The sequence below is a fragment of the Salvia splendens genome, chromosome 7 (assembly GCF_004379255.2).
Source record: "Salvia splendens isolate huo1 chromosome 7, SspV2, whole genome shotgun sequence".
In the NCBI taxonomy this organism is placed as follows: domain Eukaryota; kingdom Viridiplantae; phylum Streptophyta; class Magnoliopsida; order Lamiales; family Lamiaceae; genus Salvia; species Salvia splendens.
In genome coordinates, this window is record NC_056038.1 from 29552922 (window position 1) to 29620548 (window position 67627).

General features: G+C 40.4%; 3 protein-coding genes across 3 annotated transcripts; 1 reads left to right on the plus strand and 2 right to left on the minus strand.

Moving 5' to 3' along the window:
• The first annotated feature begins 2882 nt into the window (after positions 1 to 2882).
• On the plus strand, positions 2883 to 4698 carry LOC121811534 (cytochrome b561 and DOMON domain-containing protein At5g47530-like). Its single transcript, XM_042212414.1, has 2 exons — positions 2883 to 3582; positions 3998 to 4698. Exons 1-2 carry the CDS (start codon positions 2965 to 2967, stop codon positions 4571 to 4573), a joined length of 1194 nt encoding a protein of 397 aa, XP_042068348.1. The 5' UTR covers positions 2883 to 2964; the 3' UTR covers positions 4574 to 4698.
• A 20460-nt stretch (positions 4699 to 25158) lies between these two features.
• On the minus strand, positions 25159 to 30861 carry LOC121811351 (tonoplast dicarboxylate transporter-like). Its single transcript, XM_042212193.1, has 6 exons — positions 30275 to 30861; positions 26513 to 26990; positions 26387 to 26430; positions 26186 to 26281; positions 25532 to 26042; positions 25159 to 25424 (listed from the first exon to the last, which is right to left on the minus strand). Exons 1-6 carry the CDS (start codon positions 30707 to 30709, stop codon positions 25366 to 25368), a joined length of 1623 nt encoding a protein of 540 aa, XP_042068127.1. The 5' UTR covers positions 30710 to 30861; the 3' UTR covers positions 25159 to 25365.
• Positions 30862 to 36667: 5806 nt separating this feature from the next.
• On the minus strand, positions 36668 to 38534 carry LOC121742582 (induced stolen tip protein TUB8-like). Its single transcript, XM_042135764.1, has 2 exons — positions 38419 to 38534; positions 36668 to 37381 (listed from the first exon to the last, which is right to left on the minus strand). Exons 1-2 carry the CDS (start codon positions 38431 to 38433, stop codon positions 36932 to 36934), a joined length of 465 nt encoding a protein of 154 aa, XP_041991698.1. The 5' UTR covers positions 38434 to 38534; the 3' UTR covers positions 36668 to 36931.
• Positions 38535 to 67627: the final 29093 nt, after the last annotated feature.

The window sequence follows — 67627 nt, forward strand, 5'->3', positions numbered from 1 at the left end:
AAGCTTTTCTAAAAATTTTAACTTAAGTCCAATTAATATAAATAAATCATTGATGAATTACTACTAATGTTTGATACTCCTTCCTTCTGTCCCACAATGACTGTCATGTTTTGCCATTTCAGTTTGTCCCACAATAAGAGTCTTATTTCACTTTTACCATAAATGGTAAGTAGGGCTCAGATTCCACCAACTTATTCTACTCATATTTTATTATAAAACTACCATATATAAATGAAACTCATATTTCACTAACTTATTCAATTCACTTTTTTTTTATATTTCTTAAAATTCGTGCCATAACCAAATAAGACTCCTATTTCCAGGCAGAGGGAGTAGTATAAATGAGACGTTTACCATAAATAAAAACCTGACATAAGATAATACTCCCTTTGTCCCTAAAAATTTAATACTTATTTCCATTTCTGTCCGTTTCTAAAAATTTATCACCTTCACTTTTACTATTTTTGGTAGTGGACTCCATATCTCACTAGCTCATTCTCACTCACATTTTATTATAAAACTAATATATAAAAGTATGACCCACATGTCACTAATTTCTTCAACCCACTTTCTATTATATTTCTTAAAACTCGTGTCGGTTTATATGGTGACCAATTATGGGGTAAAGGAAGGATTAGTGGGAGTAGTTGGGAAATCGAGTCAAATTAAGTGATTAGTACTTAGTAGGGAGAAACATGGAAGTCTTTCACGAAAACCCAGTTTGAAATGTTAGTTTTATAATATCAACCTATAAATTCTGCCCAATCACTATTAGTCGGAGTTCCGATTACGCTATTGTTCTCCAATTAAAGGATGATATCTTGTGTCTATTTTATTTGATATTTTATTTTAATAAATAATTTAGCTTTTTAGAATTAATAGTGACCATGATATATATTGATGCTATCTTGAATCTTACTATTATTATGTGATAATGGTATACAAAATCGAGGCAAAAGTTATAAGTACCCACGATGTCGAGGTGTAAATAAATTAAGTAAACCTGATCAATAGTGTAACAATATATCTTTATTGTTATCAACAACAAAGACGGAAAAGAAACAATATTACCCAAATCAATATTGCATGTTATTTAGGTTACGTGCCTCTATTTTTCACTGCCAACAAAAAGTCGTAATCTTACCAACTTCTCAACGTATAAATTAATGGATAAAATAATACATATGTCGCTTCTGACCAAGATTTTTTCTCTCATACTATCTCACAAGTTCTCATGTAATTATATTTGTGATTGTGATATGTTCTTCGATATATAATTTTAGACTACATGTTCAAATTCAATAAGATAACACAGTTAATTTCAGAATAATGGGAAACAAAAAAATAAACAAAATTAAGGAGAACTGGAGAAGAGAGAATGGGATAATGATATCATGCTTTGTCATGCTCACTACATCTACATTTTCCTCACATCTAACTGTATATAAGAATATTTAGCTACTATTATAAATGTATATAGATTTTTTTTATCTTTACATTTTTTTGGTAAAAGCTAAGGATTTCATTGAAAATCTTTTAGGTTAAAAAATTTATTAAGACACAGAGTTTTATAGTATGAATTAAATAAAACAGCACTATATTATATCAAAAAGTATATTAAATAAACAAAAATATATGTAATGGTGTAAGTTTTTTGTATTTGCTACTATTTAAAGTATACTATGTCATTGGCGGAACAAGGTGAATCATTTAGCACCACCAAATTAAAACTTTTGTGCATATGTTTACCACCATGTCAACATTTATGTGTGTCTGCATATATAGAAAAGATATTATGGAGTACAAATTATCGCATGTTTCTTTATATTTTTAATGTGCAACAGTTAAACAAACCACAAGGTAATGCTAAACATTAATAAAACTGTGATTTTGATGCAATTAACTCTTATCTATTGAGAGAGTCGATAAATTTTTTTCTGCACAATTATATTGTAAACCATGTTAGATATTTGAACCATAAACTTGCTAATTACAAGATTACATACTTCATTATATACGCTTAGTAAACTAACACAAGCGTATACGTGTGCTCGTGTACAAAAAAGTTACGCGAAAAAGGTATATATACTGTTTCACCAAAACGGAATGTCAAATTTGGAACAAAAAAAATGTATAATGCGAGCTACGCGGTTCCTAATAATTGAGTCATTTCAATTAATTAATATAATTATATAAATATAGATAAAAGAAGCGTAGCAGATAAAGAAGAAGACAAAAACATCTTCCTAAATCAAGGCTGTAAACATCAACCTAAGTATCACAAATCTTTCCATTTGTTTTGTATCACAAATATAATTTATTAATCAATTATATACTCCGAGGAGGTACTGTGAGAAGTTGATTTGGTTTAACCACTTAATAATGTTGGGTTCACAATTATTAGTAGTACTACTTACTACAAATCATTCACCTAATCCAACATATAATATACAGTCTTACACATGCCACTTTAATTTACATATAATTCGTTTTTTTTTCCTATGCAGATAAACTGGGTGTGTGTTGTGTTTAAGAGACCTTTACAGTGTGAGATGTAATTGGTTAAAATGGTGAAGTAGTTAGCCATTTAAACTCAATTCATACTTTAATCAGTGCAACATGCATCTTACAAAACCCTAGCTTTATTGATCTTCCAAATTATACAACACGATATTTCGATGAAATTACCGAAGACCAATATTTTTTTTGAATCACTTTATTCTAGTACAGTTGCAGTTGAAGTTAAGACCTAAACAATGGTGGTTGTAACCTAAACAAATTAGGAATCCAAATATTGCTAATTGACAGGTGCAATAATCTCAAAAAATCACAATTTCATCACACATCTCTTACCAAATTGTAACTATCATGCCCCACCATTCTCTTTTATAAAAACACCTCTCTCCCTCCATTCAAATGATCAAACTCATAAAATCAAAAATTTGAGTCCAAGATTAATCTCAGATGTTTAGGCCTGCCTTAATCCCCTCTCTCCTCTTCTTCATCTCTCTCTACACATCCTCATCCCACGCACAATCATGCACCAACTACACCTTCGCCGGCAACCAGATATTCAGCCACTGCGCCGATCTCCCTAACCTCAACTCCTTCCTCCACTGGAACTACGACGAATCCACCAAAACGGTCAATATCGCGTACCGGCACGTGACGGTGGCAGCGTCGAGATGGGTGGCGTGGGCGATCAACCCTACTGGCAGAGGGATGATCGGAGCGCAAGCCCTCGTTGCATTCCAGAAATCAGACGGCACCATGAGGGCGTACACGTCGCCGGTCAACAGCTACCAGGCTCAGTTGGCAGAGGGGGATTTGAGCTTTCCGGTTTCCGACTTGTCGGCGACTTTTGCCGGGAATGAGTACACCATCTTTGCCACGCTCAAGCTTGATAATGTGAGCTCTACCTTGAGCCAAGTATGGCAGGAAGGCCCCCTCTCTGGGGATTACCCGGCCCAGCATCCCACCTCCGGCGCCAATGTCCAGTCCGCCGGGAACTTGAATCTTCTCTCCGGCCAGACCGGGAGAACGTCGGGAGCCGTCATCGACTCCCGCACCAAGAAAAAGAATGTGAGTAATTTTTTTTTTACTCTCTCCGTCCCTAATAATTTGTCATCATTTGTTTCCGCACAAGTTTTAAGAAATAGAAAGTTTGTTGAAAAAGTTAGTGGCACGTGAGAATTCTATTTTTATATATTAATTTTATAATAAAATGTGAGTGATAATGAGTTAGTGGAACATGGGGATCACTACAAACAAAAGTGGTGAAAGTGAAAGATGACAAATGGACAAACGAAAAGAGAAATAAGTGAATTTTTTTAAAAATAAATGACAAATTTTCAGAGATGGATGGAGTAATTTATACTTGTATTAAGGAATTAGTATTTAAATGTTAAAGTAAAAGATAATAAAGCACGAGATAGAATATATTTTTTTTTAAAATGGTGCAAATAGTTTGACACTGGCGAAATGGAATATGATGCAGATTCACGGAGTGCTGAACTCAGTGAGTTGGGGAATACTACTTCCAATCGGTGCTATCACAGCGAGGTACCTGAAAGTATTTCCGGCAGCCGATCCAACATGGTTTTACCTTCACGCTCTTTTCCAGAGCTCGGGCTACATTACCGGAGTGGCAGGGTGGATCACTGGACTCCAGCTCGGGAGCCAGTCTGGCGGAATCACATACACGGCTCACAGGATCATCGGCATAGTCATCTTCACCCTGGCAACCCTGCAGGTGACTGCTCTGCTTCTGAGGCCGAAGAAGGAGCACAAATTGAGATTCTATTGGAATGTGTACCACCACTTCATTGGATACTCTGTTATAGTCCTCAGCATCATCAACATTTTCAAGGGCTTCAACATCCTACATCCTGATCAGAAATGGAGGACTGCCTACTTCGCGGTCTTGATCGGCCTGGCTGCTCTCGCTGCCATTCTCGAAATCTGCACATGGTGTGTTGTCTTGAAGAGGAAGAAGTCGAGCCGCCCTGACATGATATCAAATGGAAACCATGGCTATAATGGATATGGTGCAAGTGGTCAAGAAAGGGTTTGAAGGCATTTGTAAAGTTTATGGCTCTTGTTGGGTTTTCCATGTTTTTCTGCTCAGTTTATTATTTAGGGTTTGTTTTGGATAGTTATATATGTTTATTATTTATGGTGCATAACATGATTTCTAAACCCCCTTTTGATTCAATTTTCAAAAAACAGAGATTTATAACACAACATGCTAAAGCTTTCATGAAAGGTGAGGAATCCTTCCATAACAACAACCAGACTCATTTACCTAGTATAAGAAGATTGTGGAATATGAGGAAGTTTTTGCAAAATAGATTAAATAGATATGAACACTTCCAATCCAAAGGATGAATGATCCAAGTGGGTCCAGTCACACCACAAGCTGCAGTTGTTTCTTTCTAAAGATTTATATCTATAATGTGAGACTAACAAAACCAGAATCTAGTGAAATGGATGGGCTGCAGAGTTGTATGTATGCCCATCAACATGTTTAGCATTCAAACAATACTGCCAAACATCTTCTGCTGTTTATCAATAGTAGACTATTCTGGCGGCAATTAATGGTCAAATCTTGAGCATCACATGCAAATGCAATAGTATAAAATTCCTTTATTGAGTAGAAAGATGGGCTTAATTTACAAGTTGACGAATCTTTGGTGAATAATGCTGGTGTTGCATAAGGCTATCCACAATGGCGCCTAGCGCACCGCCTAGCCGAGCGCCGGCGCTAGGCGGTCGCTAGGCGAACCATTGCAGCTTCCGAAAACCGCCGAGTGGTTTTTTGGAATTAAAAATCGCCTAGCGCTAGGCGGTCGACGGGCGCTGGGCGATGCGCTCGGCGCCATTGCAGCGTGGGGATCGCCCAGCGCATTGCCCAGCGGTTTTTTTGTTTTTTTTTTTAAATTTTCGAGACACTATATATACGCGATTTGCACTTCATTTTCATTCGCACCACTTGTATTAACGAGTACTCTCTCTATCTTAATTTCTATACAAGATCAATACCGAGAAATGGATCTAAACAACGAGCCTAGTTCAGGGACGAGTGGTTCTCAAACTCCCCCAATCCCCGTTGGAGGCGGATGGAATCAGATGCCCGGGTACTACAACATGTACCCGTGGCAGCAGATGCTACCCGGGATGCCGACCAGAGGGAGTCCGTCGGGGGGTTCCCGGCGATGCCGGGTTGGGGACCCAATATGCAGATGATGCCCGGGGGAGGTTCGGCGACGCAGGGGACGCCGGGGGGAGTACCTGCGACGCAGGGGACGCCAGGGGGAGTACCGGCGACGCAGGTGACGCTGGGGAACGTCTATCGCCCCAGTTTTGATTTCAGCACTGCTTCGTCGCACACATCGACCCCAACGGATGCGCAGTTCACGCCGAGCGGTTTTGATGAATTTTCGTTGGCGGATTTGGGGTTTGATAGTCTCGGAGTTCCGGAAACTCCCGTTCAAACGGGGGGAGCAGTGCAGGGTAGTGGCGCCCCAAAGAAGAAGGGCAAGGGAAAGAAGGTCGGGGAGTCGTCGCAGCCGGGTGGGGATGACCCCACGGCACGGAGAAGGTGGACGGATGAGGAGAACGTTGCCCTGTCAAGGGCGTGGGTGAGTGTTTGCGACGATCCTCTTGTTTCTAATAACCAGAGGATCGTCAACATGTGGGGCAAGGTAGCAGCAGCCTACCAGCGATTTTTCCCGGAGGGGAGGCCACACAACGGGGAGGATTGCCGGAAGGCGTGGAACCGAATCAGGGCTGCCGTCTCCAGATTTTCGGGTTTGTACGTTAACGCCCTCCGTATGCAGAGTAGTGGCCAAACGGAGGACGACTGCAGGAGGATAGCGGAGAAAGCCTTCCCCCAGCCCGGGTTGTATAAGGACTTCACCTACTGGAACTGCTATCTTGTGCTGAACGACTCTGAGAAATTCCAAGTAGGTGTCGATGCTGGCTGGCCGAAACGGCAACGATTGAACTATACCGGGGATTTCAGCGGCAACAGCGGTGGTTCCCACGACCTCCCCGAGACGGACCAGGTGCTCCCCAACCCTCGTTCGTTCGGCTGCCGACCTCGCCCCGTTGGGAAAAAGCGGGCGCAACGGGCGGCGAGGGGGGTCGCCGGGGGTTCCCAGGAGGTCCAGTCGGCATCCCCCTTTGACCGCCAGTCTACAGAGGATCTCAAGTACTTCGCGCGTTAACAAACGCGCCAGATGATGGTGAAGACGTTAGCCGAATGGCGAGCGGCGACGGACCCCCAGGAGAAGAGATTTCTCTTCACATTGCTCGAGAGCATGAATGACGATCTGCGTGGAGGCGGCAGCGGCGGTGGCAGCGGAGGCGGCGGTGACAGTGGCGACGGAGGCGGCGGAGGCGGTGGCGACGGAGACGGCGGTGACGGTGGCGACGGCGACGGCGACGACGGAATCGAGGGAGCCACCGAGTGATTTTTTTAAGTAATGTACTTTTTTTAATGTAATTTTTATTATTAATGTACTTTTTTAAAATTTTAGTACTTTTTTAAATTTATTGTACTTTTTTAATTTATTGTACTTTTTTTAAAATTAAAATAGTATTATTAATGTTTCCCGTATATGTCTCGTAAATTAAATTCCGTATATTGTGTTATTAGTGATGTGGCTATTGATGTGGCTGGGCTATTTAGAGCATCCACAATAGCGCCTAGCGCACCGCCTAGCCGATTTCGCGGAAAAAAACCGCCTAGCGCTCGGCGGTGCGCTAGGCGATCCGCTAGGCGCTATTGCAGCGTCCGGATCGCCTAGCGCACCGCCTAGCGCGAATTTTTAATTTTTTTTTGTTTCCGAAACACTCTATATACGCGACTTGCCCGTCATTTTCATTCGCACCACTTGTATTAACGAGTACTCTCTATCTTAATTTCTGTACAAGATCAACACCTAGAAATGAGTAACGCCGGTGGTAGTGGTGGGAGTGGTGGGGATGCTGAAGAGTACGAGCGTATAATGAACGAAGCGCTAGAGGCTTATACGAACCGTGAGATTGATCAATGGATGCAGAGGGCCTTGCAGCCGGCGGTACCTCGACCTCGACCAGTGGTACACCGCCGAGCGGTGATTGATCGTGATCACGTAGCTGCACATCAGCGCCTATACGAAGACTACTTCGCACAGGAGCCGCGGTTCAACGCCAACCTTTTCAGGCGCCGTTTTAGGATGCGCAGGTCCCTGTTTATGCGTATTGTTAACGGATTGGAGCAACGATATCTGTATTTCCACTTTAGGCACGATGCGGCTGGCAGACCCGGCCACACTCATATTCAAAAGTGCACTGCGGCAATCCGGCAGTTGGCCTACGGAGGCGCTGCAGACATGTGGGACGAGTACCTCCACATCGGTGAGACGACTGCCCTGGAGTGTATGAAGTATTTCTGTCAGGGCGTGATTGAAATATTCGGTGATCAGTACCTTCGAAGCCCTACCCCCGATGACTGCCGGGATCTGCTGCGGATGCACGGGGAACAGCATGGGTTCCCAGGGATGTTAGGCAGCATAGATTGTATGCATTGGGAGTGGAAGAACTGCCCCGCCGCCTGGAAGGGGATGTACATTACCGGCTACAAGGGAAAGAATCCCACAATGATCCTCGAGGCCGTAGCTGATTACTGGCTGTGGATTTGGCATGCGTATTTTGGGATAGCTGGTTCGAACAACGACCTCAACGTCCTCAACTCGTCGCCACTTTTCAACGAGCAGTGTCAGGGTGTCGGTCCGGCCATCAGTTTTGTCGCCAACGACAACCGACATGATATGGGCTACTACTTGGCGGATGGGATATACCCTAGGTGGCCCGTCTTTGTGAAGACGATCCGATGCCCAGGAGATGAGAAGAAGGCCTACTTTGCGGCACGGCAGGAGTCGGCTCGCAAGGACGTGGAACGCGCATTTGGTGTGCTCCAGGCTCGATGGGCGGCAGTTAAGGGGCCAACACGTTTGTGGCACGTCGACTGCATTGCTGATATAATGTACGTCTGTATAATCATGCACAACATGATTGTCGAAGATGAAGGTGGACAACTGACTGATTGGGCCAACGACGATAATGAAGCTGGTCCAAGCCACGGCGTAGCCGCCCCTAACGTACGGAGTGGGGTACCCCACGATGAAGACGGCCGCCTCCAAGCACATGCCGACATGCGCCAAACGGAGGCTCATATTCGACTCCAAAAGGATTTAATTGAAGAGTTATGGGCGCGGAGGGCTGCACGACGTTAGTTTTTTTTTAATTATGTAATTTTTTTTAATTAATGTACTTTGTAAATTTTATTAATATTAGTGAATTTTCTCGTTTTTGTGGCGTAAATTTAATTCCGTATATTGTGAGATTATTAATTATTTCATTTTGTATATATTTGTTAATAGTGATGTGGATAGTATTATTAATGTTTCCCGTATATGTCTCGTAAATTAAATTCCGTATATTGTGTGATTGTTAATTATGTCATTTTATATAATTGTTATTAGTGATGTGGCTATTGATGTGGCTGGGCTATTTATGATGTGGCTAGGCTATGGCTGGGCTATTTATGATGTGGCAGGAGGATTTTTAGTGCTGATGATGTGGCAGTGGCTAGGCTATGGCTGGACTATTGCTGGGCTATTCCTATTGTGGATGACCTTATGATATGGCTAGGCTATGGCTGGACTATTTCTGATGTGGCAGGAGGATTTTTAGTATTGATGATGTGGCAGGAGGAGTTTGTGGCTGGGCTATGGCTGAGCTATTGCTGGGCTATCACCACTGTGGATACCCTAAGGCATTACAATTTACACATTGCTGAGCATGAAAAGTTAATCTCAAGGAACCATTACCAACGTCAAAAAGAAGTGATTCCAGCATGGCGAAACAACGAAAACGCTGAAAATCGAATGGAAGAAAATCTATCTAAAAGAAACCCTTTCGTCTTGTTGCGGATGCTGTTTTATCATTCGGCAACTGCTATTATTATGGTCACCGATTTGGGTTTCAATAATTCTTTGGGCCTGTTAAATTATGATGCTACCGTTATGGGCTATACATCATATTGGTGGAGCACCTGATTTCCACTATTATGGACCGAATGTTTAATTCTTTTGGGCTATCTTGCTGATTTATAATGACTTAATAAAACAAACTAAAATAATTGGTTAAATTTGGTTGATGATATTGCATGTAAGAATGATTGATTTCAAGATCCTATCTATCTACACATATATAAAAGGTGAGTTTTAGATAATTATTTTATGTCAAGGATATCAGTGGCGGAACCAGAAAATCAAATAAGCCGGTGCTGAAAATAATAATAATAATAATAATTATTATTATTATTATTATTATTATTATTTTATTTTATTTATTTTACTTTTTAAAAAAAGTAGAATAAATAATACTACTTCTTCCGTCCGTCATTAGGAGTCCCGGTTTACTATTTTAGTCCGTCGACCATTAGGAATTCCGATTCACTTTTACTATAAATGGTACGTACACCTCACTTTCCACTAACTATTCCACTCGTATTATATTATAAAACTACTACTCCTAATATATAAAAATGAGTCTTACATTCCACTATCTTTTCTCAACCACTTTCATTTATATTTCTTAAAATCTATGTTAAACTTAAATGAGACTCCTAGTGACCGACGGAGTATTATTTTAAGAATTGATAGATTTGAAAATAGAGATTTAAGCAATTGTACTTTCATTTCTATTACTTTACAATCAACTTAATAATTAATAGTCCAAACTCAACAATCAGATAAAAGTCATGTGCAGTATAATTCAATACTAAGATGCGTATTACAGAGTATAATTATTTATTTATAATATTTGATAATGCCTTCCTCATCACTCTTTTTTTATTGTTAAAAAATTCTATATTGCAAATTTGGTTGAGATATTTGCAATATCCTTTTTTTTATTAAGAATACATTATGGAGGTATATTTTGATTTCTAGTATATTCTGATTTCAAAACTTATAAGGTAAACTATTAAATTTAAAGAAATAGAGTAGTACTACTAATTAATTTAATAATATTGCTCTGTAAAAAGTTAATATAGCTTACAGTGCGTCAAAAATCATTTCCAAAATTCAATAAGCTTTCTCTTTCTTGGTCTCTATCTATTGTATCTCTATTTCACACACAGTGACTCTTCCTTTCTTCTCCTCATCTCTCTGAAAATCATACAATAAGAAAAATATTACGGGAACTTTCTTCAATTTCCGCCCCAAGCACGGAATAATTATACAGTGTCTGGCACCGGCAAGCCCCCGCTGGAGCGGGGGCTTGTCCCTTACTAGTTCCGTCACTGAAGGATATAAATGCAATTTTAAAATGATGAAGAGAACGGTTCCCACTATCTTTAGCTGAATACTTTCATGTTATTATGGTCATTTAGCAATTAAGATGTAACCGATTCCATGGACAAAAAAATTATGAAGACAATGTGAATGTATTCTAATGATGTAATTTAGACATCCCATTAGCATACAACGTAAGAGTAATCTAATGATGTAATTTAGCTAGCCAATTAGCATTTAATTTAGGCAGTCAATTAGCGTTTAATTTAAAATGATCTCCTCTAATCATAAAATATTTTTAACATAAATTAATTAATTAACTAATCTATACATCTATACAAAATTGGAGTTATGAAGAAAATAATAAAATTGTCATTTTTAATTTTATACTATAAAATTAGAAAATTTAAAAGATTTATTTAAAGATAAATTGACTACCCATTTTGAATTTATTTTTATAATAGTAGTGATTAGGAGAAGTGGAAAGATTATTTATGATAAACTGACTACCCATTAAAAAGTTTGAAGTTAAGTATTTAGAAAAAAAATATGGGATTGTGACATTAATACAATTAAAATTTTATCAATAAAGTTTATGAATATTATGCATCAAAATTAATTTTCAGTTTTAGGAATAAAACAGACTACTCTCTTCGTTCCCAGAGAGTATGAACTTCGAGTTTGGCACAAATTTTAATAAATAAGGGGAAAAGTAAGAGAGAGAGAGAGAAAGGGTAGTGGAGATAAGAGCATCCGCAACGGTGGCAGCCGTCGCCACCGCCGTCCGCGCCGCTGGAACGGATGTGTCTCGCCGCCGCTGCGCTCGCGCCGCGCTAGCGAGCAGCTGACGTGTCGTGCGGCGATTGGGAAACGGCATAGCCGTTGCCTTTAAATGTTTTTTTTTAAATTTAAAATCAGTTTTTAATTAAAAAAACTGATAAAAAAATCACTTCCCAAAAAAATTATAACCGTTTATTACCGTTTTTTACACTTTTTTTATTTTTTCCCCCCAAAAATACACACTTTCATCTATAAATACCCCCACTTTCACACCCAAAAATTCACATCAAACTACACAATTCTCATCTTCATTCTCCAATATCCATTCTCATATTCATTCTCCCATATCCATTTTCATCTTCATTCTCTCATACCCTAACAATGTCCGGCCAAGGCGATGACAACCCGCCCTCTCACGGTTGGAACCCCGAATGGTTTGGTGCACAACCGTTTCCTAGTCCGGAAACAGAATATTCGGCCCCTTCTCTCACCCAAGATTCGGCCGTTCCAGGTGGCTACCGGCCATACCCAATAGACGACCAAGGTGCCTCCGAAGCCTAGGCCGACCGCCCCCTCCCAAACTTCGCCAGCTCCTACTCGTAGCTGTGTCCGAACACCGTACACTCCGGCGGAGATGGATAAATTGTTCAAGGCGTACTTCGAAATCTCCGAAGATGCGGCGGTTGGCACGAACCAATCCGGCGATCACTTTTGGTGGCGCGTCTCTCGCCGGTACAATGCAAACCGGCCGCCGGGAACGATCGAGCGCAACGAGAGTATGGTGCGCAACTGCATCGGCCGAGCCAACGAAGAAATTGGCAAGTTTAATGGCTATTTCCTCCAGGAGTCGCGGAATGCCGGGAGCGGCCGGAGCGAGGTCGACATCATCACTGCCGCGTTGAGCACCTACCAATCCTTGAACGGTAAGTCGTTCAAGTACCTCAACGTTTGGCAGGAAACGCGGTTCCACCCGAGGTATATGGGAGGCGTAACATCCTCCTCGAGCGGCTCCTCCAAACGGTCAAGGTCGGTATCCCTATCCAACTCCGGCTCCGAAGAAGTGGCTAGCCAACTCACCGGAGCTAACTTGGGTAGCCCCGACGCCGGACCAAGCGGTTCCCAACGCCGACCGCAAGGAAGGAAGAAGGCGGCGGCCGACCGCCGGCGCTCCGCGACTCCATCGGCCCCCGCCCCCGAACCCGCACCCTATGTTCCACCTCCACCCCCCGAACAACTCGTTGTGGGCCCTTTTGGCCCAACTCAATATGGCCGATAGGTCAACTATGACCCCCACACAACTTCAAACGCACGAGGACATGATATTGGGTCTCAAAAAATAATTGGGGTTGGTGTTGCCGGATGCGTAGTCTTCCTCGGGTAATATTAGCCAATAATCATGTAATTTTTAATTTTTAGGAGTTTAATTATGTAATTTTAATTTTTAGTATTTTAATTATGTAATTTTTAATTTTTAGGATTTTAATTATGTAATTTTTAATTTTTAGGATTTTAATTATGTCTTTTTTATTTTATTTGTAATTTGTAATATTTATTGTGGTTTTTTAATGAATTTTAGTATTATGGAAATGTTTTTGTGTAATTGAATTTTAAATTAATTGTGCTCGTCCTTGCGGAAAAGCACAGTTATGGGTGTTGTGCTCTTGCCAGAGAGCAGGCAGAAAAGTGGGGTCGGGCCCACAACCGTGCCGCTGGCAAGAGCACGGTTGTGGATGCTCTAATGTTAGTGGAGAGCGAGGTCCATATTATTATAATGGTATAAGTGTTAATGATAATGGTATAAGTTGTAAATAAAATGATGTGTAGGGGTAGTATGTTGTTTGAATTTTTCAATATTAAAAAGTTCATACCATTTAGGGACGGACGAAAAAGGAAATAGTTCATACTTTGTGGGGACGGACGGAGAAAGTTCATACCTCCACCATGATTGATTATTTACTGCCCATTCTTCTACTCATAGCTTTTGCATCTATATATGTATTGATCTTTTCGCTTATCTAACAACAAGTATTTTTAACTTTGTCTAATTGTTCATTCTTCATTTTGATAGAGAAAAGAGCTATAATCGTATATCGCTTTAAAATGGTTTCAATGAAGTTAGAATACTCTGCTGTGTATCTTCCCTTTGTCTTTCTAGCAACTAAAAGATTGTCAAGAATTCAATCTTAGGGTGGTGTAAAGTTATTTTCTAATTGTTGCCTTTATAATTTTATATTTATTTTTATGGAATTGGCTTGTGGAAGCTCTTTACTGGTTCAGGCTAGGGGTGGGTAGGTACGGTATACCTTACCGAAATCACCATGCCGTAAATCACCAGGCTAGGTACGGTATACCTTACCGTAAATTCGGTATGCTAAAAAAATTATACCTTTACCTTACCAAAATTTTCGGTATACCTATTTTCGGTATGGAGAATCTCCATACTGATACCATACCTCATTTTCGGTATGTCGTATCAAAGTTCGGTATACCGTACTTTTGCGATACACCTGACTTTCAACATCAATGAAAATAGATAATTTGAGTTTTTAGAATATTATTTATATTTTATAATTTTAAAAATATATTAAATACTCTATTTTATTCATAATTACGTTTATATTTCACAGTAGATAAGTACGGTATACCGTACTTATACCGAAAATGAGGTATGGTATCTGTATGTAAATTCGTCATGCTGAAAATAAGGTATGCCAAAATTCGGTATACCGAAAATTTTGGTAGGGTAAAGGTATAATTTTTTTTCACATACTAATTTACGGTAAGATATACAGTATGGTAATTTCAGTAAGGTACCCACCCACCCCTATTCACATTGAATAAGAACAGTTTGTTAATGAATGATACTTATTACATTTCATGTTTCCTCGGGGAAATGACTGCACTGGACGTCATAAATACACTTAAAGCAGTAGGGGAAGATCATGCCATAAATACTGTTAAAGGTGGTGCTTTAGGGCACCTACTAGATTGTAGCAGAGATAAGTATTTACAGGTACTCTTACACCCCTGCTATACCGAGAGATCAAGGGGCCTGAAATCCCATTAAACGAACATTGGTTTCAAATTGTCGACAGACAAATTAAATTCGCAGCAAAAGAGTTTGCCCTTATTACGGGGCTCAGATTCAGGGAATCGCGATTTCAACCATCAAAGAAAGATCATATCATTCCTGAAAGTAGTATGCTTTATACACACTTCAAGCATACTCAAAATAAACTAGGATTGAAGTCAGTGTGCTCATGGAACCTACGGCCAAGTAATTAGATACAAATTATATGAAGTCTTTGGGTGAAGGAGAGCCGTTTGATATGGTATATGTTCCTCATCAGAGGATAAAAAATTTTAATGGCAAGAAGCCACAGGTGAAGAAAGTGAAGAAAAAAATAGAAAAAGTGAAGGAGAGGGAAATGAAGGATAGGCCTAATGGGGTCGAAGAAAACAGCATAAGACTAAGGAATGAGAGGCCTAGGGAGGTCGAAGTAAACGACATGGACTCAAAATACTCAAGTATAAAGGAGTCCATTTTCAATGTTATACCACAGCTTATGCAGGTTCTTAAAGAGATCAGTTGGAGTCAGGGTGGTTCATCCAAATACATAGATGTGAAGAAGTCCATTTTGACTTTTACTCCATCACTTAAAGAGCTTATTGATCAATTCAATTGTATCACGGCTCCGTGTATCGGAAGAAGAAAAGGTCACACTCTTTTTTATAATTGCATAGATTTTACTCTTTTTTATAATTGAATAGAACTAGCATAATGTTCGACTTATTACTGCATTTAACAGTACTGGTTATGTATTGGATAAAACGATGTTGCGCAAGATCATATAGTACGCTGATTCATGTGGACGCAAGAACCAAAAAAGTTTATTGTCTTATCATCAATAACGGTGAAGCAGCTCAAACAATGTTTACTTTTTATGCTTATTTCCAAGAAAAAATACTCATATTCTCTATAACATGTGAACATAATGTCCTGCGAGGTATCAAAAGATTTAGAACGTAATAAGCTATGTCTCGCTGCAAAAAGTGCTGATTTGGTAATTACTCATATCTTTTAATTCGATTCTTAGCTAATTATAGCTGAAGAGATGGATTTTATTTCTCTAGATTATTTTTCCATATTGCACTCATAATCATTGGATTGAGATTGCATTCAACTTGCTCAATAAATCGGCAACATTATTGGATTCTTATCCAGATTTAGTCCCTTCTGAAGAGTGTGATAATTTGTTCCAAAAACTGGTAATATATCTACATACTGTCTATCTCTTCAATCGATTGATGGGTGAAATGTGTAGTATAGAGATTATTTATAAATTGATTTGAATCCGAAGTTATTTTGTTAATACCCTTACCAGAAACAAGTCCTCGAGCATGTTCATGTTAAGAGTGTTCAAGTCAAGGCAATTCAACGATTGGATAGACAAGTCTTTCCGAAACAAACGAATCACTATGTTTTATTTTATATATAATTGTATTTATATTTTAGGGTATATATCTTAATTTAGGGTATATACCAAATTTCGGTAAGCAGCGGTATACCGTACCAAAAATCACGGTATACCAAAAATTTGATAATTTCGGTATTTCTTCAGTACGATAAGACCGGTATTTCGGTATTTCGATATTTTTCCTCAGCCCTAGTTCAGGCTTTAACCAGTTATAAACGTGTTAATGGTTATGAAGTTTGAAACATTAAAATTATATTGCTGATGTTGTGCATAGTTTGATGATCTTTTAGCTGAATCAGTATGTTTGATGTGGTGCAACAATTGTAGCAAGTGTTTTTGCTATTCTTAGCAGTTCTGCCCACCTATTTTGGTTGTGAAAATTTTCATGCTATTGTAATAGTTTTTGTTAGGTTATTTTCTTTTGATTTTTTTATCCCTTTTCTTCTTCTTTTACTATATGTTTATGTTTTTTAATTAGATATGTGGGTAATTTTGTCTATTCTTTCAGAAATTTTGCTTCCAGCGCACTTATTATTACACTGGAAAAAAGAAGAGAGCAACATAAGTCAATTGACACCGAGAGTGAAGAATAGGGACAGCAAACTAGTTAATTTAATTTAATTAGTTCGGTATATTTGGTTCAATTTAGATTTTTTTTAAAGTTTATTTGGCTTAATTATTTAATGCTAATTTGATTTAGATTTGTTTAAGTTTATTTGGCTCAATTATTATCAGGAAATTGTTGTGGAGGGTTTAGCCATCTTAGGGTTTAAGGTTTCCATAAATTTTTTATATTGTTATGGAGGGTTTTAGTGTGTAATTATATTATTTATGAATTTACTAAATTTGTTATTATTTTCTATAAGATTAAATTATTGTTGCATATATATTTATTTATATTATTTTTTTTTATGTCATGTACATATTGCTTCATTTTTAAAAATTGAACAAATATAAAAAAAGTAACTTAATAATATGCACGGGTGTTACACTAGTTGTTTACTAATAGAAACCTTGCATTTATGATTGCATGCATAATGTGAAATCAATTATTGATCCATATTTATACTTGGGCAAAACACTTCGCTAACACATTTTTATTCATTAGATTTTTCTACAAATTTTTATTTCACTAGATTCTTGTATCAATACATTCTTGCAATTGTATTTAAAAGGTTTTTATATTTTTACTTTTAATTTAGTTGGGTCTTTATTTAACTAACATCATGATTTAATTAACTTTTATTGTCTTAGTTAAAAAAAATTTCTCTTATTTATTTGGAAATTAATGCAGTTGTAACATCAATTGGGAATCATTGGAAAAAAAAGTTTATGGATAATGTTCTTTATCAACTTATAAACCGAATACCACCCAATTGTGAAAAGCATTTCCTCTCAGTTGCAAAACTGGTAGAAACACTAGTTTTGGCCAAATTAACTTCAATTAAGCATACGGCAATAAGAGCATCTCCAATGCCGGCGTCAAAATCGCGACGCCGATTTTTCGTCGACGCCGGTTCTGACGCCGAACCATTGGAACCGGCGTCGGCGAAATTGGCGTCAAAATCGGCGTGGCCATGCCGATTCGCGCGATGACGCCGGTTCCGACGCCGATCCTCACGGCGCCATTGTGGGTCCCGGATCGGCGTCAAACCGGCGTCAGATTTTATTTTTTATTTTTTTTCTTTTGAAAACACTATATATACGCGCTTTGAACGTCATTTTCATTCGCACCACTTGTTTTAACGAGTACTCTCTCTACCTTACTTTCTGTTCAAGATCAATAATGAGCAATGGAGAACAACTACGAAGGTACTCCAGTGACTCCCGGGGGATGGTCTCAGACTCCCCCGCCTCCCGGTGTAGGGTCTCAGACGCCCCCGACTCCCGGGGTAGGGTCCCATACTTCCCCGGCTCCTGGGGGAGGTGGTTGGCCTCCGATGACCGGGTACTACAACATGTACCCGTGGCAGCAGATGATGCCGGGGTGGGCACCCGGCATGCAGCCCCCTATGTAGATGATGCCGGGGTGGGCACCCGGGATGCAGCCACCGGCGCAGCAAATGATTCCACCGGCGCAGCAGATGATTCCCCCGGCGCAGGGGACGCACGGGGGGGACAACGCCTATCGGCCGACTTTTGATTTTTCCACCGGTTCTTCACACACATCGACCCCAACGGATGCACAGTATACGGAGACCTTCTCCTTAGCGGACTTGGGTTTTGATATGAACGAGGTTCCGGAAACTCTCATTCAAAGCCAGAGAGTAGGGCGGGGTAAGAAGAAGGGCAAGGCCAAGAAGGTCGGGGAGTCGTCGCAGCCGGAGGCCTAAATCCGGGGCCGGAGGAAGTGGACGGACGCGGAGAACGTTGCGGTTGCCAAGGCGTGGGTGAGTGTCTGCGACGATCCTCTCATTTCGAACAACCAGAGGATCGTCAACTTGTGGGCCAAGATAGCCGCAGCCTACAGGGCATTTTGCCCTGAAGGGAGACCGTGCACCGGGGAGGAGGTCCGGAAGTGCTGGGACCGAATCAGGTCTGGCGTCTCTCGATTTTCGGGTTTGTACGCCAACGCCCTCCGCATGCAGACCAGTGGCCAAACAGAGGAAGACTGCAGGAGGATTGCAGAGAGAGCCTACCCCGATCCGCAGAAGAAGTACTATGAGTTCACCTACTGGAACTGCTACGTTGTGCTCAACGAGTCGGAGAAATTCTGGGCAGGCGTCGACGCTGGCTGGCCGAAGAGGCAGAAACTGAACTATACCGGAGATTATAGCGGCAGCAGCGGTGGTTCGACCGACCTCCCCGAGACGGCCCAGGAGGTCCCGACTCCTCGTTCGTTCGGTCGCCGACCACGCCCGGTTGGCCAAAAGCGGGCGCAACAGGTTGCAAGGGGGGCACCCCGAGTTCCCAGGGGGTCCATTCGACATCCCCCCTCGGCAGGTCTACCGAGGAGCTCAAATTCTTCGCGCGCCAACAAACGCACGCTCAAATGGTGAAGACCTTAGCCGACTTCCAAGCGGCGGTGGACCCCGAGGTGAAGGATTTTCTTCGTGTATTGCTCCAGAGCCAGCGTGAAGAATTGGAGGCGATGAGGAGGGACACCGGCGGGAATAGCCGCGGCGTAGGTGGCGACGGAGGCGGCGGCGGCGACGACGGTGAAGAAGCGCTGGGCGACGACGGAGATGAGGACGGCGGCGAGGAGTGATTTTGTTTTACTTTTTTAAATTAATGTACTTTTTAATTTTTTTACTTTTTTTAAATTATTGTACTTTTTTTAAAAATTAATGTACTTTTTAAGTTTTAATATTATTATTCGAATTTTCCGTATTTGTCTCGTAAATTAAATTCCGTATGTTGATACGAGTGTAAATTAAATTATATAATTGTTATTAGTGATGTGGCTAGGTAGTGTGAAGGCTATGTGAGGGCTATTTGATGTCCAGTTGATGTGGCAAGCTGATGTGGCAGGAGAATTGTAGTGCTGATGATGTGGCAGTGTGAAGGCTATGTGAGGGCTATTTGACGTTCAGTCTTACTGGAGATGCTCTAAGGTTCCCTACCCGATCAAGTTTTGCTAGGTTGTTTTAGCATACGTAATTTGTTTAGATGTCGTAAATATATTGTCTGTATTGATGTAACAGCAGAAAGCTTCAAATCCAAGTTCACCTTGGAAGAGGTGTCGAAACCGTCTCCTTTAAGGGGGTTTGTTTGTATTAATGGGAACATTGGAGTTCTTTACACAATCTTAATATCGTATAGTATTTGGATACACCACATTTTAAACTGAAGTATCAATTTCTTTGTATAATGATTCGGGGTATGCATATGATCATCTTGAAGTATGGCTATTGATGGATAACTGTCGATTTTATAATGTATGGGGAAATGATATTGCCATTAACCATATCTTGTCCAGTTTTAAGTAACTCTTTCGATTTAAATTATTTTTTCGTAAAAAATATATCAACGTAAAGGTAACAAGGATTCTAACGAGATCTCAATTGCATATGTTCCGATGATGAAATTTTATAATTTCTATTTCAGTTTTTGTTTACGTTGATAAACAAATTTTATATCAATAAATGCATCAAAAAATTTCAATATAATACAAGAATAATATTAATAAAATTGTGTTATATTTTCGGATACTCGTGTTGAAATTCTTATCTCATTGTGTTCATATTTATAATACTCCCATTTTATTGATATTTTGTCTATTATTTATTGAAATCCGTGAACTTTAATTTTATCCACTCATTTTAAGATATTTTAACACGACCCTATGAGTATAATCCTATATATTTATTGAAAAATTTTGCTTTTCTTATAATTTATTTTCTTAAAAAATAAGTTTCATAAAATTTAATTTTTGGTCATCTGTACTCCCCCGTCTGCGAATGTGCCAGATATTATTTGTAGTTCATCCGCATTATTCTATTTACTTTTTACTTTGGCAAAAACATTCCACAATGGAAACTGTAAAGTACTCCCTCCGTCCTCAAATATGAGTCCATTTTTCCATTTTAATCCGTCCGTGAATATAAGTCTCGGTCCACTTTTATAATAAATGGTAATAGGGTCTCACATTACACTAACTCATTCAACTCATATTTCTTTTTAAACTAATATGTACAAATGAGACTCATATTTCACTAACTTTTTTTCACCCACTTTTCTTAACATTTTTTAAAATCAGTGCCGCCAAGAAATGCGACTCATAGTAATGTTTGTTGGTTGGCCAACCCAATTTTATTTGTCTGGGATTCAATTTCAGCAATTGTGGTGACTAAATTGACAGTTTATTTGGTGAACTGAGACAACATATTTGACATTTGCAATATATATATATGGATAGGGAGATGATCCAGGAAAAATATCCTTTATTTGACATTTGCAATATATATAGATGGGTAGGGAGATGATCCAGGGAAAAATATCCTTCTTATGTTAATTAAAGTAAAATAGACTTAATTAATCGTAGACGGAGGGAGTATGAATAAACAATTTGAACTATATTTATCTGTTTTATAAGTCATTGACATTTAGAAGACATGAAGCGGAGGCAAAATATCCATCGCTAAAGATGCGAAAATACAAATTATACACCTTTTTCGGTAATGGTAAATAGAGTTAATTGGAAATTAGTTTTGAATTGGGTCGAAGGAACGGAGCGACTGGGATCCCGCCAGGCTGGAATAAACAACGGTGGAAAAGGTTTTTTCAGCGGCGCCATCCTTGGCGGAGATGAGGAGCCTGTAATTGATACCAGAAACCACCTGCGACTCTCCCTTCTCCACCGACACCAACACCAACGATGTCTTCTTCTCTTTGTTATGTTCCGCTACTGCGAAATTTGCGACCGCAACCACCTGCGCTGCCTTCGGATTCCCGATTGGCTTCCAACCGCCAGCTCGGCCTAGGGATGCCGCGGCCACCATCGGCACCGCCACCGCCACAATTGAGAGAATCACGAATAAAATGTGAACAGATTTGGATGCCATGATTTTATGATTATGATTTCCTGTGGATCAACCTTCTATTTATATTGGAGAGAGGTTAACTAACATCTTATTCCTCAACAAATTAATACGGAGTTTTAAATTAATGTTTAATTACTAAAATTATAAAAGTAAAATTTCTCTTTTTTTAGTAGTATAAGTAATTTGATGGCTATAAGATTAATAAATAAGGCGGGCTCTACCCACGCATTATTTATTTTAAAAATCTGTACCATTTTTAAACTCTCAAAAAATGACTTACTCAATTATAGTATAGGGTTATAAATCAGTCAACTCTACTTAGTTGCGAAATAATTAGGTCAATTTTTATCACATTAGATAATTTTAAGTCTAACTTTTAATGTTAAGTTTCAATCAAGTTCAAAACTAATGGAGAAAATTAATATGTACTCCATATTCTTTTTGTTCTTAAGAATTCTATAAATAATTAAAAACTGGCATATAACAAAATTAATACTAAAATAAATAAATATAATTCAGATAAAATTGTTTTCTATGTTGTTGGTGCTTGCCTTTTATTTTATGGTTGACAGATGTTTGGCAGAAAATAGAAGCTCCCAAATTCATTGTGAACCAGGGATTAGGTTTCCATAGTAAGTTATCAGATTGTGCATAACCACAAGTGTTATTGTTGGTTAGGCTCCCAAATTTTGTCAATTGTGTGGTATTCACTTGGCATAACAACGTTTAATTAAGCTACGGTTTCTTGTTTTCAATATATAAACTTCCAATTTCAACTGTCTTTTTCACATTCTCTTTCTAACCATTATTTTTGCTTTCTAACTCAAAAGCGTCTCTTCTAGCTTATAAGCTCAATCATCCAAAATTGTTCACAAACAAAACTCTTATAAGCTCTCTAAAATAAATCTCGTTGAACGACTTCATTAATGTTCTAATTATTTAAAAAGAACTCACAGGCTAACCTATTGAACCCATGATCGGATTGGACTCGCTAGTTGGGCCAAAGTATCCAACTAATTGGTTATACTACATATTTTGCAACTAGAGATTTGAGTACAAATTCATTATTGATGATTTTAGTATTTTTAAAATCAGCGTAGGAGTAATAATTTACAAATACAAAAGTAGAGAATTGTAATATAATGGAAATATGGTTTTAGGCATATAGTTTCAAAACTGAAGTGTTTAAATGGATTTTATTTATACAGAATGATGATGTTAAAAAATTCACACACATCCCATAATTGAATTGATGGGTACGGATGCATATATAATATTATAACTAAATTTTTATATTTTTTACCCAAATCAAATACACTCACTCTCAAGGAATTTTAATAAAGTATGTAATCGATTTTTTAAAAGATATAAATAATAGTTTTCACTGATGAGATAGTCACAATTTTATTTCATCTATGAGCTACATAATTTTTGTAGTGCGAGTCCATTTTAATTCAATTTTAACGATATTGTTTTTTGAATTACTTCTCTTCATCCTTTTCTCCACAACCATATTGGAGGAGAAACGTAAATGCTTGATAAATTAAATGCCCTTACACAGACTAACATTACTAAGCATTACAAAATCAACATCTAGAGACATGAAACTAAGAGCATATAACAAAAATAAATAAAAGTAAACATAAAGAAGTGAGTTTGTTAACACCCTTGTCAACAGAAACATTAAAAAAATACTCGTTTGAATCTTTGTCCTCGGCTGCGACAATCGCAAGTTCAAAAAATTTTCCTATTTGTATCGCCTCTGACTAGGAGGAGAGGGCTATCTTGGTGTTCTGTGCTTTATTGAATTCATCAATTGCAAAATGTGCAAGTTGTATCACCTTAGGGTCTTTTATATTTAAGTTGGCAAAACCCGACTCGGCCGGAATTGGTACGGCGCCGGGAGTGGAAGCCAAGGCTTTTCGACCGCCAAATGTGGTGGCCGAGGTGGAGGCCGCCATGAGACTTAAATCACGAAGATAGAGAGATATTTGAGCTCCATTTGATCGACTCTGTGGCTTAATATTTTTTGTTGTGAGAATATAGATCTCTTCTTGGTATGCTATTTATAGGGTTATCATAATTTGCGGTCAAAATCTGATAAACTTAAATACATAGATTTGTTAATAGATTGTGGTAACGTAATAGTGATGGTAGTGTTATGTATGGAACTGGTGGATACGAATTATTACGTTAAAAGAGATAATTATTACTCCTTCGTGTTATAAAAATATAAAAATATGTGCATTTGAAATTATACAGAAATTAATGCACAATTGTTAAAGTAAGAAAGAGAAGGAGAAAAGTATTTAAATTAATGTTATTGGATATTGAAACTCACATTATTATTATTAGTGTTTAATGGTAGACTCTAATGGTATAATTTTATAAATAAATTGATGTATATAAGTAATGAGTTGTGGACAACTTTCTATAAATAAAAGTGCTAATATTTTTATGGGACGGATGAAAATGGAAAATGCATATATTTTTTTGGGACGAGAGAGTAGAATATAGATAAATTGACAAAAATTGTATATATACAAAATGCCTTCAAATTTGAATAGGATTAGATTAAATTAATCTGAATTGGCCGCATCATTAATTACATACTTGTATGACTAATTTGACCCTATTTACAATTATAGGAGAAAAATATACTATTATAATATTTCCTTAATCATTTATATTGTTTTAAAAAATATATAATTAATTTTATTCTTGAAAATATCTACCGTTATTAAAAGATTCACAGTTAAATTTTAGATAAAATAATTATTTATAGTATTTTAATAAAATAAGTTTTTTATTTATTTTATTGAAACTATCATAATGATATGAAGATAAATAAATTGTTTCTTTTTCTACAAAAGAAAATTGGGCAAAATACTCTTTTATTTGGATTTTCTCTCATATTATACCATACTCCTTCCCTTCCGCGGTAGTGGATGCGTTTCTTTTAGGCACCCGATTTAAAGAAAATTGTGTTAAGTGAGTTAAGTAAAGAAATAATAAATTATTATGAAATGAAAAAAATAGAGAGATGAAGAGAAAATAAAGTAAGAGAAAGTAAAGTAAGTGAGAAGAAATATGTTGACTTTTATTAAAAATAGAAATGATTCCACTACTATGGAACTTATCATAATAGCGAAATAACTCCACTACTATGAAACGGAGGGGGTATATATTTTTAAAACTACTAATATTTCATTTTAAATTTCTAATTCTTTAATTTCTCAGTACTCCTAGTACATATCGCGCACACACTCCACATATAAAAAGTCATATAAATAGGTCAAACACATTGCCTTTACAAATTACAACCATTTAAACTACACGCTTCCAACAAAAAGCTGGATTCCTCGATGTAAACTTAAATTCTTGGATATAATAGCCTGGCTGGCTGAATGATCCCATCCCAATACTTGATATGACAAATATCATAATAAAGGGTCATTTGGTAGATATATTAACAAGTTATAATCCATTATATAGTTTCAAAATGTGTTGGGTACTCAATATTTTCGCAGTCCGAGAAACAACAAAGCAATATATTCAAACCTTATAAAATAATTGAACTGAGAGTATCTTTTCTATATCTTTTTTCTTTTCTAATTTTTGAACGGACATAATTTAGAAATTACAAAAAGAATACATACAATGATTTTTCAAAAACATAATATTTCCCAAGGCATAAAGAGACACATAAATGCTTGGAACTAGAAGATGAAACGCAATTTACTTGGTAAAACGCACAGGTCCTGAAGACCGAATTTGTTATATTTTACTCCTTGAAAAGTTGAGCATTGGCTCATCTGTACCAAAAACATACACCCCTGCAAATGTAACACACAATTTCTTGGTTAAATACCTGGGATTGACTGAAAGGAACAAGATCATTTTATACCATAATCGTCAAACATTAAAAATATATATGAATTACCAAGGGTAGGCATCATAATTGAAAGAGCAAGAATTCCAGCAACTTTGAGGGGAGTCCCTGCTAGCACCATATCACTGATCTGAATATGACCCGTGCTGAACCCCACGATATTCGACGGCGTCCCCGTAGGCAGCAGGAAAGCGAACTGCGCGCCGATAGCACCGGGGACTATGAGCAGCAGCGGGTGGAGATGCATGCTCTTTGCGATCTGGATCAGCAGTGGCACCACCAGAGTGGTGGTCGCGTTGTTGGAGGTGAACTCCGTGATGATGCCGCTCACAATGCCCACCGCGGGAGCTATGGCCCAGTACGGCGCTGTCTCTAGGAACCCCAGCATCTCCGAGAGCACGTCCGCTAGCCCGCTCGTCCGGACCCCCTCGGCAATGGCAAACCCTGCCCCCAAAAGCAGAACTATGCTCCACGGCAGCTTCTTGCATTTGTTCCAATCCATTAGCTTCTCACCTGCCTGTTTTTTGTTTGGGATTATGAATAGTAGCGTCGCCACCATCACCTGCTCACACATTTTTCTTCCTCAGTGATATACTCCATTTTGGTATAGAATTGGTCCATTAGACTTATATAATGATTTCAGATCTCTCTGGTATTGGTATTGGTATTGTTATAGTTATTTTTGTTTCACTTGCGAACACTTACACTGGCAGTTCCATCGCCCACACGGTCGCCAAACAGATATCCCCAGCCAGGTATGTCATCCGTTATGTTCCGTGTCATCCACAATACTACCAAAAGCTGAATTCACAAGTCAAGAAAGAGTGTTGTTAATTTTTTCCTATGTATTTCTAACTATAAACTTTGTCACCAGATGCAATAGCAATTTGAATATGTGCAACTCACCGAGAACAGAACAAGTACCATCTTTTCTGCAAAGGCCATTGGACCTGCATTATATCAAAAAAACCGTAAGATTTGACAACCACTCTATCACGAGGCCAACACATATCTAACAAGACAAGAGCGTACCAAGGAGAAGGAGCTCGCTCTTCAAGTGGGCCCTGTCCAAGTAAGCAGAGAGGGCGAGGCTGGTGCCTTTTCTGCAGTAGAGCAAGCAGAGGATGGCCCAAAGCGCAACAAAAATAAGCAAGGCGAGAGGAAGAGCAAAGAAAGACCAGGTGCTGAAGCTGATGGGATCGGCTTCAGGGAAATAGCTCTTCCACATTCCCACCAATATGAGGTTGACACCTGTCCCTGTCAGAGTGCTCATCCCGCCCACTGCCGCCGCGTATATCACGCCAAGCACCACCGCCTTGCAGAATTTTGAAACCAGCTCCGACTGAACCTCGCCCGTGGGCAACCGCTGCAGGATTCCAGTGGCCACGGGCATCATCATCATCGCCGCCGCTACGTTGTGCATCCACATGCTCACGAATGCTGTCGTCCCACATATTCCCAGCAGCAGAAGTGGAGGGTTCAGTGGCTCGCCGCAGAATAATATTGTTATCTGCACCATTTCCATTTATAAATACAAATTTAATCCAATTGTTGGAATAAAGAAATTAATTAATTGGAGAACAAGAAGGCAATGGATGAAGATATGGCAAGAATAAAGAAGGAAATCAATGAAGATAATTGGAAAATCAAATAAAAAGATATTAATATAATTAGAATATATTTTCCATGTTTAGCTAGAATTATAGTCTATATATAGTTGTGTAACCATGGAGAGAATAGAATTCAAGTCATTCACAATGTAGTCTTTAAAGTTCTCTCCGTCTTTTACTTTCTGCAATAGTCTTTTATTTTCCGCATTGTATTTTCTAACATGGTATCAGAGCAGGTTCGATCATACGGTTCGACACTGTCTCTATATATATATATAAAAACCCAAAAAAACCCCCCAAAAAAATCTCCTCTCTCACAATCGATCAAATTCTAAGAGATGGGTCGCGGCAAACTGAAGATGGAGATGATTGAGGAGGAGAAATCAAGAATCCTTACTATGAAGAAGCGAAAGAAAGGGCTAATCAAGAAACTCCACCAACTCACCACGCTCTGCGACGTCCCCGCATGCATGATCTTCCACGACCCCACCACCAATTCCACCTCAGTCTGGCCGGAGGAGGATCCTGACAAGGTCCGCAGCCTCATCGAAGCCTACAAGGCCAAGAAAAATGACCCCAGTGGCGGAGTAAGGGAGTACTTGCTGTCGAATTTCTTCGACCAGCGGCAGAGGCAAGCCGAGGAGGAGCTCGAGAAGCTGCGGAAGAATAATGTGGAGGGCATGTTTCCGACGTGGGACGATCGCCTCAACTTCATGGATGAGGCCCAGTTGAGGGAATTGGCTGCCACGGTGCGCGGCAAGGCCGAGAACCACAACCAGCAGAGGAGGAGAGAAAGGAAGCATTGTGGCGAAGGAGGTGGAGCCAGTAGTAAGGCCGCAATGGCTGATAGAGAAGCGTTGATCGGCGCAAGAAGCCAATCACGGAGGAACGGAGCAAAGGCTCCATGGAGTTCAGCGATTACTCACTGATTTGGAGGTGGCAGCGAGCCCTAGATCCGTAGATAAAATCTGAATTCACGGTTTGTCCGGCCGAGGGGGAGAGGAAGAATGCGACCGAACAACTCCTTTCCAAATCGATGATGGACGTGAAGGCCAAAGAAGACCGATTTGATATTGCCGGAATGGCCTGAGAGAAGGTCTCCATTTCCTGCAGCAGTGCCTCCGGAAAAGGAGACAAAGAAGTTGATAAATTATCCGGCCTAGGGGGAGAGAAGGCCACAACAGAAGAATGACTATCAGACCAAAGGAAAAGATGACGAGTTATCCGGCTGAGAGGGCGAGATATTGATCAACCGAATGACTCGTCTTCCAAGCAGAACCACTAGTGGAGAGAATACTGCTGGAAAAGAGCTGAATCCCAGACACAACCGTATGATAATCGATCACTGCTGCAAAGGTAGCCGTGCCGAAGATGGACAGAAGATGGCTGGCCCCGTCGAGAGAGAATAAGCTACTGCCTAGGGCAGCCAAGATAGAGAAATTACTTTAAAATGGATGAAGCGTTTGGCCGAGGGGGAGATATCAGCCACTTGCCAAACGATTCAATCTCCGAATCAAGGAGAGAATTTCCGAGGACAAAGGCGGAGGGGGAGAGAGATAGCGTCGCCACACAGCTGCTATGAAGAGCTGGTAGGAATGGGATGTCGTCGGGAAGACGTCGAGAACCTGTTGCCAAAAGAGGATGTGATGGTATGCTCGCTGGTAATGCAAGTCCAATGACTGGCGAGAATGTAAAGCCTGATTATGGACGAGAAGAAAGGCTGAGAAGAGCCGTTGATAGTGAAGCCAGTAGCAAGGCTACAAAGGCCACCGAGAAAGCGGACGAGAAGAGGCCACCGAGAAAGAAGACATGATGCGCTATCTATGATTGACATGATGCGCTATCTATGATTGACATAGAGGCTTGGGAGTTGCCGTGAAGAATGACGAGAAGAAATCCAATAGAATGATCGGAGAAGGAGGGACTCCCAATTGAGTTAAGAAGAAAACCCAGAAATGGCAGGTGGAAGATCCAGTGACGGGGATGCACAATTGATGGCAATCACCTTGGCTGCCGGAGGACATGTTATCCGAAAAAAAAACCAAAATTAAGCTTTGGACTGCAAATTAAATTGAGTCAAAGTTTTGGCTCCTAGACAAGAGCAAAAACTGTCTAGATTAGCTCCTCGACAAGAGTCAAAACTGTCAGAACTAGCTCCTCGACAAGAGTCAAAACTGTCAGAATTAGCTCCTCGACAAGAGTCAAAACTGTTAGAATTAGCTCCTAGATACGAGCTAAAACTGTCTGATGGCTCCTTGATATGAGTTAAAACTGTCTAAGATGGCTCCTAGATACGAGCTAAAACTATCTAAGTTGACTCCTTGATATGAGTTAAAACTATCTAAGATGGCTCCTAGATACGAGCAAAAACTATCTAAGATAGCTCCTAAATATGAGTAAAAACTGTTTAGACAAGCTCCCGGACACGAGTTAAAACTGTCTAGATTGACTCCTTGACATGAGTTAAAACCGTCAATAAAAATTGAAGAGCTCCTTGATAAGAGCCTAAACTTTCAATGAAGAAAAATTGAAGAACTCCTTGAAACGAGTTTAAACTTTCAATGATGAATGAAGAGCTCCTTGAAACGAGTCTAAACTTTCAATGAAGAAAAAATAACTCTTAAATGCTAGTATAAACTATTTATCAAACTAAAGATCGTGCAAGTTAAGTGTCGAAAAATTCGATACTCAACTTGAGGGGGAGTGTTGGAATAAGGAAATTAATTAATTGGAGAACAAGAAGGCAATGGATGAAGATATGGCAAGAATAAAGAAGGAAATCAATGAAGATTATGGAAAATCAAATAAAAAGGATATTAGTATAATTAGAATATATTTTCCATGTTTAGCTAGAATTATAGTCTATATATAGTTGTGTAATCATAGAGAGAATAGAATTCAAGTAATTCACAATGTAGTCTTTAAAGTTCTCTCCGTCTTTTACTTTCTGCAATAGTCTTTTATTTTTCCCATTGTATTTTCTAACGCCAATACAATATTTACTCTAATCCTTTTTTTTAACATATATAACTAACATTTTTTACAAGTAGTAAAAACAGCCAATTAATTGACAGGAGCAGGTGGTCACTCAGAAACAATTCCATTTGGGTAAATCGATTCAACTTTTTCGAGTTTTGAGCACTTCCATTGAAACAGAAAAATGGATTAAATTGAGAGAGCTTACATCGAGAGCTAATCTCCTGTGAATGTTGTAATGCTCAACAGCAAGCGCGAGAATGAAGCTGCCAAGCACGAGGGAGATGACGTCATCCATGTAGGAATGGGCGACGTCGTCGGCGGAGGAGATTCCGAACAAGGGGAAGAGGAAGAGCGGCGCCATCGAAGTTATCGGCATCGGCACCGCCTCCGTCATCCACCACGTGAAGATCCACGCCAGCACCCCCAGCATGTTCCGGCTGGTGGTGCCGCCGCCGTTCAACTTCACGCACAGACATACCACCGCGCAGAGTAACGGACCAAGCAGGATGAAAAAGTTGTTCAATGTCAAAATGGATCTTATAATTGAACCGAAACCCCGTGATCCGCTCTCACTCGGATCTTGGAGCGGAAGAAGTGGGCTTTTCGGGTCATCCACGTCAACCGCGCCGTTGTTCTTCATCTTTGGTTGAGAAGAAGAAAAGAAGAAGAAATATGCATACAATGAAATGATAAATGATTTATTAGTATTTTTTTTTCTTTTCAACTAAAAAACTGGCATATGTTGCTAAATTGTGAGAGGAAATGTTTTAGTTGCATTTGGCCATCGCCCATCAGGGACGGTATATATAATATATTTACAATTTTGGTATTTTGTCAGTCTCCAATTTCTATTTTTCTTTTGTTTTGATTTTTATAGTAGGAAGGTCGTATATAATGACTAATTTCTGGATAGAAAGATAAGACCGATAACAGTAATATGACACAGCTAATTACTAGTACTACTTGTTTTAAGGCCTAATGAGAAGGATATTACATAGTATTTTTATAGCAACATAATTTTGCTTTTACATGTGAGCCCAACGAGATGATTGCTTATGGTATGAGGGCTCCACTAAAAATACAACTGTTACATCAATAAATATGGTACACACAGTAGTATATGGTATGAATTGAACAGTAATATTCTTATTTAGACCAATAATTGTAACTTATATGATAATTATATGTACTACTCTCAAAAGGATATGTTCCATGATTACAGAAAAAAATTAAATCTTCATAAATTGTTATTCAAATTTTAAATTTATCTTTAGCAAAATATCGCTTCATATTTTTATACAAATGTGAAATGTCACATCATTTGGTAAATATGGAGAACCATATGTACTCAGAACGATTTCACATGGAAAAATAATCAAAGTATACTTTAACCATTTATTCTAATGCAAGTAAAAAGGGATTAAGTTTGACTAACTCCATTAATTTACTTAGAGCATTAGCAGTGGAGCGGAATTCCCACAAACACCTCCTGCCACGTTATACGGACTTCCCACTGCCCTGCCACGTCATACGGAATTCCCACTGCACAGTAGCGGAATTCCCTGCGGAATTCCCGAAAAAAAAATATATTTAATGAAAAAAGCAGAATTCCGCGGGCGTCAACGCAATGGCGGACGTCCGCACGGAATTCCCCCGCAGAATTTCGTATCCGTGCCTGGGATGCGCAATGGCGGACGTCCGCCACGAAATTCTTTCCGAGGTGCAATAATACTCAGTTCGGTGCCTAGTCACATAGTACTATCATTTAAGAGCATCAGCAATGGCGGACGTCCGCTTGGACGTCGCCATTGCTTCCCACGTGGACGTCCGCTATTACTAATGCTCCTAAATGATAGTACTATGTGACTAGGCACCAAACTACTGAGCATTATTGCACCTCGAAAAGATTGATTGTTCTTCGGTTGCAATAAAAAATTGATTTGGTTGCAATAATCATTCTAAATTACGCCAATTACCATGTAACCAGTGGAATAATACTCAGACATGTCACATGTGTATTGCTTATTCTCCACGAGAATTATTGCTTTGTTCTCCAAACTGTTTGGAGCTGGTCGAGGTATTTGCCTAATTTATAATGCATTGACCCAAATTTATGGATTTAACTAATTATTATTACACATAATGGCTTTCATCAAACGCAGAGAAAGTATAGTTTAATTATAAATTTAAACTATAACTAACGAGCTATATCATTATAATATTGCACTCATATGAGTTGAGAATTGGAAAAATTTTCACTTTTGATCAGTGAAGCTTAAATATTTTAAAAAATCCATACTGATCAAAGTTAACAAACTAACATTCATTAAATGTAGATATCATATTTATATAGGAGTACAAATTAAAATAAAAAAAGGAGGGCCACCCCACAAATATTATATGTAATTGTTAGAGGAGATAGATCACTTAATTAATTCGCTTATGCAAGTGAATATCATGGAATTATTACTACTTATAGGATTAGTGATCATATATTATAATTTTAATTAGAGTGAATTTTTTGTGATGATTGATTTGTAATGACAGCCTCCAGCAGGTGCAAACTGGGTAGGCGCGATCCGACCCCAAATACAACGTGGCAAACGAAAGAGACATGAAATAGCAATATAACCTCTACTTGTTGGATTGGAGACGTCTATAATTTATAAACCAACACTTATTTTCTTCCTCAAAACATTATCCAATAATGCACTTCTCAGTAGGCCCCAACTTGATGTTAAAAACATTTCATACATATATTCGACACCTCAAAAAAATGTGACCCACCCCTATAAATATTCCAAAAGGCACCACCAAGTGTCATAATATTGTAGCATAACTATTCGAACTTGCTTATTGGTAAATGTTTGGGATTATAGCAATAGAATATGAGTGTCTCCTTGGTTATTTACCATATATAATCCCCTCTCTCGTATGGTTAAATAAAATAAAAGTACTAATATTTTATTAACACTTGGTTTCGTTGCAACTAAAAGAACAAAAAGCACTTGGTTTGGGCTCATTGTGCATATGAAAGGCAAATTCTAGCGTTTGTGGTAGTCTTAGTTTAGCTATATCGGTTCTCATAGCCAGTAATCGAGGATAATCCAATTTGAGGTTTCAAAACTCGAATTGGATTTTCGTGACTAAAATTGGAAGGTCAATAATTCAGTGTACACGTTAACCATATTTTTAAAAGTCAAATCCATCCTATAAAGTCAGTTTTGTGAATTATTTTCCTACGACATTATAAGCTATAACAGTCAGGCTTATCCCAAACAAACACAGGGAGCGGAAAAAACAACCAAAACTATGGTCAAATTATAGTTTTAGATTAGGGTGATGAAATCTTAATAATTTAGTTTATACAATAAGAATAAATTAGAGAATCAACTTTTTTTAGAAGTTTTATATAATAACATTGTGTTGATGATGAACTCCATTCATTATTAAATATTACAAAAAAAAACTTAAATATTTTATAACTCTTCCGATTTAAATTATTTTCACAGACAATATATTCCCTCCATCTCATAATAGGAGTCACTGTTATTGTGGGTACGGGTTTTAAGAAATGTAAAAAATAGTGGATTGGAAAAGTTAGTGGAATATGAAACTACTTTTTTATATTGGTTTTATAATAAGTAAAATGTAAGTAAAGTGAGTTAGTGGAATGTCGGACCTATTTACCATTTATGGTAAAAATAAAGTGTGTCTCTTATTGTGAGATGAACCAAAATGATAAAGTGTGACTCTTATTGTGGGACGAATGGAGTATAAAATTATTTAGTATTTTAATGTGAGTTAAATTACATATATTCTCATGAAGAAATTTGCACGAAGAAAATATAATTTGAACTCTCTATCCATGTCGACCTGTAGTATACAGACATTTAGCCATTAATATTATTGCTATATAATGCAGCCTATATTACTGTTAGTTCGTGATAAGATTGGTATAAAATTTTAATAATAATTTGATCATAAGTAGTTAGTGACCTTACGAAATAAACTTTAAAGATGATAATGATATGTTTGAATCACCATATTTGTGACCATATATGTCGAAATTAGTCTAGCTTGATTTGGTATTGGATTGTGATAGAAATTCATGGTTCCATTTTAAAACCAATTGGTGATAGGAGGAGGGCCCATGAGACTTATATACTAGTTTCAGTTTTCTCTTGACACCGATGTGGGACAGTTATATATTATATTTTTAGTTTCAATTGCCAACACCCTCCCTCAAATCCTTCAGTTTTCTCTTATATTTTTAGTTTCAATTGCCAACACCCTCCCTCAAATCCTTCAGTTTTCTCTTGAATCATTCAGTTTTCTCTTGACACCGATGTGATACAGTTATATATTATATTTTTAGTTTCAATTGCCAACACCCTCCCTCAAATCCTTCAGTTTTCTCTTGACACCGATGTGAGACAGTTATATATTATATTTTTAGTTTCAATTGCCAACACCCTCCCTCAAACCCTTCAAGGTGATTCTAACCCTTCAAGGTGATTCTAATCGATTGGACAATCGGCCCAATTTTTTTCGATCGGTTGGACCACTTGGCACAAATTTTTTAAGTGCAGATATACTGCTGGGTCAGTCATTTTTTCGGTTTCGGCCCAGATATACTGCTGGGCCAGTTCTCTTTGTGTACAAAGATGTGTGATATTTTTATATTCATTTTATGTTTCAATTGCCAACACCCTCCCTCAAACCCTTGAAGGTGAATCTTGGAGGGGGTTGGACTTTTTTTATGATCGATTGGACAATCGGCCCAATTTTTTTTCGATCGGTTGGACCACTGGCCCAAATTTTCAGCCCAGTTATACTGTTGGGTCAGTCATTTTTTTTTGGTTTCGGCCCAGATATACTGCTGGGTCAGTTAAATTTGACCCACAGTCGGCGACCCGCTCTGATACCATGATAGAAATCCATGAGTTCTATCCTAAAACCAATTGGTGATAAGAGGAAGGGCTCATGAGACTTATATACTAATTTTAGTTTTCTCTTGACACCGATGTGAGATAATTATATATTATATTTTTAGTTTCAATTGCCATCAGATTGGATAAGACATCTCAGTTTCGATCTAATCCAGCCACCACCTCACCCATGATAATAATAATAATAATAATAAACCTCCGCAACTTGAAATCCCACTTGTTTTATTTATGGCTTTGTCATTTAATCTACATACCTTAATTACGTCACTCACCTGTCATATATATAGTCTGTTTCTTATTTATAAAATGGGCAAATGAATAGACTAATCCTTCCTCTCACATGTTACATAACATTATTATTTATTTATTTTCTTTAAAAGCTCGTCTGTGAATAATTCCAGATGTATCCCTTCGTGTATGAACTGGCCGAGACGAATTAAGTTAACTTTAATTAGTAAGTATTAATCGAGTACATATGACTTGTGTGTAAATCGTTTGACTATATTCAAGTACTGAAATTAATTTTTTAAAATAAATAATCATTAAACCATGTCAAACTGTGTACGTTTTTTGTTTATCCGTTTTCAACATATATAGCTTCGCGGAAGAGTTTGTTTGCTTTTTTTTTTTTTAATAAAAAATCCTCTTTTGAGTTGGCATTTTCAAGGCTGAAACTAATTTCGTGATGGACTCCGTTTTATAGGCTTGGTTCATCTATCAGCAAAATTATATCCTTTTCCATAAAGATTGTTCTTTTTTCCATCTCTTCTCCACAAATCAGTTACAAGTAGTACATTATGTTGGTGTTAGTCCGGTGAAGGATCCACTCGAACTCCAATCAAGGAACCAAACCATCAAGCATCAACTGAGGGAATAGCGCCCCATGATTAGGATCTGGAAAGTTTTTTTTTTTTTTTTTTTTTTTTTTTTTTAGAAATTGGATCTGGAAAGTTTAGCAACCCATTCATTCTCTTTACTGAGACGATGTCTATGAGAGCCTAGCTCCACGAGCTCTTTGGAGGGCTGACATCTTTTCATTTCAACAACCAAACTCTAGCTTCTCTTTGTAGTACTACATGATAGATGACTCTGAAGACTTTGACTGTTTTGGCAAGTTGACCAGTATCTAAAGATGGAGGTGTAGCTACTTGTCATGTTTTCTTGACAACAACGATTGTAACTTGTAGCATCCTCTGTTTAAACTGTGGATATCGGTTACATATTATGTATATAGACGGCGAGAATGATGGGAATTCTGTATACATGCTTCCCTGCGATGATCTTCTCCTTCCCTGGTTCGAGAGATGGAAGAATCAACTCTCCTATTCGATATATCGGTATATCCATGCAAGCATGTAGTCATTGTGAAGAGAGAATATATTCGAAAATATGGGAACAAAAATACTTTCCTCCTACAGCTTATTTCCAGTTTCTGTTTTATAAGTCTATATATCTTTTATGCTTTATGTTGGTAAAAGTTGACAACATAAATGTCTGAGTGTTACTCTTATGATTGATAAAACATCAAATGCAAACAAGAAAATACATGGAAATGGAACATCTGTATTCAAGTAGGAGTAAAAAAGTACTCAGGTCATAAGATTGAATTATTTTCTTGTGGATGATAACCTGCAAAACACAATAAATAAGTACTAGTATAACTTAATTTTATTAATTCAAATATAAGGATGAAACTCCAATAAACCAATCAGACTACTTTGATAACTCGAAATATATTCATCCAAGACTTGATCAGACCCCTCAAATTACTCTCAAACACCCCAAGATAGAAAACTTGAATGATAGTACTAGTACAATAAAAGAGAAATAAATGATAATGGTAATAATAAAACATAACCACCAATAAAAGATTCAAATACTGCCTTCTTTGTGATATGTATAGCTGCTCTTCACTCATCAGTTTTCTCAACCGGAGAAGCCTCCTCCTCCTTGGCGGCTTCAGCTGGAGCAACCTCTTCCGCGGCTTCAACGGGAGCCGCTTCCTCTTCCTTGGCGGCTTCAGCTGAGGCAACCTCTTCCGTGGCTTCAACTGGAGCCACTTCCTCTTCCTTGGCGGCTTCATCTGGAGCAACCTCTTCTGTTGAGACGGGAGCCACCTCCTCCTCCTTGGTGGCTTCCTCAACAGCCTCCGGCTCTTTCTCTGGAACGGCTTCTTCTTCGGTTTCTTTTACCTCCACTGTCTCTTCAGCTGTAACTTCCTTTGTCTCGGCTTCAACAGCTGGCTCCTCCACTGCCGCCACCATTTTCTCTGGCTCGGCTTCAGCTACTTCTTCCTTCACCTCCACTTTCTCCAGTGCCTCAGTTGGAGCCACAATCTCCGCCACTGGAACTGATTCAACCTGCACATAAATACATTTCAAAATGGATTACATTTTGCTTAATTTTTTAAGGTGATCATATACATTTTTGAAGGATAATGAACATTAATTGTAGAGATGCCCAACGGTTCCGGTTCCGAACCGGAACCGTGGCAATTTCCTCGAACCGGAACCGTCGCAATTGGAACCGCGGCCCGATTTCGGTTCAAGATTTTTCGAACCGGAACCGTTCGGTTAACCGGCAGTTTCACGGTTCCGGCTCGGTCAACGAGGCGTCAGGCCGGGACAGCTTTTTCACGCGGGTGGTCGGCCGGTTCCGGCGGTTTTTGGACCGGAAACCGGCGGTTAACCGCCGGTTAACAGTGAAAATCGGCGGTTAACCGTGAAACCGGTGGTTTTCGGTGGCGGTGTGGAACACGAGGCTGACACAGCGCAGCTTTTGCAGCCGGTTTGTTGACCGAACCGGCGGTTTTCCGCCAAAACCGCCGGTTTTCGGAAATTCAAATTTTTTTTATTCTGATTTTGAATTCAAATTCATCCATTTTCCCCTTTACATTCCGACGACACTTTACATTGTTGTATGTTGTATACTTGTATATGTATTGTAAATTGTAATGTATCGTTGTCCTTACAACTCAAATTCAATAAAATTGATATCATTTTCACCTTATTCGTCTTATTTCAATTTAAATTATTCATTGTCTTGTTCCAATTTATTGTATAAGTCCAAATTTCAAATTATATAAAAAAAATCGAACCGCGAAACCGCCGGTTTTCGAACCGGAACCGTGAAATAGCCTCACGGTCCGGTTCCGATTCCGAATTCCTACAAACCGGAACCGGCGGTTCCGAACCGAAACCGCCGGTTTTGGAACCGTGGGCAACACTATTTGATTGTAGTTCGCGTACATACTAAAAACCATGAAGAAAAAAACAATAAATTTGATGATCTCGATCGAAACCGTTAACTAGGAACAGGAAGAGACTAACTAGCCAAGTAAGAAACAAATAAATTTCATTAAGAGTTAGAGCAAATCGAATCATGATTATGTATATACCTCAACTGATGCCATTCTAGTATGAAGAGTGGTGAAGGAGCGAAAGCTAAAGAAGAAGAAGGAATTGGAAAGCTAAAATGGTAGTGAATGTGATGATATGAAAGCATGGGTTAGAGTGGGTATTTATAGGGGTTCAAATCAAGCCCTTCAAAACATATAATAATATCATTAGAGAATCTTGAGACAAACTGACACATAACATGATGGTGATTCACAGTCATGCTTAGTTGTATTTGATTATACTTTTGCTTCATAAATAAAATACAAATACTAATAGTTAATTTAGGTCATCTTTGCTAGTACATAATAATAGGAGTAGTAGTTAGATGTAGCGAGCTTTTATATTTCATTAATTTGAAAAGGGCAAGGCACATGGTGGAGGCCAATTCCACAATTTGCCTATTCATTTTAATTGTCTTCTTCTTTAACTCTCCTTTTCGTGAATGACTCCTTATGGCTTCTTGGAGAGGGCTTGTATGCGACTAGGACCATAATACACTCATGTTCAACCTATCTTTTCTACTTTTAAATTATATTTCCTTCGTCACTCTACTGAATGTATTTCTTTTGGACACGAGATTTAGGAAATTTGTGTCAAATAAATTAAATGGAGAAAAAAATAATAAAATAAAGTAAGAGAAATGAAATATATTATTTTTTGAAATGACTCAGTTTTAGAGGGCATAAAGGAGTAATAGACAATGCATGACACCTAGCTATATCCCCCTAATTACTGATGGATGGATTTTTTAGAATTTGTATACTAGAAATCGTCTTTCGAGTGATTGAATACTGTAAAACCCTATATTCTATTTTCCAATAGATGCAACAGATTATTTTTTGTCATAATATTGTTATATTTTACATTTAATGAATGTTTATTGCATATTTAAATGTATGAGCAATGTAACAAAGTCTAAGTCTTTGTTTTAATAGACCGGTTATGGGCGTCGTCCACTTTAAGGTAACACGGTCAGTTCTGAACAAAGAAAAATAAGAATTTCACAACCTAGATAGGCTTAGACTACCTATCGTGAAAGGTTACAATGCCAGTCCGCATATTTCTAAGTCTTACTGAAATAAGATGACATTGGTGTGGTATAGCACTGAATTGGATCTAACACCAAGACCAGTATTTATGCTATCTACTGAAAGACGAGGTCTTGATAATTAATTTCTTAATCAATGTACGTTAGCATTGAGCATACGGTATTGATTATGCACTACTTTGACTTACCAAATGGTGCGGGTTTTTCGCAACCCAAGAATCTTAGTATATTGGGTAGTGGTGATTAATATCTAGCGGTGCTAGGATTGCTATTATATTGAATCGTGCGTGATGTGAGTCTCGTTTGATAACGTCCACAAGAGGAGCTCGAAACAAGGTTTTATTATTCGGAACCTAGCTAGTTGGAGTTTGATTACTCTACAAATAATAAATAAGCGTTTCTTGCTAAGTCCACTCTTGGAATTAATAATATGTTAATTAATTAAGTCCATAGCATACATTAATTAATTAATGGACGTTTCTATCTTAAGCACGTGAAATGAATGACAAACAAATGAAAACCCGGAATACTTGTAATTTCGGATTTGGATGGGCAGTGCAATATTACTTCTGTAGTGGCTGCTCGTAATATTCCAATATAAGCTTATATTAAATTGTGGGTTCAATTTAATTAGTAAGAAGCTAATTGGGGGAGGCCATATCCAAATTCTTCCATAGATCCCTAACTGGGCCCAATATGTGACTTAATATAAATAGGAGAATAAAGGAGACAGAAAATACATATTATTTTCATCAAAATTTTCGTCCCCCTCTCTGTATTGAAGAGGGACGATTTTCAGCTCTTCTCCGTGAGCAGTTTCCGTCTTCTTTATTAGAGTCCTAGTATTCTGGTGAGATCAGCCCACACTGATATCAGTTTACAGTCCGGGAACCAGTAGAAAATCCGTGGTTTAGTACTCAAGATCTTCACGTGGAGAATGCGCTAGCTATCTTCGATTCTTTGGAGAATCAACGAGCTAAATTGGCTAACTCCATAGTAAGTATGTTTTAGGTGTTAATTGCGCTAAAACATGTTTGAATTCAAGTTATGAACATGATATATGTGAGAATTACGCGAATATAATTTGTCTAAATAATCTGTTAAATAGATCAAAATTATTATGTGATTAATTCCATGCACGCTTCCGCTGCTAACCCCTTTAGGATTCTTATCGTGTTTTGTCAAATACTACTATATACTGCTCCATTGAGATTCTTTCCTATAATAATCTGAAAACTTAGTAATACTGTTAAATTAAACACATACGTTTTTGTCTTAATTTTATCGTACTAGTGTCACATTAATTTATTTTATTAACATAAACAACTTGAGATATAAGTACTTCACTATATATAGTCCTTAGCCACACGCAGCATATCGAATTGAAATGACCGAGACGCTGAACCAGCGAGTCCCGAACCCTAGGCGTAAGGACGGAGATGCGACTCTTGCGCTGGCCGAGACACTGACGCGCCTCCTGGCGCGACGTGGGCCGGAGCAGTGGGAGCGGCGGATCGAGCCTGGCCGAGACGGGTCATCACGGCTGGCCGAGAACAGTGCCGCCGACATGCTCGCTGCTGGCCGAGGATCGCGACACCCGACGGCCAGGGCACCGCACCAGGAGGCAAGGCATTGGCCGAGAGCCAGCGCCACCCGACGCGCACTGTTGTGCGTCGCCTGGCCGAGACGCAGGCACGCAACACGAGTGCTTCTGGCCAAGAGGTATGGCGCGCCGTGTTTCGGCGATGAACTCGTCGGATCTTCGTTGTTCATCGTTCGTGCAAACCTCGTGCGATGAGATATCGATGATGGATTATTTTAATGATTATTTAATTCATTAATTAAAAGATATCATTAAAATATTCTTATTTAATGGAAATAAAATATTTTGGAATGATTTCCTTAGATTTTAGAAATATTTGAATTATTGAATATATCTATGGAAATAAATAATATTGTTTTGATTCCTAGATGATATGGACAAGAATAATTTAATAGTTATCTAGAATCCTGATAAGGATAGATATGTATGAATACATTAAATGATAAAAATTTCTCTTCCTAATCTTGAACATGGAAATAATTTGAATTTAATTTTTCATGTCTAATTAAGATTTAAATAATTCGTTTATTTTAGAAATATCTTATAGTAGACATGAATAAGAATTAAATTCTAGAATAATTAATTTCCTAAAATAAGATACTAAAAGATAATAAAAGATTTAATTATCCAGTCAATTAAATGCCAACAGAATTTAATTAAACAATTTTCTGCCTCAAGGCTAAGGATAATTAAAGAAAAACCATAACCAAAATATCTAAGCTATAATTACGAACTTAATGTTTGTATATGGACTCCATCGATTGGTCTGCAATTTGTGAAGCTAATTTATAATATTATCCCCACCCACTATGTGGGGACAATAATCCTAAGAAATGGTAAGTTCATGAGGGCAGACTTCTCAAATATAAAAAGTATGAACTAGAATGTGGTTTCGAATATTATCGCCACCCATTATGTGGGGACAATAATCCTAAGAAACTAAGATATTCAGGAGTTCACACAGAATTTATGAGATAGCTTGATTTTATTAGCAACACATGAACTTTGTTATGGGAGTGTGTTGTAGAAATGAGATACTGTAATGCTAAATCTGGTGGTCTTGCTTAGGCAACATTAGGCGGCCATTCCATTATGTGGTCTATGGACTATTCGTCGGTGTTGTGACCAGTAAAATGCTAAAATTTTAATGCGTATTGATCTCTTATGGAGGGTACAAAATTTTAATTTTACAGTTGTAAGATCTTGGAAAGTTTTATGGTTAATCTAATCAAACTTCTTACATAAGTTTATGACAAATAGTAAATCTTCTGTTTTGCAGTGCAAACTAAATCGTCAAAATGTCATTCAATCCTCTTTCTACAATTCTTAAAGAAAACAAACTCAGTGGCCAAAATTACATAGAATGGAAACAAAATTTGGACATCGTTCTCACAGCTGAAGAGTACAATCTTGTGCTCACTACCCCACGGCCTCCAGTGTCGGCGGCAAACGCCGCGGCAGGAGTTAGATATGCACATAGACGATGGCGTAAGACGAATGAGATGGATAAGTGCTATATGTTGGCTTCTATGTCTTCAGTGCTCAAGCATCAGCATTTTGCCATGGCGGCTGCCATCGAGATTATGCAAAATCTCACAAGTATTTTTGGTACTCAGAATCGAACGGCTAAGTCTCAAGCCTTTCGGAGTATCATGACGAAGACAATGAAGGAAGACACGTCTGTGTGGGACCATGTCCTCGAGATGATGAGCCACCTCAACCAAATTGAGGTTTTGGGTGGGACGATCGATCCCGAGTCCCATGTAACTATTATCCTTCAGAGTCTTCCCCCTAACTTCCAGCAATTCAAACTCAACTTTGAGATGAACAAAAGGAATTACACCTGGGCAGAGTTATTGACTGAACTTCAGTCGGCGGAGGACCTTATGGTTCAGGCTAAGGTAGCTATGCTGAGTTTGGCGCATCATTCCTCTGACTCTAAGCCTGGCGCAGGAAAGAAGAGGGAACCAATCCCGGTTGCGGTAAGATTGCTAAGGGAAAAAAGAAGAAGGCTAACAAGAAGCCTTCGGGGAAGTGTTTCAAGTGTGGAGAGAAGGGGCATTGGAAGCCAGACTGTCCTAAAAAGGGCAAGGCTATAGGTATGCACCAAGCTCTAGTGGTAGAGTCATGCTTGACTTCGACATCTACTCACACTTGGGTTATTGACACTGGAGCTACTTATCATATTTGTTTTGATCCTGACTTAATGCAGGTGACAAGACGGCTATATGATAGTGAGATCGAAGTCCAGCTGGTCGACGCCACTAAAGTGGCGGCCATTGCAGTGGGAGACGTCCACTTGCGTTTTAGTAGTGATAGATTTTGATTTTAAAGAATGTTTTGTTGATACCTTCTTTTAGAAGAAATTTAATTATAGTTTCTAAATTGGTTTTTGATGGATATTCGATTTCTTTTAATGACAATTGCGTTATTAAGAAATATGGTTCTTATATCTGTCGTGGTATCATGGAAAACAATATGTACACAATCACATCTACTCAGTTTAATAATCTCAAATCAGAACTCAATACAGCATCAAAAATTTCAAAGAAAAGAAAAGAACCTTCAAGTTCAATGAACGTAACCTACTCCCTATGAGTTGTGGACTAGGTAAAGGATCCAACTAAGTTGGGATCAAGATTTGGGGTTGCCCGGCTCATGTATTGGAAAAGGATCCAACTAAGCTGGGATCAAGGACACAGGTATGTGTGTTTAGAAGGTACCCTAGAGGATCGAAAGCTTATGAATTCTATAGTCTCCGAGACAAGAAAGTCATTGTGAGTACTCACGCGACATTCTTAGAGGAAGACTTTGTAATGAATCATAAACCCAGCAGTGAAGTGGATCGTGACGAGCTAACTTCTGTCGTAAGTTCCATTAACTAAGAACCCGTACCTATTGTACAAACAATTCTCGAAATTTTAACTTCTACTCCAAGTATTGTAGTGCCGCGCCGCAATGGGAAGGTCTTTCATGAGCCCGATAGATACATTGGTTTGGGGAATCTATGGATCATTGATAAGTCGCATTCTAGGCCTTGGTTACTGGTCAGTATACGTGCATAATTGGGTTATATCTGCAAAACAGTTGTTAAAGTGTGCAGGGAAAGGGTTCCAGTCAGTAGGAAGGGTTTCGGATAACGCAGGTGAAAAGAGCGCCAGAAGGGTGCAATACTGATCAGGATGCATGCCAAAAAAAGCTCGAGATGGAGAAGAAGGATTGCTGGGAAGGATCAACCACAAACGAGGGCAAAAGAGTCATTTCACGAAGAGAGTCTACCAAAAAAATCAAGGGCAGACCTCCCTATAAAAGGAAGCCACTTGGAGAGAGGAAAAAAATCATCGACATTCACACTTAGTTAGAGTATTCTCTCTCGGTAAATCAGTTCCTTCAGCATAATCCAAGATCTTCTAATTCCTTGCCACAACCATGGTCACCTGAAGTTCCACCGGAGATTCGCCTTCCATCGTTCCAGCCAGTTTATTTCGTAGTCGTAGCAGTTTCATCGCCCGGAGTGGAAAAACAATCTTTGTCGCTTTCTTAGTTAACATTTACTTGTTTTCTTTCGTTGGATCTGCTGCATTTTCAGTACTTATCATCTTATGAAGCGTTTTGTTGAGATCCAAACGTTTTATGCAATGAAGTTGTTTTTATGCATCTCTTTCTGTTTGAATCTGTTTCATTCTGCCTAGGTAGCTTAGATCTAGTTGTTGCAGTAATTTCTAAGTGTTGGAAGCATGATTTCATTTGGAGTTGTTTGATCTAAGTTTGTAGTTAAGTTTGTTGTTTAGATCTAATTCCCGAAGTGTTTAAGTGCGAAATTTGAGTTTACGTAAGTTCTGTCACCTTGCATGTCGTCCAGTATGTGTAGTTCTCGATTTCGCTTGTTTAATCTTTGAATGTTAGTGAGTTAATTGTGGATCCGAATCGTGAAGTTGTTAATCTGAATTGCAGTCCATGGAATCTGAGTTTGTTTGATTTTGGGTGCATTCTTGTTGGAGAAGATAACAACAACATCTAAGTTTGGGAACACTTTACTTTTTAGTTACCTTTTGTTTTTGTCCCTTGCTTTTTCATGCTGGTACCCTACAGATCTGACAGTGCATGCACCTAACTACCTCTTATTCTCTGATATTCAGTTTAGCCTTTTATAGTAACTACCTACTTTCCACATGTCCCTGAAACACCTTGTCCCCCACTCTTACGTACACAGCCACATGTCGTTCACTTTCACACCACCCAGTCAGTAGAGTACCACCTTTAATTCCTGTCTAGGTAGAATCTCAACCCAAGCGTGGTAGCTAACCAACCCCCCTCCAGACTTCACCACAATTACCCAAAGCGCATCCATCTCTGTGGGATTCGACCCTTACCTCCACCATACTAACCAGTAGAAGTGGGTTGAGGAATTTCTTTGATGCCAGGTTCAGGCTGAGCCGGGGTTTCTATCCTGATCAGTAGGATACATCCTTGCTTAACACGACACCTGCAATCCTGTTGAGTCATCAAAATGGCGCTGTTGCCGGGGATGGATGACGTTATTAACTGTTATTGTGTGTAATATTTTGGTGTATATATTGTGCATAATTTTTCTCTTTCTTTTTTATTTCAGTTTATGAGAAGCAGCTCGGCTCCTGACCATTGGAGACCGAAGATACTCCAACGAGGGACTGTACTTGTGACCACTCGTTCTGGCCTGTCGACAGCCCTGTCTGACCTAGGCACGAGTAGTGACGAAGAGCAAGACACCATAGAAGGAAGAATACCAGAAGTGGTACTACAGTTGGAAGGTAACCCAAGAAGGATGGATGCCCAAGTAGACGATGACCCAGAGATCAGATCGCTGAACGCGCATGCCGACGGAGAACCGCCACAAGCCATAGTTGTCACTCCGGGACAGAGAGCCTGCGATGTGAAGCCCCATGTTATCGTAATTCTACCCACGTACTATGGAAAGAGCTATGAAGGCCCCTACGAGTTCCTTCATGAGTTCTATAAGATTTGTAAGGCACACAGAAGGCCAACTGGGGCGACCGAGGATGACTACAGATTGAAGGCCTTGCCGTTCGTCCTAAAGGGGGAGGCCAACACATGGTTCATGCGCCTGCCACCCGACTCCATTGAGAGTTGGGCCGATTTCAAGTCAGCCTTCTTAGGTGAATTTTTCCCGTCATCGAAGACAAGTGCGCTGAAGAGAGAGATAACCAGTGTGAAGCAAGGATACGACGAACCCCTGAGTGATTGTTGGGCGAAATATATGAGCCTTTTGGATGCGTGTCCAAACCATCGTATGACAGATATAGAGATATATCACACCTTTTATGAGGGGATGAATAAGGCAACAAAGGATCTGGCAAACTCATCGTCAGGAGGAAGCTTCACGCAGCTAAGGGTCAGTGAAGCGAAAAAGGTCCTAGGGAAGCTTCTAAGCGCGAAGAAGGAGTACGACAATTCAAGAGATGGATACAACAGAGAAAGGACTGTGAGTGCTTCGTCCGCTGACCAGGAGCAGAAGATAGAGCAGAAGATGGACTTGAAGATGGAAGAGCTGAAAAGGGCGCTCCTGAGCGCAATCGAGAAGAACACGCCACTGTCTTCCCCAACTAGGAGCTACAAGGGTGCAGAGCAGGGAAATCAAGGGCCAACCTACGATCAGTCAAATGACTTCGTCAATATGGAGCAAGTCAATGCTGCAGGGTACTATAACTCTAGTGGGAATTGAATCCCAGGGAGACAGCGGGACGCACCATGGAGGGACAATCCAAATTTTCGATGGAGAGATGGGAACCAAAACCGAAACCAAGGTCAATGTCAGAACCAATACAACCCCCACCCGAACCAAAATCCCAACCGTGGCCCAACAAATCCCGACAACCAATCCAACTGGTCAGGAAGGAACCAACAACCCCACAACCAAAACCCACAGAACCAAAACTCAAACCCTGTTTATATACCACCCCACCAAAGGAACTACCAAAATTACCAGAATCAGCATAGTCAAGGTCCCCAACATCATCAGAACTAGAACCAGTTCCAGAGCCAGAACCAGAATCATTATCACCAAGACCAGTACAACCCTCCTGCCCAGTACAACCTATACCCACCTAACCAAAACCAGCAAAACTTCCAGAACTACCAACCCAACCAAAACCCCCAGTATAGCCAGCACCAAGGTCCGAATCAGTTCCAATATCCTAACAGGTCAAGGAGATCTATGGAGGACATGATGGGAGAAATGCTCGCTTTGCAGCAGAGTATCAATGGTGAGTTGCAGTCCAATAATGAAGTAGTGCAGGGGATGCAGAATGCCCAGAAGGAGCATAAGGCGAACATTGATATGATGAATAGGCAATTAGCTCAGCTGGCGAATTCGATGGGTGAATTGAAAGGAAATTCAGGGAAACTCCCATCTACAGTCCATGTACCTGAAGAGGCAAACGTGAGCAAGGTCACATTGCGGTCCGGTACTGCCTATGATGGACCCCAACCGAAGAAGCTCAGTGGAGAGCCTAGTGAAACGAAGGTACTGAGCGACTTCGTCTCGGAGAGAGAGCTCAACAGACCTATGCCTCAGATGCAGGATCCGTTTTTCTTGGATGGAGCACCATTGGAAAAAGATGAAACCAAAGGCGTACGGCCCGGAGAAGACCATCCTAAAGAAACAGAACCCACCATAGAGACTCCATCCCAGAATGTGTCCAAGAAAGACTCCAAGAAGGCTGTTGAAGGACCGGTAGACGAGGCGAAAGGGAAAAAACCATTCCCTTACCGTTTCATGACTAGAAGGAAGAAGTAGAACCTAGTGGATTACATGTCAATTTTTTGGGAAGCTGGATGTCACCATTCCTCCAAGCCGTGAAGTTACCCCCACTTGGAAAATTTATCAAGGATTTCATAGCCGGGAAAGCCCAAGAGGATGGAAAGATCATGGTGGAAGGGATAGCGTCAGCAATTGTGCAGGAGAGGCTACCGCCCAAAAGAGCCGACACGGGTATGTTCACGTTACCCATAACTATCGGAGACGTAAAAATCGAGCATGCGATGTGTGATCTGGGAGCATCTATAAATGTCATGCCATTAGCAATCTATAATCGGTTGAACGGAGTAAAGTTGTCAAACACTAGGGTGTTAATCCAACTGGCTGATAGGTCATGCATAAATCCTGAGGGCGTGTTGGAAAATGTATTGGTGAGAGTGCATAATTTTACTTACCCTGCTGACTTTTATGTGATCAAGATGAGTGAGTCTGAAGCTAGGGAGTATAGCGGTATATTGTTAGGGAGACCAATTTTGAGAACAGCTAAGACAATCGTGGACATGGCTGAGGGGACAATTTGCATTGATTTTCATGGAGAGAAATTCACCTTTGACATCAATGAGGCCATGAAAAAGCCTATCGATTATGAAAATCTATGTTATGTTGATGTCATTGACCCCCTAGTCTTAGATTTTCTTGAGACCGAATTATTGCAGGAAAAACTCCAAGCATTGGATGTATATGGACAGGCTGATGTAGAAGCAGCTGCATGGTGCGACCTGATCAGTAGCCAAGGGTTGAGTGATGAAAAGATCGAAGGAGCGATTAAGGACTTTTGTCAGAAATCGGAATTTGTTGGAGCCGCAGCGGCTCAGCTACCAGCTAGTACGGAGGGACTCTCAGATGATGAATTGGAAAAAGAGGGGAATGTTGCAAGGAGCCTTCTACCCGCAGACACACTTCCCCCACAAGTCGAATTGAAGAAACTACCAGCAAACCTGAAGTATGCCTTCCTCGGGGAAGAAGACTCATATCCTGTGATTATCAGCACCAGTCTTACGGAAGAGCAAGAGGCAAGGCTACTGACTGTGCTGAGCAAGAACAAAAGAGCGATTGGATGGAGCCTTACAGATTTGGTGGAATAAGCCCCGATGTCTGTATGCACCACATCAGGCTGGAGGAAGAAGCAAAAGCACATCGAGACTCACAAAGAAAGGTGAACCCTAACATGCGGGAGGAAATATTGAAGGAAATTTTGAAATTGCTATCATTGGGAATTATCTATTCGGTGCCCGACAACGAGTGGGTCAGCCCCATTTACATGGTCCCCAAGAAGTCGGGGATCCAAGTGGCTCAAAATGAGAGAAATGAGCTGATACCAACAAGGCTAGTCACTGGTTGGCGGATGTGCATTGACTACCGCAAACTGAATGCCGCAACTAGGAAGGATCACTTTCCCTTGCCGTTCATCGATCAGATGTTGGAGCTACTGGCTGGGAAGAAGTACTTCTGTTTTTTAGATGGGTACATCGGCTATTTTCAAATCTACGTGGACCCTGAAGACCAGGATAAAACCACCTTCACCTGCCCATTTGGAACCTACGCGTACAGACGCATGTTGTTCGGTCTGTGCAACGCTCCGGGTACATTTCAACGATGCATGATAAGCATTTTTTTCTATTTGATCGAAGAGTGTATGGAAATATTCATGGATGACTTTACGGTCTATGGAGACTCTTTCGACTCGTGCCTTCATCACTTAGACGTAGTTCTGGAGAGGTGTCAAACCAAGAGCCTAGTCTTAAATTTTGAGAAATGCTATTTCATGGTCACAGAAGGGATCGTCCTAGGGCACGTGGTATCAGAGAGAGGTATCCAGGTGGATCAAGCCAAAGTGGACGTCATATCCAAGCTGCCATTCCCTACTGGCAAGAAGGAAATACGGGGTTTTCTGGGGCATGCAGGATTTTATCGACGATTTATTAAGGACTTCGCCAAAATCGCCCAACCCCTTACCAGACTCCTTCAAAACGAGGTGGAGTTCATATTTGATGAACAGTGCAAATCCGCTTTCAACATTCTCAAAGAAAAGCTGATACCTGCGCCAATCATCCAGGCTCCTGACTGGGATCATCCTTTCGAAGTGATGTGTGATGCCAGCGACTATGCAGTGGGAGCTGTTTTAGGTCAGAAGATCGAAGGAAAAAGATATGTGATCTTTTATGCATTTAAAACATTGAATCAAGCTCAAAGGAATTATGACACCACTAAGAAGGAGATGCTGGTCGTGGTGTATTCATTCGAGAAGTTTCGGCAGTACTTGTTAGGATCCAAGGTCATCGTCTATACTGACCATGCGGCCATTAAGTACCTGATTGCCAAGAAAGAATCAAAACCCGATTGATCCGATGGGTACTCCTGTTACAAGAATTTGATTGGGAAGTGGAAGACAAAAAAGGAGTCGAGAATAAGGTAGCGAATCATTTGAGTAGGATAGTGCAAGATGGGAGCAGCGAGGAAGTGCACGACCGGTTCCCGGAGGAACACTTGTGTGAAGTGATTTTTGTCGTCAGAAAAATTGATTGGGAAGAGGTAATGAAGCTCACTGGCCAGGATACAACAACAAAAGGGAAAGAAAAAGTAGGACATGAGCCATGGTATGCGGACCTAGCCAGCTACCTAGTTTCGGGAAAGCTTCCAAAAGTGCCCAACGTCACTAAGGCTCAAAGAATGAAGATCAAGAGTGAGGCAAAATACTACTTTTGGGACGACCCATACCTGTGGAAGGTAGGGAGAAAAGGGACATACTTACACATTGCCATCCCTTAGCATGTGGAGGACACTTCGGTCCCAAGAAAACAGCAAGAAAGATTCTGGATAGCGGATTTTATTGGCCAACCCTCAACAAAGACGCCTATGAATTCTGTAGAAGTTGTGAACGTTGCCAACTGACCGGTGGGATCTCTGCACGAGATGAAATGCCACAAGTACCGGTTATTGTTTGTGAGTTGTTCGACATATGGGGGATGGACTTCATGGGTCCTTTTCCCTCGTCCTATGAGAACCTGTATATCTTAGTCGCAGTTGACTACGTCTCTAAGTGGGTAGAAGCCAAGGCCACGAGCACGTGTGACGCGAAAGAGGTGGCCAAGTTCCTCAAGAGCAATATTTTCAGTAGGTTCGGAGTACAAAGGGCCATCATATCCGATCAGGGAACCCACTTTTGTAACCGCACTATCGAAGCCTTGATGAAGAAGTACGGTGTTTACCACAAATTATCTAGCCCCTACCACCCACAAGCGAACGGTCAAGCGGAGATCTCTAACCGAGAGATAAAGAGCATTCTGGAAAAAACTGTCAACCTTTCTAGGAAAGACTGGAGTGTGAGATTAGAGGATGCTCTGTGGGCATATCGGACAACCTACAAAACTCCCATAGGAATGTCCCCATACCGAATCGTTTTTGGGAAGATGTACCACTTACCAGTGGGGATCGAACATCGAGCATACTGGGCAGTACAAAAAGTTAATATGGATGCTAAAGCCTGTGAGGAGGAAAGGAAGCTACAGCTACAGGAGTTAGAGGAACTTAGATTGGAGTCGTTTGATTCCGCTATGTGGTATAAAGAGAGAACAAAATTATGGCATGACAGAAATCTAAGGACCAAAGACCTCCATGTTGGCCATAAAGTACTACTCTTCCAGTCAAGATTGAAGCTAATGCCTGGGAAGCTCAAGTCGAAATGGACAGGACCCTATGTCATAACCGGACTCCGCTCTAATGCAGCAGTGGAGATTTCAGGGAGTATTCCTAAATCTGAACCCTTTATCGTAAATGGACATAGGCTGAAGGTGTTTAGGGATAATAGTGATGTGGGTGTAGTGGAAGAGATTCCACTACAACCACATACTAAGGTTGCGTACTGACCAGTATGATAGGAATTTGGAGTTCAACTGGGCTAGTTTTCTTTAAGCGAAGTTTGCATATGCTGGCCAAGTATAATTCCAAATTACCTAGAGTAAAATGTAAATATTATAAATATGTGGTAGTTAATAGTTAAATTTCTGCATGCAATTAAAAATTAAAATCCAAAAATATTTTCGGACCTTAAATATTAATTTGGAGTACGTACTGACCACGAGAATACCAATTCGGTGAAACTCCCAATTGTATTTAAGTGTCATTTTCACTTTGTTAACATTCTGGGAAATATGGGGGGGAAAGGTTAAGGGAGAGAGTTGAAAAGGATAGGGTGAAATTTAAATTTGTGTCTGGCGCAGCTTTTGCAGAAAGGACAGGCAACATCCAATCAGGAGGCAACGCTTCCAACCGCCTCCCACATGAAGCGGCGTGACCTGGAAACCGCCTATAGCCGGTTACAAACCCTCAACTGCTTCATTCCACTCTAATAAGCCAACCGTCCATTCCCCTTCACTTCACAAACCCTTATCTCCATCATCTCTTCCAAAATTCCCACCGTTTCTCCCGAGATTCAACACCCACACTACCACCAAAATTCACCGATTCAAACCATGGGGAAAAAGAAAATGGCAAGAAAACAAACCGCTGAGAAACCCCCTTCAACCCGCCGGGATGAAACCCCAGAATTACAACCGCCAACGGAGGAGCGGCCGCCGAACCCGCAACCACAAGAGTCGATTCCTCAGGCTCCAGCAATGGTTTCCTTGAACGCACTAGCGAAGTTCCTCAGACAGCAGGACCCGAACAAAGATTGGGCGGCTGCGTTGGTGGGTTTTAGCCAAGTCGGAGGTGAATCAAGCACAACCGGAGAAACCCCGATAGTACCTACCCCAGAAACAAATGTTCAACCCACAGTGCACCCACCGACTTCCATTCCGACTTCCTCAACAATCCCACCAGAAAAGAAATCTCCCTCGACGACCGCACCATCAGAATCCTCAAAACCCTCTCCGACTCGCCAATAAATCAAACCAATGGATGTTGACCCTCTTTCTGCGTATTATGACTCTGACCTAGGGGAAGGCGAAGGGAAAGCAAGCGAGGAGCAGATGAGCCGGGAGGAAGAAGATGAATCGGAGAGAACACCGGTAGCGGAACTCGTTCCCCAAGAAATGGAAAGGGAGGAGATAGATCTGAACAAAACGGCCAGAAAGCAAGGCCTTATGACTGATGAGGAGTTTGAGGCGCTTTTGAACGAGGTGACCAGGATGGAAGATGACACTACCAAGATGGCTGAGGGTCTGGACCTCGCATCGGAGGCAGTAGGAGAGGGTGAAGAAGTTGGTACAAGGAACGACCCAAAAGGCCAAGCCCACCAGCCACTAGACGAAGTGGAAGAGAGGAAGACCAGAGAAGAAGAGCCTAAGTCAGTGACTCCCCAGCCAGAAACAGGGGAGAGTGATACACACATCGAGAAGGATGAGACCGTAGTACGAACAGAGGAGCTAGAGCCAATGGCACCTCCAGTGTCGAAACCGAAGACAGTTAAAAGGAAATTGGTGTTGAAGAGCGATCCTAAGGCAGAACGGCCGAAGCCGAAGAGAGTGTCGCAAAGATGCCTAGGGAAATGGACATCCAGCAAGGCGAAAGCAAACACAGCAGCGGATGCAGCAGAGGATTCGAGTGAAGAAGAAAGGACTACTCCTACAAAACCTGGGGAGGAATCCTTATCAGCTACTAACTTGGAAGATGCTTCGACGGCAACCGAAGTGGTCACCCCCACGCCGAGTGACCAGAGAGAGGAGACTGATAAAATGGCTGAGGGTCTGGACCTCGCATCTGAGTCAGTAGGTCACGACGAGCCAAGAGATGACAGTACCCATATCCGTGTGGAGACCCAGCCTACTGTCACGGTTTGTATACTAGAAATCACCTTTCGAGTGATTGAATACTGTAAAACTCTAATAATTATTTTCCAATGAATGCAACAGATTATTTTTATCGTAATGTTGTTATGTTTTACATTTAATGGATGTTTAATGCATATTTAAATGTATAAGTCAACATAACAAAGTCTAAGTCTTTGTTTTTGTAGACCGGTTGTGGGCTACGCTCAATTTAAGGTACGCGGTCAGTTCTGAACAAAGAAAAATAAGAATTTCACAACCTAGATAGGCATAGACTACCTATTGTGAAAGGTTGCAATGTCAGTCCGATTATTTCTAAGCCTTATTGAAATATGATGACATTGGTGTGGTATAACACTGAATGGATCTAACAGCAAGATGAGTCTTTATGCTATCTACTGAAAGACGAGGTCTTGATAATTAATTTCTTAATCAATGTACGTTAGCATTGAGCATACAATATTGAGTATCTACTACTTTGACTTACCAAAGGTGCGAGTTTTTAGTCACCCAACGATCCAGGTATATTGGGTAGTGGTGATCATTATCTGGCGGTGCTAAGATTGCTATTATATTGAATCGCGCGCGAGGAGAGTCTCGTTTGATAACATCTACAAGAGGAGCTCGAAACAAGGTTTTATTATTCGGAACCTAGCTAGTTGGAGTTTGATTACTCTATGAATAATAAATAAGAGTTTCTTGCTAAGTCCACTCTTGGAGATTAAAATATATTAATTAATTAAGTCCGTAGCAGACATTAATTAATTAATGGATATTTCTATCTTAAGCGCGGGAATGAATTAAACAAATTAAAGGAAACCCAGAACACTTGTAATTTCATATTTGGAAAGGCAGTGCAATATTACTTCTGTAGTGGCTGATTGTAATATTCCAATATAAGCTTGTATTAAATTGTGGGTTCAATTTAATTGGTAAAAAACTAATTGGGCGAGGCCATGTCCAAATTCTTCCTTAGATCCCTGACTGGGCTCAATATGTGACTTAATATAAATAGGAGAATAAAGGAGACAGAAAACACACTTATTCTCATTAAAATTTTCGTCCCCTCCCTTTTGAGAGAGAGAGTTCGAAAATTGCTTCTTCCGTGAGTAGAGTTCTGTCTTCGTTATTCGAGTCCTAGTATTCTGGTGAGATTTGCCCACACAAATATCAGTATATAGCCCGGGACACCAGACAGAAGATCCGAGGTTGGTTTCTGAAGATCTTCACGTGGAGAAGACACAAGCCATCTTCGATTCTTTGGAGAATCAACAAGGTAAATTGACTGACTCCGTAGTATGCATGTTTTAGGATTTATTTGTTCTAAAGCATGATTTAAATTCAAGTTACGATTATGATACATGTGATAATTGCACGAATAGAATTTGTCTAAATAATCTGCTAAATAGATCAAATTCAGGTGATCGGATTTTATGCATGCTTCCGCTGCCAACCCCTTCAATGAGCCAGTCTTTGGCTCTGATTATTTGGATTTAAATTTCGTGAAATTCATGTATGCATGTATTATTTGATTGCGAAGCATTTTCTTGGTATTTTGTTTAATTTATTATGCATGATGAACTCAAGAACTATCGAATCAAAGAACTTGAATTACTCGATCGTACGAGACGTGGGATTCGTCGGCACTCGCGCCGAGACAGATTGCAATACGCACGATCATGAAATAGGGTTGTCGATTGAGTGGGAGCCGAGGGATCACGATCAAGGGGCGACGCGCAGTCGAGTGTGGGCTCGAGCGCGACGCCGGTCGAGACCGCAACCCTGAGGTGGCCCCGCACCAAGGCCGACGTGAAGGCTGGCACGGAGTCGTGGTTCGTCCGAGAACCACCGAGACCCCAGGAGCCAAGAGCTGGAACCCTAGGCGGAAGGAAGGGTGGTTGGAGCTGGCCGAGAGCGGGCGCGCCGCTGGCCGACAGCTCGCCCCACCCCGACGGCTCGGATGGCCGAGACGGGCGTCGAGAGGCTGGCCGAGAGGCGCGCGCCTGGCCGAGAAGCGTTGACACCCGACGGATCAATGCGCCGAGACGGGCGGGGTGCACCTGGCCAAGAGGATGCCACACCCGATGAGCCAGGCGGCCGAGACACTGGCTCGCCACCTACGTGCCACGGCCGAGACGCTTCATGCGTCGAGATCCGACGACGAATTCGTCGGATATTCGTCGTTCATCGTTCGTGCGATGAGATAACGATGAAGAATCATTTTAATGATTAATTAATAATTTTATTAAAAGATATCATTAAAATATTATTATTTAATGGAAATAAAATCTTTTTGGAAGATTTACCTAGATTTTAGGAATATTTTTATTATTATCTATATCTATGGAAACAAATAATATCATTTTATTCCTATATGATATTGATGAGAATAATTTAATAGTTTCCTAATATTAATCTAGATTTTAGGAATATTTTTATTATTTTCTATGTCTATGAAAATAAATAATATTATTTTGACTCCTAGATGATATGGATAAGAATAATTTAATAGTTTCCTAATATTTATATATCTAAGATCCTAATAAGGATAGATATGTATGAATACATTAAATAATAAATCTTCTCTTCCTAATCAATGAACATGGAAATAATTTGAATTTAATTTTCATGCCTTATTAAGAATTAAATAATTTAATTATTTTAGATATATCTTATAGTAGACATGAATAAGAATTAAATACTAAAACATTATTTTCTTAATGGAAGACGCCAACTATGTATAAAAGATTTAATTATCCAGCATATTAAATACCAACAGAATTTAATTAAGCCTTAATTTGCCTCAAGGCTAAGGATAATTGAATAAAAACCATAACCCAAAATATCTAAGCTGTAATTACGAACTCAATGTTTGTATATGGTCTCCACCAATTGGTCTGTAATTTATGAAGCTGTTTCCAATATTATCGCCACCTGCACTGTGGGGACAATAATCCTAAGAAATAGCGAGTTCATAAGGCGGACTTCTCAAATATAAATAGTATGAACTAGAATGTGGTTTCCAATATTATCGCCACCGGCACTGTGGGGAAAATAATCCTAAGAAATTACGAGATTCAGAAGTTCACACAGAATTTATGGGATAGCTTGATCTTGTTAGCAGCGCATGAGCATTGTTATGGGAGTGTGTTATAGAAATGAGATTCTGTAATGCTAAATTCGGTGGTCTTGCTTAGGCAACATTAGGCGGCCATGCCACACTTGTGGTCTCTGGACTATTCGTCGATGATTGTGACCAGTAAAATTGTAAGATTTTAATGCGTATTGACCTCCTCTGGAGGATACAAAATTTTAATTTTACTGTTGTAAGATTTTGAAAAGTTTTATGGTTAATCTAATCAAACTTCTTACATAAGTTTATGACAAATGGTAAATATTCTGTTTTGCAGTGCAAATCAAATCGTCAATATGTCGTTCAATCCTCTTTCTGCAATACTTAAAGAAAACAAACTCGAGGGCCAAAATTACATAGAATGGAAGCAAAATTTGGACATCGTTCTTACAGCAGAAGAGTACAACTTTGTGCTCACAACCCCGCGACCTCCAGTGCCGCTAGCCAACACAGCGGCAGGAGTCAGAGATGCACACAGACGGTGACATAAGGCGAATGAGATGGCTAAGTGCTATATGTTGGCATCTATGTCATCAGTACTCAAGCATCAGCATTCAGCCATGGAAACTGCCACCGAGATCATGCAGAATCTCAAGAATCTTTTTGGTACTCAGAATCGAACGGCTAAGTCTCAAGCCTTTCGGAGTATCATGTCAAAGACTATGAAGAAAGGCTCATCTATGAGGAACTATGTCCTCGAGATGATGGCCACCTCAACCAGATTGAGGTCTTGGGAGGGACGTACGATCCCGAGTCCCAAGTGACCATTATCCTTCAGAGTCTTCCCCCTAGCTTCCAGCAGTTCAAACTCAACTTCGAGATGAACAAAAGGAACTACACCTTGGCGGAGCTGTTGACTGAACTTCAGTCGGCAGAGGATCTTATGATTCAGGCTAAGGCGGCCATGATGACTTCGGTGCCTCGTTCCTCTGGCTCCAAGCCTAGAACAAGAAAAAGGCAGGCACCGAACTCAGGACCGGCCAAGATAGCTAAGGGAAAGAAAAAGAAGAGGGCAAACAAGAAGCCCACTGGGAAGTGTTTCAAGTGTGGAGAAAAGGGGCATTGGAAGCCAGACTCTCCTAAAAAGGGCAAGGCTACAGGTATGCACCAAGCTTTAGTCGAGTCATGTTTGACTTCGAAGTCTACTTGCACTTGGGTTATTGACACTGGAGCTACTTATCATATTTGTTTTGATCCTGACTTATATCTGTTGTGGTATCATGGAAAACAATCTGTACACAATCACATCTACACAGTTTAATAATTGCAAATCATAACTCAATACAACATCGAAAATTTCAAAGAAACGAAAAGAAACTTCAAGTTCAATGAACGAAACGTACTTATGGCACCTTAGACTTGGTCATGCCAATGAAAGGAGGATCCATTCTCTTGTTCAACAAGATCTTATTAAGGGTCTAGAGGATGAAGCTTTTCATAAGTGTGAGTCATGCTTAGAAGGCAAGATGACCAAAAGGCCTTTTCAGGCTAAGGGCAATAGGGCCAAGGAAGTACTTGAGCTCGTTCATTCCGATGTGTGTGGACCAATGTCTACTGAAGCAAGAGGTGGTTTTCGATACTTCGTCACATTCATTGATGACTTCTCGAAAATTGGATACGTCTATTTGATGACCCACAAGTCAGAGTCCTTTAGCAAATTCAAAGAATTTAAGGCTCAAGTGGAAAAGCATCATGGTAAGAGTATCAAATGCCTGCGATCTGATCGTGGAGGTGAATACCTCAGTGCCGAGTTTTTGGACTACTTATCGGAGTTGGGAATCCAATCCCAATTGACTGCACCAGGCACACCCCAGCAGAACGGCGTGGCTGAAAGAAGGAACAGGACCTTGTTAAACATGGTCCGATCGATGATGAGTTATGCACGGCTACCTACTTCATTTTGGGGATATGTCTTGCTTTCTGCAAGCTATATTAGACAATTTGCCATCAAAATCCGTACCTACTACTCCTTTTGAGTTGTGGACTGGGCGCAAGCCCAATCTAGCACAACTCAAGATTTGGGGTTGCCCGACTCATGTATTGGAAAAGGATCCAACTAAGCTAGGATCTAGGACGGAGGTATGTATATTTATAGGATACCCCAAAGGGACGAAAGGTTATGAATTCTTTAGTCTCCGAGATAAGAAAGTTATTGTGAGCACTCACGCCACGTTCTTAGAGGAAGACTATGTAATAAATCATAAACCCAGCAGTGAAGTGGCTCTTGAAGAGCTAACTTCTGCCACAAGTTCCGCTAACCAAGAACAAGTACCAAGTGTACAAACAATTCCCGAAACTTCAACTTCTACACCAAGAATTATAGAGCCGTGCCGCAGTGGGAGGGTCTCGCATGAGCCCGACAGATACATTGGTTTGGGGGAATCCATGGATCACTCCTCGGACAATAATGTATTAGATCCCTGGAACTTTGCGGAGGCGCTGGCAGATGTCGATCATTGCGAATGGGTGAAAGCAATGGATTCGGAACTACAATCTATGATAGACAAACACGTCTACGATTTGTCCGTCCTACCTGAAGGCTGTACTGCCATTGGGAGCAAGTGGATATATAAACGTAAACATGGACCCGATGGACGAGTTAAAGTCTTCAAGGCAAGACTAGTGGCTAAGGGGTATACCCAAAAGGAAGGTGTCGATTAGGACGAGACTTTCTCCCCAGTGGCCATGCTCAAATCGATCCGGATATTGTTGTTTATAGCAGCTTACATGGATTGGGATGTATGGCAGATGGACGTTAAGACTGCGTTTCTAAATGACAGTCTTGAGGAGACCATCTACATGGAACAACCCGAAGGATATGTCATAGAGGGCAAAGAACACATGGTTTGGAAGCTTAAAAAGGCCATTTATGGCCTTAAGCAAGCATCTAGATCGTGGAACCAGTGTTTCGATCAAACTGTTCGCATGTTTGGATTCGAAAAGTGCCCAAATGAAAGCTGCGTGTATAAGAAGGTTGAAAAGGGGAATGTAGTGTTCTTAGTATTATATGTAGATGACATTCTTCTAATTGGAAACAATAAAAAGATGTTGTCATCAGTCCGAACATGGTTATCAAACCAGTTCGAGATGAAGGATATGGGAGACGCGGGTTCTTCGGAATCGAGAAAAGAAGATGTTGTGCTTATCTCAAGAATCTTACATCGACACAGTACTCAGTCGTTTTAGCATGCATGACGCCAAGAAAGGTTTTACCTTTTAGACATGGCATCCATCTATCTCAAGAGATGTACCCTAAAACGCCGTCTGAGATACAAACAATGAGAAGGATTACATACGCTTCGGCAGTTGGAAGTCTCATGTATGCTATGCTTTGTACAAGGCCTGATATTTGCTTTGCTGTTGGCATGGTGGCAAGATATCAGTCGAATCCGGACCAAGGACATTGGACTGCCGTAAAGAACATACTCAAGTACCTTAAACGGACTAAGGACTATGCTCTAGTTTACAATGCAGTCGAGCTCTGTCCTTTGGGATATACTGATTCAGACTTTCAAGCTGATCAGGACTCGAGAAAATATACTTCAGGATATGTGTTCACCTTAGGAGATGGAGCCATAATTTGGAAGAGTGTGAAGCAGAAATGCATTGCGGACTCGACCATGGAAGCTGAGTATGTGGTCGCTTCGGAGGCTGCAAAAGAGGCAGTATGGTTCAAGAACTTTCTTATGGATTTAGGTGTGGTTACAAATCTGCCCAAGAGCATCACGGTTTATTGTGACAATTCCGTTGCTGTGGCAAATTCGAAGGAACCGAGAGCTCACAAAGCGAGCAAACACATAGAGCGGAAGTATCATTTCATAAGAGATATAGTGCAAAGAGGAGACATACAGCTGGTCAAGATTGCGTCAGAGAACAACCTGGCAGATCCTTTTACAAAGGCATTGGCGGTAAAATCGTTCGAGAGCCACGTTGAAGGGATGAGAGTTCGACTCATTCAAGACCTCAACTCGCTTTCAGTATAAGTGGGAGAAATTTGACGTGTGCACTACTGTTTTGTATACTCGAAAGCTGTTTTGAGTATAAGTGGGAGATTGTTAGGTTTTGTATACTAGAAATCACCTTTCGAGTGATTGAATACTGTAAAACTATAATAATAACTTTCCAATGAATGCAACAGATTATTTTTGTCGTAATGTTGTTATGTTTTACATTTAATGGATGTTTAATGCATATTTAAATGAATAAGTTAACATAACAAAGTCTAAGTCTTTGTTTTAGTAGACCGGTTGTGGGCTGCGCTCAATTTAAGGTACACGGTCAGTTCTGAACAAAGAAAAATAAGAATTTCACAACCTAGATAGGCCTAGACTACCTATTGTGAAAGGTTGCAATGTCAGTCCGATTATTTCTAAGCCTTATTGAAATATGATGACATTGGTGTGGTATAACACTGAATGGATCTAACAGCAAGATGAGTCTTTATGCTATCTACTGAAAGACGAGGTCTTGATAATTAATTTCTTAATCAATGTACGTTAGCATTGAGTATACGATATTGAGTATCTACTACTTTGACTTACCAAAGGTGCGGGTTTTTCGTCACCCAACGATCCATGTATATTGGGTAGTGGTGATCATTATCTGGCGGTGCTAGTATTGCTATTATGTAGAATCGTGTGCGAGGAGAGTCTCATTTAATAACGTCCATAAGATGAGCTCGAAACAAGGTTGTATTAAATTGTGGGTTCAATTTAATTGGTAAAAAACTAATTGGGCGAGGCCATGTCCAAATTCTTCCTTAGATCCCTGACTGGGCCCAATATGTGACTTAATATAAATAGGAGAATAAAGGAGACAGAAAACACACTTATTCTCATTAAAATTTTCGTCCCCTCCCTTTTGACAGAGAGTTCGAAAATTGTTTCTTCCGTGAGTAGAGTTCTGTCTTTGTTATTCGAGTCCTAGTATTCTGGTGAGATTTTCCCACACAAATATCAGTATACAGTCCGGGACACCAGACAGAAGATCCGAGGTTGGTTTCTGAAGATCTTCACGTGGAGAAAACGCAAGCCATCTTCGATTCTTTGGAGAATCAACAAGGTATATTGGCTGACTCCGTAGTATGCATATTTTAGGATTTATTTGTTCCAAAGCATGATTTAAATTCAAGTTACGAGTATGATACATGTAGAATTTGTCTAAATAATCTGCTTAATAGATCAAATTCATGTGATCGGATTTTATGCACGCTTCCGCTGCCAACCCCTTCACCTACTGCCCAGGACAAGCCTTTAGCACAAACAGAGAAGAGACCGGAAGAAGATGAAGACGAAAATAAGGACAGGGTCCGCGAGGAGAGAAAAAGGAATGGGAAAGCCCTTGTTACAAAGAAGCCATGCCGCAAGAAGCAACGCACAGTCAACACAAGCATCGTCATCACGGAACCAGATCAGAGAGTCCCACCACGCCGAAGGGAGTCGAGCGACAGCGAATATTCTGCCAGTAAAGAGTCGGGATCCAACAGCGACGTCTCCCTAGAGGATGAAGAGTATGGTGAACAACAGCTTCCACACAACCATCGGAAGCTGATACATCCTCCGGTGGAGAGATTGAAGTACCGGCGTTGGAAGGTGGAGCTCACTGACGAGCTAATTGAGGACATGGAGCACTTTAGCACGAAAAAGCTACATGATGCGTTTGATGACAAGGACGACGACAGCAAGCAAATCAAGAGCGGGAAGGTACTTTATTTCCCTTCTCTTGATGATTTGAATGCCTGTGAGCCTTTCTTGATGCATTTGCGTGCGTTGGGTTTTGATTGGCTGTTAGAGAACAAGGATCCGAGTATACCTATAAGGTTGGCAAAGGAGTTTTTCACGACCTTTAGATTCAGGGTCACCACGGACTTGGATTAAGAGTCCATTACCTTTAGGGTATTCGGGAGAGAGGTGCGCATGAGCTTGATTGAGTGGACGGTCAGATTGGGGATGTGTAGTTTAGAGGAGGCCATAGGGCCGGAATGGAGAGGTAGGGAAAGGGGGATTCCCCGCAGGCACATTGACTTTGAACCCCAGGAGGCATGGGAGGAACTCACTCACCCAGCTGCTGGGCAGTTTTCATCTACTATATCCCGCTCCATTCATTTCAACAACCCCATCTTGCGCCTGGTCCAACTCTACCTGGACTTCAACCTGCTAGGGCAGTCAAATTTAGCCGTCCGGACGTCAATGACAGAACTTTACCTCCTTTGGTGCGCCAAGCGCGGGAGGAGATTGCATCTGGGTTTCTGGACCGCTTATCAATGCCACCTCATTGCCACACACCCTGCAAGAAATCTGTCCCTCTACCATATTTTGGGAGCCTTCGTACGGAACGACCTAACTATTCTAGAGGCCGAAGGTTTATCTCTCTTGTATATGGTGGACCCTCCTGGCCCGTTTGATACGTCTTTCTTTGTCCGCACGAATACTGTCTACATCAGAGAAGGAGCCCCGCATTTTTACGCCATGGGTGAAGAGGCTATTTCGGCTGGACGAGTTGCAGCTGGCCAGGGCACGCAGGTTCAAGCGCAGAGGCAAGCAAACCTAGAGAGGGCAGTGGCAGAGTTAGCAGAGGAGAACATGTAAGCCAGAGCGGAGTTGACCCGTTTAATGAATGTGATGGAGAGTATTCTGAAAGAGTTAGCGAAAGGGAAGACAGTTAAGGGAGCTGGAACAAGCGGCCATGGAGTCCAGACTGATGAACCACAGGTAACCGAGAAGGAAAGAGAAGAGCCAGAGGAAGAAGGTGCCGATGAACCGGCAGAGTCTGAGGAGAATCAGTCCAATACCGAGGAAGAGGAACCAGAAGAACCACCTGCACCCAGCCCTGCCCCGTGGAGGAGTAGAAGGAATATGTGACCACCCCACTGACCAGTTAGTTTTCTTTTTTAGTTTTAGTTTTTTTTATTTATTTGTTGTTCGGTAGTTTTAGGTAGAGTAATTTTGTGTAGTATGTGTGTTGCAAACCCCATTCACAGTACTTAGCCTATTCAATAGACTAAGTGTGAGAAGTACAGGTTTGCAACTTTTGTGCTTGTGTATGTGTTCGTTTTCTTTTCATATGCATGTTAACTCACACTTAGCCTATTGCATAGTCTAAGTGTGAGGAGTTTGGGTATATATGTGTTTGTGTTTGTTTAATTCTGTTTAGGTTTTCAACTCTCCCAATTAGCCTATTGCATAGTCTAAGTGTGAGAAGTTTTTAGCCTAAGTTTGTTTTGTCCTTGTTTGTTTTTGTGTCTGTATGTCGCCCATACTAGCCATTCCAATTTTCCACTTCACAGCCGTATCCGAGGGCAGACACTTGTGAAGTGGGATGGGGGATACAATGGCCAGTATGACATGTATATATTGTAGTCTGTGTTTTTTTTATATATCAGTGTTTGTCTAGGTCTAGGTTTGTATATACGTGTTGATTGAGCTTAAAACTCAACTGCCTCGAACTGACTGTGAGGGGAATTGAGGGAGATAAGGCATGCTGGACAATGGAAACCACCCACTTAGTATCTCCTAGTCAGTATAGATGATGCAAGTATGAGAGAAAAACCATCCTTAGAGCCAGATACAAAAGCCCTCTTAAATGGTGAGTTATAAGCCTAAGTGGAACCACTTTCCACCAATTTAGAAAAGAAAAGAGTGGCTGTCACAGGATGCCTAGGGTAAGGTGACCGCGTGTAGCAAGTCCTGAAGGCAGTAGGAAACCCCTCCCTCCCACCAAAAAAAAACATCCCTTAGAACCCCTCTTTCTAGCCAAATCTCTACCCAGATATAACCCACTAGCCACTGGGACTCTGTGTGTGCGAGGCATAAGGCAAGAAGGCGACTGGCCAGGAGGACATACAAGGAAAACCAACTGGAAAAAGAAATCGAGAGGAAAGGAGAAAATTGGCCGGGAAAAATCTCAGGCCCAAAAAATAAGAAGGAATAAGGGTGGCGAAGCCACATAAAGAAATGTTGAAGAAAATGGTCGAAAACACTTGACCAAAAAAGAAGGAAGAAGGAATAAGGGTGGCGAAGCTACAAAGAAGCTGCTGACCAGTTGGAGTCCAATATCAGGAAACGTCCAGCCAAAAAGAAGCAACAGCTAAGAGCCCAAATGCACATAGTTCCCCCCACACCAAAATAAAATAGTAGTTTTTGAACCTTAGACCCTTAGGAACATCCACTCCAAACACTATAAACCAATAGCCCCATTACAAGCTTTAAAGCCCTTCAGGAGCCGCACGTGAGATCTGAGTCCGAAGCATCTGTGGTTCAGCATTTTGAGAGAAAACAGTCCTAACATCCCCTGTGAGGAATGAGTGACTGAGCGAATCTAGTGTTTGGCCGAGAGTTTGGGTGATCTTGACGAGCAAATATACTGACTGGGAAGGAAAAGGGGGGCGGCAGAAGTTCAAGGCTGTCTAAGGCCGGATTGCACCTGATCCTAAGGGGAGGGATGGTTGAAAATATAGCCCGATCAATGTGTTTAAGTGTTTTGTGTGTCTGTTTATATGTGTTTGTCCGTCGCTTATGTGTTTTTTTTTCTTTGCGTCAAAGTTTAGAATCTAGTTTAGGATAAAGTCGGTCAGGGGTGTAACCAGGCTAGAATTCGACTTATTTCTTTTTGTTTGTTCTTCACACTTGAGGACAAGCATGTGGTAAGTGTGAGCAGTTTGATAAGTCGCATTCTAGGCCTTGGTTACTGGTCAGTATACGTGCATAATTGGATTATATCTGCAAAACAGTTGCTAAAGTGTGCAGGGAAAGGGTTCCAGTCAGTAGGAAGGGTTTCGGATAACTCAGGTGAAAAGAGCGCCAGAAGGGTGCAATACTGATCAGGATGCATGCCAAAAAAGGCTCGAGATGGAGAAGAAGGATTGTTGGGAAGGATCAACCACAAGTGAGGGCAAAAGAGTCATTTCACGAAGAGAGTCTATCATAAAAATCAAGGGCAGGCCTCCCCATAAAAGGAAGCCACTTGGAGAGAGGAAAAAAATCATCGACATTCACACTTAGTTAGAGTATTCTCTCTCGGTAGATCAATTCCTTCAGCATAATCCAAGATCTTCTCATTCCTCGCCACAGCCATGGTCACCTGAAGTTCCACCGGAGATTTTCCTTCCATCGTTCCAACCAGTTTATTTCGTAGTCGTAGCAGTTTCATCGCCCGGAGTGGCAAAACAATCTTTATACGCTTTCTTAGTTAACCTTTACTTGTTTTCTTTCGTTGGATCTGCTGCATTTTCAGTACTTATCATCTTATGAAGTGCGAAATTTGAGTTTACGTAAGTTCTGTCACCTTGCATGTCGTCCAGTATGTGTAGTTCTCGGTTTCGCTTGTTTAATCTTTGAATTTTAGTGAGTTAATTGTGGATCCGAATCGTGAAGTTGTTAATCTGAATTACAGTCCATGGAATCTGAGTTTGTTTGATTTTGGGTGCATTCTTGTTGGAGAAGATAACATCAACATCTAAGTTTGGGACCACTTTTACTTTTTAGTTACCTTTTGCTTTTGTCCCTTGCTTTTTCATGCTGGTACCCTACAGATCTGACAGTGCAGGCACCTAACTACCTCTTATTCTCTGATATTCCGTTTAGCCTTTTATAGTAACTACGTACTTTCCACATGTCCCTGAAACACCTTGTCCCCCACTCTCACGTACACAGCCACATGTCGTTCACTTTCACACCACCCAGTCAGTAGAGTACCACCTTTAATTCCTGGTAGAATCTCAACCCAAGTGTGGTAGCTAACCAACCCCCCCTCTAGACTATCACCACAATTACCCAAAGCGCATCCATCTATGTGAGATTCGACCCTTACCTCCACTATACTAACCAGTAGAAGTGGGTTGAAGAATTTCTTTGATGCCAGGTTCAGGCTGAGTCGGGGTTTCTATCCTGATCAGTAGGATACATCCTTGCTTAACACGACACATGCAATCTTGTTGAGTCATCAATCACTCATCGGACAACAATGTATTAGATCCCTGGAACTCTGTAGAGGCGCAGGCGGATGTCGATCATTGCGAATGAGTGAAAGCAATGGATTCAGAACTACAATCTATGATAGACAAAGACGTTTACGATTTTTCCATCCTACCCGAAGGTTGTACTGCCATTGGGAGCAAGTGGATATACAAGCGTAAACGTGGACCCGATTGACGAGTTAAAGTATTTAAGGCAAGACTCATGGCCAAGGGGTATACCCAAAGGGAAGGTGTCGATTACGACGAGACCTTCTCCCCGGTGGCCAGCTCAAATCGTTCCGGATACTTTTGTCTATAACAGCTTACATGGATTGGGATGTGTGGAAAATGGACGTTAAGGCTGCGTTCTTGAATGGGAGTCTTGAGGAGACCTTCTACATGGAACAACCCGAAGGATATGCCGTGAAGGGCAAGGAACACATGGTTTGGAAGCTTAAGAAGGCCATTTATGGCCTCAAGCAAGCATCTAGATCATGGAACCAGTGTTTCGATAAGACTGTTCATAAGTTTGGATTTGAAAATTGCCCAAATGAAAGCTGCGTTTATAAGAATGTTGAAAAGGGGAATATTATGTTCTTAGTTTTATATGTAGATGAAATTTTTCTAATTGGAAACAATAAAAAGATGTTGTCATCAGTACGAACTTGGTTGTCAAACCAGTTCGAGATGAAGGATATGGGAGACGCGGGACACATCCTCGGGATCAAGGTTCTTCGGAATCGTGAAAAGAGGACGGTGTGCTTATCTCAAGAACCTTACATCAACACTGTACTTAGTCGCTTTAGCACGCAAGATGCCAAGAAAGGTTTCTTACCTTTTAGACATGGCACCCATCTATCTCAAGAGATGTGCCCCAAAGCGCCATC

Excerpts from the sequence above, each read along its gene's own strand:
- LOC121811351 (XM_042212193.1), bottom strand. The coding sequence starts at position 30,709 with ATGAAGAACAACGGCGCGGTTGACGTGGATGACCCGAAAAGCCCACTT. Across the intron at positions 26,991-30,274 it reads ACAGGAGATTAGCTCTCGAT|ATAACAATATTATTCTGCGG; the intron begins GTAAGCTCTCTC and ends GAAATGGTGCAG. Across the intron at positions 26,043-26,185 it reads TGGGCGATGGAACTGCCAGT|GTGATGGTGGCGACGCTACT; the intron begins GTAAGTGTTCGC and ends ATGTGTGAGCAG.
- LOC121811534 (XM_042212414.1), top strand. The coding sequence starts at position 2,965 with ATGTTTAGGCCTGCCTTAATCCCCTCTCTCCTCTTCTTCATCTCTCTC. Across the intron at positions 3,583-3,997 it reads CCCGCACCAAGAAAAAGAAT|ATTCACGGAGTGCTGAACTC; the intron begins GTGAGTAATTTT and ends AATATGATGCAG.